At 44.3% G+C, this 72,089-nt stretch overlaps 1 protein-coding gene across 1 annotated transcript; it reads left to right on the top strand.

Annotated features, from left to right (window-relative positions):
• Positions 1-20,306: 20,306 nt before the first annotated feature.
• Positions 20,307-58,894, top strand: MAP3K8 (mitogen-activated protein kinase kinase kinase 8; the record flags this gene model as incomplete). The annotated part of the gene is made up of 8 exons (XM_082258811.1): positions 20,307-20,612; positions 34,212-34,567; positions 43,550-43,717; positions 47,956-48,217; positions 51,884-51,990; positions 53,806-53,958; positions 55,050-55,293; positions 58,764-58,894. The coding sequence occupies exons 1-8, from the start codon at positions 20,588-20,590 to the stop codon at positions 58,892-58,894; spliced, it is 1,446 nt and encodes a 481-aa protein (XP_082114937.1). The 5' UTR covers positions 20,307-20,587.
• Positions 58,895-72,089: the final 13,195 nt, after the last annotated feature.

Here is a 72,089-nt window from a genome sequence, read left to right as displayed (position 1 = left end):
TCACCTGTGCGATTTTTACTTTTTGCGCTATAAACAAAAAAAGAGCGTTTATTTTGAAAAAATAACAATATTTTTCACATTTTTTTATATGAAATTCCCCCCAAAAAAGATGTAAAAACCAATTTTTTTAAAAGTTTTTGGCCAATTTGTTTTATGCTACATATGTTTGGTAAAAAAAATCGCAATAAGCGTATTTTGATTGGTTTGCGCAAAAGTTATTGCGTTTACTAACAAAGGGAAAGATTTCTGTCATTTTTGGTGTTTTTTTTTTTTAACGCGTAATGGCGGCGATCTGCGATTTTTTTTGCGGGACTGCGACATTGCGGCGGACAGACCGGACCCCTGACTGACATTTTTGACACTTTTGGGGGTACCAGTGACATTACTGCAGTAATCAGTGCTATATATATGCACTGTTACTGTAAAAATGACACTGGCAGGGAAGGGGTTAATTTTATTGGAGAGGGAGGGGTTAATGTATGCCTGGTGCTTACTGACGTGTAGGGGGGGAGGTGACTATGTGATTCATGGACAGATCGGATGTCCAGCTATGCTGAACAGTCCGATCTGTCACTCCCTGTCACTATGGAGATCCGCCCGCTGTGTTTACACACAGCGGGCGGATCTCCAGACTCGATCCCCGACGATCGGGTAAGAGCAGCGGCGATCGCCGCTGCTCCTCCCCTGGCCCGACTCCCGCTGTGAATGAAAACAGCGGGAGCGAGCCTCCGGCGGCGCGCAAGCGCCGCCCAGAAGGGGAGGAGTCCAGTCACGTTAATACTACGTGACTGGACGGGAACGAGCCACTCTGCCGCAGTACTATTACCGTAAGCGGTAGTAGAGTGGTTAAAAATAAATACTGAAAAAACTTATAATGACTAAGCCCCTTCCCTTCATGACATTTGTTGAAAAGGGGCGGAGCATGGGTGAGCTTGAAATGATGCCCACCCCCCCCCCCCTGAAAAAAGTTCTGCGGACGCCCATGACTGTGGGTATAGGAATGTGTATATGGGATTGTATGGTTGTGTTTTCTTTTTTGCTTTTTATTGGAGCTAGATGGACTTGTGTCTTTTTTCAACCCGACTAACTATGTTACGGGTGTTACCGCCTTAGCCTTAGACTGCCTTCACACTGATGCGTTTTGCTGTGTTTTTACTGTGCTAAAAATGCAACCCCTTTAAGTCTTATGGGACTCTACACACCAGGTGCAATGCAATTTGAAAAGTCCTGCATCCTGCATCTTTATGAAAACCACACCAAAAAAGCAGGTCCCTATTGTAATGAATAGAAAACACGGCAAATATGCATCACCCGTGTTGCGTTTTTGGAGTGGTTTTTGAGTCACATGTCCAAGTTATACAGGTGCATGCTGTGTAATAGGCACCCAGAAAACCCACTGGAAATGCATTCAAAACACATATGCATTTTTTCCGTGTTTTTTTTTCATTGGAGTGGTGTCAAAGCAGCCTTAGACCCCTTTCACACTGGCTTTCCGATCAGGTCACCTGTCAGTTTTTCAGGCAGACCTGATCGGATGATGACACCCACTGCTATCCAATCCTGTCTGTGACGGATGGAAACTCTATTTTCCATTTGTCTGGAGGATCGCATCGGATTGGATTAAAATTAGCCAGGGGGTCCGTTTTCATCCGATCTCTCATAGAGGACAGCATGGATCTGACAGGTCTGTCTGCAAAGTAAACGGAGACGGACCTGTCATCCGCCTGCTCAGCGGAGATCGGCGGATCGATCCCCGCTAAGCAAAACGGAGTCCACCAGGCGGAAAGCCCATGTGAAAGGGCCCTACGTTTTGCTGTAAACCCATTGCTTTGATAGATGTATGGAGCAGTGTGTGTGTGTGTGTGGGGGGGGGGGGGGGCATAGTAGAGTGACAGTGGGCTTTCAGAAGAACCTTGTCACTTTGTCCTGATGATAAAGTGACAGATTCTCTTTAAATTCTCCTGTTCCTGTATGGTATGCCAACATGCAAGGCCTCTTTTATTTATTTATTTATTTTTATGCCAGGCCTCTTTTATTTAGCCGCTAGACTGTGGAAACACAATTTACAAGAAATAAAACGCGTAAAGGTCCTGGAAGAGGTTGGTAAATACTGGAAATGTTGCAATTCACCCATTGTAAATATCTCAGGAAGATAATCTGAATGAGGAATCATAGACTCCCTGACTCCCATAAAGAATGCACTTTTAGGCAGACACATCCCCCAATGGTTTACATTCTAAATTTAGCAGTTATTAACGAGGCTCAGTCATGTGCAACACTAAATCATATTATTACACTTGGTATTGGGAAACCGTTTTCGCACACTCTGAAATTTTACTTCCACGTTGCCTTATAATCAGCAGTGGAAAGTCAGTCCTTTTTGCACCTTCTATCTAATGCCAGACTCCAAGCTAAAGGCCCGTACACGCAATAGGAAAATTGGAAGTAAAATTCAGTCCAACGAACGACCTGCCAAGTATTGGATCGTTGGTACGGTGCTTTCGACAGCCGATTACAAATTTTCGGACAACAAAAACTGAATGTGCAGCCTATAAAACTATTATTGTACGTGAATACAACGTCTGATTTTTGTTTTTTTAATACAGTTTTCGTTTGAAAAAAAATCAAAAGAGCAGGACTAGGCATGCTCGAAAACGAAAGAATACATACAAAACAATTCAACACGACATCACTTCTGAAGTTGAATTCTGTGGTACGAGAATTTTCGTATGCTGAGTAACCTCTTCACTTTCCATATGAGAATAGCGTGCAACAAAAAACAGACGAAAATTCGTCCAATAATCTGACCCTGTGTACGAGGCTTAACAACTACACATTGAAATACATATGTGAGATGGTCTTCCTTTTAAGGGACCTGTAATTCTATTCAGCTGGTACTGTGATCCAGGCCCCTTGCTAGATTGCATATACTCCCTGCAGACTGAACAGCCTGTGATTGGACAATAGAGGTGCAGCAGCCTGTTGATACGATCATCAACCCCCTTCTGTAAGCAAACCTAATAGGATCACAAGGCTGTCCCACCCTCTCCCAATGTGAGTGCTGCCGCGCAGAGAATTATAGGAAGAGAATATCAAAATATATTCCGATATGTTAGATACTATATATATATATATATATATATATATATATATATATATATATATATATATATACACACATAAATATTTTATTATATCTTTTCATGTGACAACACTGAAGAAAGGACACTTTGCTACGATGTAAAGTAGTGAGTGTACAGCTTGTATAACAGTGTAAATTAGCTGTTCCTTCAAAATAACTCAACACACATCCATTAATGCAGGGGTCCTCAAACTGCGGCCCGCCAAGGACATTTATCCGGCCCGCCGGGTGTTTTTGCCGCCGCTGCCCATCACAGAACAGAGCAGAGGCAGCTTGGAGGAAGTTGGCATCATCCCCCCCCCCCCCCCCCGAAGATGTTGTTCAATCAAGACTAAGGTGAGACAGATCCTGACACACCAGATTACCCCTGCATCCCATGGGCACTAAATAGGCTGCGATGGTGGGCACTGATTGGGCTGCGCTGGCAGGCACTGAATGGCTGTGCTGGTGAATGGTTCAATGGGCCACTTGACTGGACTTGCCCTCCAGACCTAAGGCTGTACTACTACAGACTGCCACTGCCTTGCTAAAGAAGCTGAGGGTAAAGGGGATAGACTGGCCAAGCATGTCTCCAGACCTAAACCCTATTGAGCATCTGTTGGGCATCCTCAAACGGAAGTTGGAGGAGCGCAAGGTCTCTTAACATCCACCAGCTCCGTGATGTCATCATAGAGGAGTGGAAGAGGACTCCAGTGGCAACCTATAAAGCTCTGGTGAACTCCATGCCCAAGAGGGTTAAGGCAGTGCTGGAAAATAATGGTGGCCACACAAAATATTGACTCCTTGGGCCCAATTTGGACATTTTAACTTTTGTTGCCAGCGGTTTAGACATTAATGCAGGGGTCCTCAAACATTTTAAACAGTCCCTCAGACCATTGGAGGGCTGGACTATAGTTTAAAAGACTATTCCAAATTGCTATTAGTAAAATACCAATATATATATATATACACACAGCGCTACAAAAACAATATACCAGCAATAACTTTGCCCACACAGAGACATACAGACTGCACTGCCCATCAATGCAGTCTGATCAGTGTCCATCAATGTAGCCTTACCAGTCCACATTATTTCAGCCTCACCAGTGCCCCATGTTGGTGGAACTCCGCTTTTACTCCAGGCTCACGCATATTTCCAGTTCACACTGCCCTGTGTGAACTGGCACAGGTAGCTGATAGCATGGGTGAGAAGTCCCATGCGATCCGATTCCACTGCAGAAAAAAAGAAGGCATGTGTGCCTTTTTTCTTCTGAATCTAATGCAAGTTCAGCCATACAAGCATATGAATCGGAGCTTACACAGCACACAACATCATACAACTGAATAGCAATCAGAATATAAATGCACTTACTGTCAATTAAATTGGGTTTTCTACTCCTCGGCTGTCTGTCACTGACCAGCACAGGAGAACAGCAGGCAGCCCCTCTAGAAATCAGAGATCACTCTGTTACCACCCCTCTATCATTTACTCAGCGGTGGGTGTGCTGGGGATCTACATTCCCAGCACACAAGAATATCACTGGGAGTGGAGCCGAGGGGCAGGTGAGGGAACGGAGGGAGAGAGAGCCAGTCAAGCACCGCCAGGTGAGGGCTGGCAGATGTAGGTCTGGGGGGCAAGTCCAGTCAAGTGGCCCATTGAACCATTCGCCAGCGCAGCCCAATCCGTTCCCACCATCGCAGCCCATTTAGTGCCCATGGGCTGTAGGGGTCATCTGGTGTGTCAGGATCTGTCTCATCTCAGTCTTAATTGAACAAACCTCTTGGGGGGGGGGGGGGATGATGCCAACTTCCTCCAAGCTGCCTCTGCTCTGTGCTGTGATGCTCTGTCACGTCTCCTGCTCTCTCTCCCACGAGCCAGCGCCCGACGTTCACTGCCCATAAGTCACCACGCAAGTCACGTCCAGCCGGCTCCTCCCACATGCCCTGGCTGCCTCTGAGTCCTGGGAGGTGGGAGTTGTAGTCCGGCTGCACTGTTCGGTTCCTTTCACCGCCAGGAGCTTGATTGAGTACTACAATTCCCATGATCCAGCGCTTCAGCCGGCCAGCTAATCGGCGGCTGCTGCCCCCTCTCCCTCTTCCACCAATGATAGGCTGGCTGCCGGACCGTCCGTCTCTTATGTTGAAAAAACACCGGATAAATGTCCTTGGCGGGCCGCATGTGGCCCGTGTGCCGTAGTTTGAGGACCCCTGGTTTAAAGGGTCAAAGTGGTGCAGAAGAACATACACTTACCAGCTACCCCCAAGGGGGCAGTGCTACACCATGATCAGTAATTATACTGTACTAATGACACTGGCTGGGCAGGGGTTAACATCAAGGGACCATCAAGGGTTAACAGTGTGCCTAACAATGTGTAAATTGTGCTGCCTTTACTTACAGATCTGGCTCTTTTTCCTTTCTGCTTTTCAGGGATAAGAAACAACCCGATCACTGTTCTATGTACACAGAGCTATGCGTGTTTGTGATCACAGCAGGGGTCATTATGGGGTGCACGCATGGTCGCTCCAAACCTGGAAGGAAGCAAGCTGGCCACGTACATGTACCTTGCCTGTACCTGGAACCCGCTCACAGTATATTTTATGTGAATGGCTGGCAGGAGGTTAAAGAACATCTCCTCCCAAAACTAGCATTTTCATTTTGGATTGGGACAGGCAATGCCAAATTTAGATGTTGGGAGGACCCAGGGCACTTTAGTTTCGATGGGCTTTAAAATACAGGAATAAAAATGTATGGCATTTAATTTACTCATCAAAGTCTATTTATTATTGCATGTCATTGGAAGTGTACACATAGTGAGTCATACATCTGAAGTCAATACCGGTATACATGTAAATACATGTCAGCACAACTCCAATTAGATTTGTAGGTAAAACAGATTACAAAGAATAGTTCTCTAATGATATGAACACTTTGATATCCATAGATTACAATGGTATCTGTAGATTACAATGGCTGACATAACGATTTACATAACAAAATATCTAGAAAAACAACATTTGATAGATGACATAACAAACATGACGAGAGTAACACAACCTATGGATCTCCATCCACTGTCCACATAATTATAAAAAACAGAATACAGTAAAACCTTGGATTGCGAGCATAATTCCTTCCAGAAACATGCTTGTTATCCAAAGCACTCTTATATCAAAGCAAATTTCCCCATAAGAAATAATGGAAACTCAGAAGATTCGTTCCACAACCATTTATTCATAAATCCTTCAGTTTATATTCCATATGTATAGCAATGTGGTTGTGTAACCATAAAATGTCCATCCACAAATGGCCGCCTCCACAAGGGGATTAGAAGCAAAATCCAGCAGGAGCTACAGAGTATAAAAGAGAAGAGAGGAGCCTCTAAGTGTAGCAATATGGTTACATTTCACCACTTGCCGACCAGTCACTGGGACTGTACTGCGGCAAAGTGGCTCGATTCCGTCCAGCGACGTAGACCTACGTCGCTGGACTCCTCCCCTTGTGGGCGGAGGTTCGCTCCCGCTGTTTTCAGTCACAGCGGGAGTCGGGCCAGGGGAGGAGCGGCGGCGATCGCCGCTGCTCTTCCCCGATCGTCGGGGGAATCGAGTTTGGAGATCCGCCCGCTTGTGTAAACAAAGCGGGCGGATCTCCAAAGTGACAAACAGTGACAGATTGCAGGGTTCTTGCCCAGACATGCGATCTGTCCTTGTGTCACTCAGTCACCTCCCCCCACACACGTCAGTAAGCACCAGGCATACATTAACCCCTCCCTCTCCAATAAAATTAACCCCTTCCCTGCCAGTGTCATTTTTACAGTAACAGTGCATATTTATAGCACTGATTACCATAGAAATGTCACTGGTACCCCCAAAAGTGTCAAAAATGTCAGTCAAGGGTCCGATCTGTCTGCCGCAATGTCGCAGTCCCGCAAACAAAATCGCAGATCGCCGCCATTACTCGTTAAAAAAAAAAACACCAAAAATGACAAATCTTTCCCTTAGTTAGTAAACGCAATAACTTTTGCGCAAACCAATCAAAATACGCTTATTGTGATTTTTTTTACCAAACATAGGAAGCAGAAAACAAATTGGCCAAAAATTTAAAAAAATTTTGATTTTTACATTTTTTTGGGGGGGAATTTCATATAAAGAAATGTGAAAAATATTGTTATTTCTTCAAAATTTACACTCTTTTTTTGTTTATAGCGCAAAAAGTAAAAATCACACAGGTGATCAAATACCACCAAAAGAAAGCTCTGTTTGTGGGGAAAAAAGGACGTAAATTTCGTTTGGGTACAGCGTCGCATGACCGCGCATTTGTTAGTTAAATTCGCACAGTGCCGAATTGCAAAAAGTGGCCCAGACGTAAGACAGCAAAATCCTCCGGTGGTAAAGTGGTTAATGAAGGTTCAACATTTAGCAACTCACATGGTTGTTGATTAAAAGAGGGACATCGAAGTATGCAGGCATCCGGGGTAAAGCTGTCCACATGGACCGTCCTCCGCACTGCCACCTCTCATCGCCGTCAGTATGCAGTCGTGACGGGGAAGACTACCCTGCAGTAGAGCGATCTGAAAGCGAGGATTAAAGCGCTTGTGGAGCGCAGTGTGGAAGGGATGACGATGTGAAAAGCTTTACCCCGGATGCCTGCATACTTAGATGTGCCTGTATTTATCATCAACCATGTGAGTTGCTAAATGTTGAACCTTCATTAAATGCAACCATTTTGCTACAGTAAGAGGCACCTCTCTTCTCTTTTATACTCAGCTGTGACATCACCCTACCTGTATATCAAAACATATCAAAACATCGCTTGTTTATCAAGTCAAAATTTCTAAAAAAAATGTTGCTTGTCTTGCAAAATGCTTTTAAACCAAGTTACTCTCAATCCAAGGTTTTACTGTATAGAGGTTGGTCCAGTCTGATGGTGCTGCATGAAATTTACTCTGTAGTCAACAATCCCATTAAAGCTGGTCATACACAGAACAAATTTTGGACACTTTCTGATGAACTGGCTGAAATTTGCTCAGTAGATGTCCCTATCCCCACCTTCTTACCTAACATCATTCCCTCCAATGAGTTGGACAGAAATGTTTTGCATCCAATCAGATGCGGCCGCTATTTGGTGATTCTGAGGTTGGGTTCACACTAGTGGGAATTGAAAGCCAGTTTCCCCACATCCAATTCGCATGACAGGAGATTGTGACTGGCTTTCAATGGAGCCGGTGTACTGCCGAAATTTCCAACCTGCCGAGATCTCCAAACCGTGTCACTTCCGGTCGGAGATCCCGCTACCGTTTATGTGCCGCCTTGAAAGCACGTTCACTCCAACTCCGTGCATGAGTTGGACTTCTCGGCAGCTCAATAGAATACTACTGCGCATGAGCCTGTGGACAGTGCCTCACAGTTGGAACATTTGGCAAATAATAACCCCTGCACAGTGCTATCCCCCATAGTAACTTGTACAATTAAGCCTGAAAGGGAATGCTGGGATTTATAGTTCCTCCAAAAAAATTTTGAATCTGACCTTGAAAGTACAGTACATGCTGGGATTTATAGTTCCTTTTCCATCACGCAGCCAGTGTCCCCGCCGTCATCCAGCCCGTCCACCATCACGCAGCCTGTGTCCCCCATAACGCAGCCTGTGTTCCCCGCCGTCATCCAGCCCATGTCCCCCATTACGCGCTGTTCACAATTGTGTTTTATTTTTGAGAGGAACTATAAATCCCAGCATGTACTTTCAAGCTCAGATTCACAATTTCTTTTGAGGAACTATAAATCCCAGCATTCCCTTTCAGGCTTAAACAATTTTTTTTGAGGAACTATAAATCCCAGCATTCCCTTTCAGGCTTAATTGTACAAGTTACTGTGGGGGATAGCACTGTGCAGGGGTTATTATTTGCCAAAAGCTGCAACTGTAAGGCACTGTCCGCGGGCTCATGCGCACTAGTATTCTATTGAGCTGCCGAGAAGTCCAACTCTCGTGTACGGAGTTGGAGTTCTCCGTGAATGGGCATTGCTGTTTGCGCATGCGCATTAGTATTATATTGAGCTGCCAAGAAGTCCAACTCATGCACGGAGCTGGAGTCCTCTGTGAACGTGCTTTCAAGGCGGCGCATGCGCGGTAGCGGGATCTCCGACCGGAAGTGACGCGGATTGGAGATCTCGGCAGGTTGGAAATTTCAGCAGTACATCGGTTCACACATCTCTGGAGCCGATTGCACAAGGGTCGTGTGCGTCTTTGGCTCAGTTTCAGGTCTGAATCCAGCCAAAAATTTGGGCCTGATTCATCCCTAAACGGAGAACAGGGACGCACCGGACCCCTGCTGTCAGCCGCATCTGTCTGCAGTGTAAACCCAACCTGAAACCTGCTGATGTAGGTTGTTGGAATACAATAGCTGGCTCTGCAGATTCATACATCCGTGCTACAAAGCGTGGATGGAGACATTAGTTCAATTTTTTTGTTTTTTTTTGTTAGGCCTGAATGAAAAAAATCGCCAATTTTTGCACTCACACCATATGCGTGTTTTACTGCGCATTTTGAAAAAAGCTGCAAACACAGATCATGCTTGTAGTGCCATTAATTGCTAATGGCACCCCAAGTGCAGGTAGAAGACACACCTTTTGGCATTTGTCACACAACAAAAGGCGCCACAAATGAACTAAAACGCGCACTGAAAAAACACCTGATGCTCCCCGACCGAAAAGGTTCTGGAGCTTCTTTGGGGCGATTGTTGCACATAGGACAGACCTTTTAAGTGAATGAGTTGCCCTAGGCATGATAACACGTAAAAAAAACACACACTAAACGCAAATGGAAACACGCAATCCCATTATGTTCAGTTGTGAATGGGGAGTAAGTGGCGTGCTCTATATGTTTGCTTGAGCCACAAAAGCTCATTTATAACTGAAAACATATAAATCTTTTCCAGATGATTGCAGATACAATGTTGCTTCCAAAGATACATTTTAACTGCTTGCCAAATGTAAAACTTACATATACCCTGCGCTGGATCATGTACCTAGCACTTGATCCACACGCTTAGGCAGGGGGTGCGTACCCGCTGGCCTGGCTATGCTGTGATTCATCCTAGCAAATGCTGATCACCGGCCAATGATTGACTGACAGCAATCAGTAAACAAGCTTCACAGAACACAGCTATTTGTAAACAACATGGAGCTGTGTTCAGACAGAAGATCTTCTTGTTTGTTCATTCCCTGCTAAGCAGGGAATATAAACAACTAGATACCCAGTAAAAGAAGCACACAGTACTCACATAAACACGTGTTTGGCACACTTTTAACCCCTATCGCCCTTAGTACAGTGACAGTTCATATTATTAGCACTGATCACTGTAATAATGTCACTGGTGATGTCAGTGGCAGTTAGTCAGCTCCCCCAGCGTCAGTTAGTGTCAGATTGCCTCTCGTACTATCGCAGTCCCTTTATAAGTCGCTGGTCTCTGCCATTGCCAGTATAAAAAAATAATTTAAAATCCCTGTATTTGTGGTCGGTAAATAAATGATGGATACCCTTGGTATGGAAAGTCGGTGTGGTGTGCCAGAACCGACGTAAGGGGGTAGGCCTGTAAATAAAGAGGGCCCCCCGAAGATTAGAGGTCAGGAAAAAAGGGGCGAAGGTGGGTGGGGCGACTCGAGCGCCCAGCAGCAGGCCGGTGTAGGGGAGGGGCGGCGCTATAAAGCCCGCTAGCTCCTCCCACAAACACCAGCCTGCGGACGAACACTTGTGGTCGGTAAATAAATGATGGATACCCTTGGTATGGAAAGTCGGTGTGGTGTGCCAGAACCGACGTAAGGGGGTAGGCCTGTAAATAAAGAGGGCAAAAAAGGAAGCAAATGACACACTTTATTGACAACCCAAATTCATGTTACAAGCCTACTAAAAGCTAACCTCAACTCCTTCTCGGGGTGAGGAATATATATCTGAAAGGCATCAGATTCCCATCGACCAAGTCTTTTGATGATATGACCTGGCGTGTTGTTGCCGGAGGCAGCTGACGCAGCTCCTATCCTAAAGGAGTGGCCAGAATGCGCCGCAGGGTCCCAACCCAGCCTGATACATAAGGTGCGGATGTAAAATATGAACTTAGACGTGGTGAGGGGAATGCCCAGCAACGCGAAAAGTGGTGAGTAGCTGGGCGAGCTCTGAGTCTGAGCTGCGTAATTGTCCAGGACCTTGACAGGGCACCAATTATTCCCCGATGGATACAAAGGGATGGACAAAGGGTGTCCCACCTGCCTGGTCTTAGAACACCGAAGTGTCAAGACGTAGTGATCTCCCCGTTTGACCAAGTCCCGTATGAGGAGGCATGTGCGACCCTCTGACTGGGAAGCCACCGTAAACTCCCCGGGCCTGAGAAAGCCGTAAAAGGCCAGGTACATGGCGGTCTTTACAACTAAGTTCGTGAAGGGCTCAAAAGGGGCCGTGTCCAACAAATCAGAAAGAGCCCGGAATTTCTCCCCATCTATCGGCAACCGCCGGGGTATGGCGATCCACCTTGCCGATGCCCTTCAAAAGGTTTTTCACTGGATATGCCCTGAGAAAGGGAGACGAGTTCGGCTGGTACGTCAGGACGTGATGTTGAACCCCCGACAAGTACAGTTTGATGGTGCTGGCAGAAAGTTTCAGCTGGAGGTGGCAAAAAGCTTCAAAGGCGACCATCGTCTGGACTGAGTGGTCGTGCAACCCAAATTCCGCTGAAAACCTCTGGAAGATGGACATGGCTCGGTCATAAGCCTTCCTGGTATAAGACGACAGAGCCATCCGGGCCAATTCCCGACCATGCGCCACAATCCGGGCTAGTCCAGGATTAAATCCTCAAACTTCGGGGTCCGAGTGGGGCATCTGTCGGCCGTTGGGTGGAGGTTGAAGAACACCTGTAATTTAGACCGAGAAAGAGCGTCAGCAGCTGCGTTGGAGTGGCCCGGGATATGTTCACAATAAAGGAAAAACTGGTGGGTGGCTGCTAACAAAGTCAGCCTGCAAACCAGCCTCATGATGGTCAGGGATGCAGACCGGCCCTTGTTAATGATGTCACAGGCTGCCTTATTGTCGCTAAAACACTTAACTGCCATCCCTGACCAGCACCTACCCCAAGTGAAAGCTGCTGCCATTATAGGGTATATCTCGAACAACGCCGAGGTCTCCCGGAAAGAGGCTAAGGCAAGTGACTCTGCCGGCCAATGATCCCTGAACCATGAATCCCCAAAGATGGCAGCAAACCCCGTGTGAGCAGCCGCATCCGTCCAAAACACAGGGAACTGGGGTGAGATAGGCGGGATAAACATGGAAATGCCGTTCCACCTTTCCAGGAACTCCACCCACATGGCCAGGTCCGCCCTGGCTGGGGGATCCAGGTGGGTGACAACACCCTCCGGAAGACCTGGCAATAGACACAGTAATCGGGAGATGAATGACCTGCCCTGGGGAATGATGCGCATGGCAAAATTCAATGACCCAATCAACGACTGCAGATCTTTCCTCGTATAAGACCCTACTTCCAGGAACCTGCCTACCACCTCTCAGATGCGCCTAAGCTTGTCCTCAGGGAGGCTGGACTGCATGGAGATGGAATCCAGGGTGATCCCCAAGAAATCTAACCTGGTGACAGGTCCAATCGTCTTGCCTGGTGATAGAGGGACCCCTAAGGTTGAAAACAAGGCCACAGTGCTCCTCAAACTGACAGGAGTGCAGTTGCCCTGTTCGATCAACAAGAAGTCGTCCAGGTAGTGCAAAACCGTAGGGCACCTGGTGATATTCAGAAGAAGCCAGCAAAGCGTCTCGGCAAAAGTATCAAAAATCCTGGGACTGCTTTTGGATCCGAATGTGAGCCTGATGGCGAAATAATATTCCTCCCTCCACTTAACACCGTGAACATGCCATAAAGAGGGGTGAATGGGCAACAGCTTGAAGGCGTTGGCTATATCTGTCTTGCTGAGCCATGCAGCCCTGCCTGCCCCCAAAATGGCTTGGATGGCGTTGTCCACGGTGGTATAGTGGAGAGAGAACTCAGCTGAAGGGATAAGAGAATTCAGGCTAGGGTTATTGGAGGAATGAGGAGCCGACATGTCAATGATTAACCGTCTTTTATTAGAGTATTTGCTTGTGGAGATGCCAATGGGGTTAGTACGCCAGGAGGTGAAGGGGGGGTCGGGAAAGGGGCCTAGCATGAACCCTTCCTGAACTTCCTTCCTGATCAGAAGGTCCACTGACAGCGGGTCCTCCCTAGCAGACAGTAGATTGGGGCATTCAAGTGACCCTGGGGGAAGAGACACCAACCCCATGTGGAACCCCCCTGAAAACCCCTGCACCAAATACTCGACCAGGTGCGGAGATGGGTGAGACTGAAGGTAAAAAGCCAGTACCTCGATCTTGACCTCGGTCAGTCATTGTTTTGGATTGAGCCTTGATGGACACATGGACTTGGTGTAAGCCCTGAAGCAGATAGAACAAACATGAAGCAGCCTGCAGGCACTGAAACTACACGCCCCACCGTTGAAATTGTTACAGACCTGGGCTTTGCCTAAGTAAATGATCGGGCGACCCAGTTTGTCTCTTAGGCCACGCTGCTCTGATCTGCCAGCCCCCCCCCCCCAGGACCCCGGGCGTGGAGGACTCAGTTTCCATGGGGCAAAGGTTGGCAGAGTTCGAGGTGGATGAGCATGTGGCGCAAGAGGGAGGCACCAATCCTGCAAAGTGCCTGCAGAAAAATTCGGTGTCCAAAAGGCTCCAATCAAACCGCACATTGAATTGTGCCAAGGTAGCCGCTGCTTTGGCTGAAACTGACTTGTAAAAGTCGTAAAAGGTAAAACCCCCGTACTTATGGCCCAAATCCACAACCTTGTGGAGATAAAGATCCAGTTCCTCCGGACGATGTGGGTAGACAGAGCATAACACATCCCTGTAAATCCCGAAAGCCAGGACGAATTCAGGGATGGTCAGCTTCTTATTTAGCCTGGGGTCTCTGGCCTTCATCACTACGGACAAATCCCCATAGTTGTAGACCTTATTCTCTACCACATCTTGGGAGGCGATAAGGAGAGCCACCAGGTTAACATCCTTCCCCTCCAGGATATCCTTGCGGAGGGCTGGGGGGACCATGTGTGCCGGGGTGATGATGGGAGATACCGCAGCAGAGGGGAAGAGGGGGACTGGGGGCCTACCCTGTTCGCTAACGGGGGCGGGAGCCTGCACCGGTAAGGGCGGAGGAGGAACCCCGTGAGCTGGGCTGGCGTCCTCCAGTTTCGTCAGTCTGTCGCCGATTGACTGCAGAGAAGACAGGATGGAGTCCAGAGTTCCTTGCATGGCCGATCCACAGCCCTGAGAGCTGGTGCCCAGTCCAGGATCTTGCGGGTGCTCAGTCAAGATCCTAAACAGTTCAGCCTTCCTAGCCGTGGCCGGGAACGGAATGCCGGGAACGGAATTCGCCAGAGGTGTCATCCGCTGACATCCGCAATCCCATAGACCTACATTATGTCCGTATATCATCCACAAACGGATGGGATGATATGAGGACATACAGACCGGATGTCATCCGTGTCCGTAAAAATAAAAAAAAAAGTGACTGAACGGACGACAAAAATGGAGCGCCCGTGTGAAAGAGGCCTAAGAAAGTTTACCCAGGGAACACAGTTAAACCTTTGATTGCCCCTGATATTAACCCATTCCCTGCCAGTGTCATTTATACAGTGCCAGTGCATTTTTTTTTTTAGCACTGATCACTGTATTGGTGTCATTGGTCCCCAAAAAGTGTCACTTAGGCCCCTTTCACACTAGCGGACCGTTCGGATCCGCCTGTCAGTGTTTTAGGCGGATCTAAACGGATGCCCCATGCATCTCTAAGGGGAAGAGATATCTCCGCTGACATCCGATCCGATCCTGTCCGTCAAATCCGGACTGATGGAAACCCTATATTTTCCATCCGTCTGGCGGATCGGATGAGAACAGACAGGCAGTCTGTTCTCATCCGATGCCATCCGCCAGCTCAGCGATCCCCGCTGAGAAAAAAGGAGTCTGCCGATGGAGCGCATAGTGTGAAAAGGGCCATAGTGTCAGATTTGTCCGCCGCAATGTCGCAGTCCCGCTACAAAAATCGCTGATCGCCGCCATTACTAGTAAAAACAATAAAAAATAAATATAAAGTCCATAAATCTATCCCATAGTTTGTAGATGGTATAACTTTTGCACAAACCAATCAATATACGCTTTTTGGGATTTTTTATACCAAAAATATGTAGCAGAATACAAATTGGCCTAAATTGATGAATAAATTACATAGTTACCTAGTTAGTCAGGTTGAAAAAACACACAAGTCCATCTGGCTCAACCAAAAAAAAAAATTAGATTTTTTTCTTATTTTTTTATTGGATGTGTTTTATAGCAGAAAGTAAAAAAATATATATTTTCTTTTTTCAAAATTTTCGGTCTTTTTTTGCTTATAGCGAAACAAAAAAAAAAAAAAAAAAAAACTGCACAGGTGATCAAACACCACCAAAAGAAAGCTATATTTGTGTGAAAAAAGGACATAAATTTTATTTGGGTACATCGTCGCACAATCGCGCAATAATCAGTAAATTATCAACAAAGCAACACAGTGCCATATCTAGGGCCGAGACAACTAATCAATTTATCAACAACTAATAGATTATGTAAATAGTTGTCAACTATTTTCATAATCGATTAGTTGGTCAGCCGATTAGTTGGCCTGCATACAGAATGCATTATTTGTTTAAATATCATTAAATACAGTGAAGCACACATAAAGCTCAGTACACCATCCATACATGTCAGAAGACACAGTGCAGCACACATACAGCTCAGTACACCATCCATACATGTCAATAAGTGCCTGAGAACTTGTGAATGTGTGAGGAGGAATGCCTCATGGGACAGGTAGTCCTGGGCAGGAAGTGAGTGGTTCTAAAGGCAGAAGTTTTTTTTTTTTTACCTTGCTATATAGGGGCACTCTATACTATACTTTGTCTGTTGACAGGAGAGGCGGCGGAGAAGTGAAAACTACTGACCGGAGGGGGAAAGTGACAGGGAAGTGGCGGGAGCAGTGAGAGACAAGCTGACCGAAAGAAGCTGCTGACAAGCGTCAGTTTACAGGGGCGGCTGAGCAGGTGCAGAGTGACATATATACAAAAGACTGACTGACTGTGTATAGTGGAGACGCTGGCTGAGGAGGGGTTAGTGTGAGCAACTAAGTACTCTTGAGTACTGCGAGTACCTGAGTGTTGTTGAGTACCTGTGCATTGTTGAGAACCTGAGTATTGAGTACCTGTGTATTGTTGAGTACCTGAGTATTGTTGAGTACCTGTGTATTGTTGAGTAGTATTGAGTACCTGTATATTGTTGAGTAACTGATTATTGTTGAGTAACTGAGTATTGTTGAGTAGTATTGAGTACCTGTGTATTGTTGAGTAGTATTGAGTACCTGTGTATTATTGAGTAGTATTGAGTACCTGTGTATTGTTGAGTAACTGATTATTGTTGAGTACCTGTGTATTGTTGAGTAGTATTGAGTGCCTGTGTATTGTTGAGTAACTGATTATTGTTGAGTACCTGTGTATTGTTGAGTAGTATTGAGTACCTGTGTATTGTTGAATACCTGTATATTGTTGAGTAACTGATTATTGTTGAGTACCTGTGTATTGTTGAGTAGTATTGAGTACCTGTGTATTATTGAGTAGTATTGAGTACCTGTGTATTGTTGAGTAACTGATTATTGTTGAGTACCTGTGTATTGTTGAGTAGTATTGAGTGCCTGTGTATTGTTGAGTAACTGATTATTGTTGAGTACCTGTGTATTGTTGAGTAGTATTGAGTACCTGTGTATTGTTGAATACCTGTATATTGTTGAGTAACTGATTATTGTTGAGTAACTGAGTATTGTTGAGTAGTATTGAGTACCTGTGTATTATTGAGTAGTATTGAGTACCTGTGTATTGTTGAGTAACTGATTATTGTTGAGTAACTGAGTATTGTTGAGTAGTATTGAGTACCTGTGTATTGTTGAGTAGTATTGAGTACCTGTGTATTATTGAGTAGTATTGAGTACCTGTGTATTGTTGAGTAACTGATTATTGTTGAGTACCTGTGTATTGTTGAGTAGTATTGAGTGCCTGTGTATTGTTGAGTAACTGATTATTGTTGAGTACCTGTGTATTGTTGAGTAGTATTGAGTACCTGTGTATTGTTGAGTACCTGTATATTGTTGAGTAACTGATTATTGTTGAGTAACTGAGTATTGTTGAGTAGTATTGAGTACCTGTGTATTATTGAGTAGTATTGAGTACCTGTGTATTGTTGAGTAACTGATTATTGTTGAGTACCTGTGTATTGTTGAGTAGTATTGAGTACCTGTCTATTGTTGAGTAGTATTGAGTGCCTGTGTATTGTTGAGTAACTGATTATTGTTGAGTACCTGTGTATTGTTGAGTAACTGATTATTGTTGAGTACCTGTGTATTGTTGAGTAGTATTGAGTACCTGTGTATAGTTGAGTAGTATTGAGAACCTGTGTATTGTTAAGTACCTATGTATTGTTGAGCAGTATTGAGTAACTGAGTAGGGTTGAGTAACTGAGTATTGCTGAGTATTGTTGAGTGCTGGGTATTGTTGAGTAACGGAGTAGTGTTGAGTATCTGAGTATTGTTGAAGTATTGCGAGTAATTAGGTATTGTTGAGTACCTGTGTATAGTGGTGTATTGTTGAGTACCTGTGTATAGTGGTGTATTGTTGAGTACTGTGGCGTAACTACTCAGTTGAGTGTTGACCTCACCCCAGTGTACTGAGCCAGAAATGGGAGCGGGTACCTGTCAAAACCAGGTAAATGCTCCCCCTCCTCCCCCAAAAGGTGCCAAATGTGGCAGCGGAGGGGGGAGAAGGCAGACAAGCGGAGCTTCCCCTTTTGGGTGAAGCTCTACTTTAACCACTTCAGCCCCGGAAGATTTTACCCCCTTCCTGACCAGGCCCCATTTTGCAATTCGGCACTGCGTTAATTTAACGGACAATTGTGCGGCCGTGCGACGATGTACCCAAACGAAATTTACGTCCTTTCTTTCCGCAAATAGAGCTTTCTTTTGGTTGTATTTGATCACCTCTGCGATTTTTATTTTTTGCTCTATAAACAAAAAAAGACAATTTTGAAAAAAAATAAATAAAAATAAAAATATTTTTCACATTCTCCTATAGGACATTCCCCCGACCAAAAAAATTTAAAAATCAAAATTTTTTAACATTTTAGGCCAATTTTGTTTTCTGCTACATATTTTTGGTAAAAAAAAATCGCAATTAGCTTATTTTGATCGGTTATCGCGTCTACTAACTACAGGAAAGATTTATGTAATTTTTATTTATTTATTTTTTTATAGTAATGGCGGCGATCTGCAATTTTTTTGTGGGACTGCCACATTGCGGCGGACAGATCGGACACCTAACTGACATTTTTGACACTTTTGGCAGGACCAGTGACATTACTACAGTAATCAGTGCTAAAAATATGCACTGTTACTGTAATAATGCCATTGGTAGGGAAGGGGTTAACCCTGTGGGTGATCGAGGGGTTAAATGTGAGCCTAGGGGAGTGATTCTAACTGTGAGGGGGGGGGGCATGTGGCTTCTGAAGTTACCATAGAGACCTGTGATCCTATATAGAAGGATCACATTGGCTCTATGATCATTCCAGGGAGAAGAACGGTCAGCTGTGTTTACAACATCCGACCGTCCTTCTCTCTGAGCGGGGAGCAATCGCCGGTGTCAGGCAGCAATCGGAGCCGCCTGCCTGCAGTATTGGCTTCCCCCCCTGACGATCGGGGGCGGGAGCGCTCACCCCCTACACTCCTGAGAGCGAGTGCCGTACATGTACGGCGATTTGCCTGGGAGCGGCTGCCTGCCCCAGTACATCTGCGGCGGGCGGTCGTGAATTGGTTAATGGGCACAAATCAATTTTGAGCCAATAAAATTGAAGAAAAAGTTTGCGAAATGTTCGCCGAACGGACGAGTCAAAAGGTTAATGTGTTTCTCGCCCGTTAAAAATTGAACTGTTGGTACTGCACATATGTGACCCAAAAGCAAAAAACAAACGAGAAACTCTTTCATTTACGTCCATTTAACAATTTATCCTTCGAAATTCAGTCATTATATGATAGTAAAATCGTTTGCTCTCACAACCGTGTGTTTGTTTTGCAAAAACATATGTGAATGCGTAATACAGGAGGTGTGAGTGCCGGTTCACACTAAGCCCCCGTTCACACTAAGGCGACCTGTGAGGCGACCTGGTCGCCTCCCATAGGGAAGCTGCGTACGCGTTCTAATAGGAGCGACACAAGTCGCTCCGACTTAGAAAAAGGGTCCGGAGCTTCTTTGGGGCGACCAGGAGGCGACCGACATAGACTTCAATGTTATGAAGTCCATGGCGGCTGCTCCGAGGTCGCGGCGCGCTGCTCGCACCGCAACCTCGGAGGTCGCGGTGCGAAGTAGCATCGCCCCTATGTGAACGGGGCCTAATACGACTTGTCAGGCGACTTGGTCAGCCTGGCAAGTCATGCACCATCGCGGTCATTGAGTAGTACAGGACTGGTTCTAATAGGAGCGACACAAGTCGCTCCGACTTAGAAAAAGGGTCCTGTACTACTTCGGGGCGACCTCGAGGCGACTTACATAGACTTCCATTATGTGAAGTCCATGCAAGTCGCGCCAAAGTCGCGCTGCACGCAACTTCACAGGTCGCCCCCTAAGTCGGAGCGACCTAATGTGAACGGGCTCTGATACTGACCAGATCACCAGGTGAAAACAGAGGGGAAAAAAAGCCTAAAAAAGAAAACGAATGCAGCCACCACATCTAATGATTGGTAAGATGCAATATCATTAGATTCTGGGTAATCCCGCTTTAACTTTTTCATTGTAACGTAGGAGGTCAAGGTGTTAATACCACTTTACCTTTTTTTATCGTAACATAAATGCCTCTAACCTTCAGTCCTGTTTACGATTCTGTGACAAAATGATGTCATCTTTTAGTCACACAAGTCACAAATATCAGAAATACCCTTTGCTGTGGCTCTAGTTTCCTTTCATCATGAGATCTGCTTGTATGAATATGTAGATTGGCCAGGCCCTCCCCCTGCCTGTGTCATGAGAAGAGGGGGGTTTACTTCTGACTGTCTAGTGCTGCTGATCAGACCTGTCTTGTGTCATGTAGGATGAACACGCTGTGCCTTTGTCTCTCAGTGCTTCTTTGGGACTGGAGGAGTTAATCGTATCTCCTGCTGCTTCATTCTCATCATTTCCTGGTAGAGTCCAGCCTGCTTCTTGAGAAAAACTTCCTGTCTGGACTTTCCAGCATTGAGCTGCTGGGAGCAGCACACAACACAAGACATGGATGCTGGCTGCGCTGCCTATCCTGCTCTCCCCATGGACAGCTAGTGACCCCCCCCCACTGCCCCAGCTATGCCTGGAATGATGGAGTGCCAAGGTAAGATGCAGCCCTGGGACTGAGAGCTTACAATCCTTATTTCCTAAATGGAACTAAAGCCATTCTGTACAACTGTTTTTTTTTTCTTTTACAAAGGAACCAAATTGTTATTTTTTTGGTGAACTATTCTAAACTTAGCAACTTCCCGGAGAATTATATCTTCCCTTGCCGCAAATTAAGGGTTGTGGCAGACTTGGCGTCCCCATATAGTACACGTGGAACGTATATCCAGAGCAACATAGTCCTCCTGGCGATGGTCGTAAAAGTTCTTCTGATATTTTATTTGGGATAATACCATCATAAGTGGGAAACTGTAGAGCGCCTGTTCTCAGCCTTTTAATTTAAGATTACTTTCCGGTCTCGGGGACCTCCTGCTAATAACTATATCTGCAGTCCATGGCACACGTTAGTGTAAAGTCTGCCGTAGCTTTTCGCTCGATTCCCACATCAACAAAGACCGTGCTGATGGGGGAATCCCTCCCGTGGAGCTATTGTGTTTTCCCGGCGGGTGGACACGGGGAGCCAGTCCTTCCAAGAGAACACCGTGATTGTTGCTAGTGGCTGGCAATAATAGCATTTAAAAATCCAACATGCTGATTGTACCCAAGTCGATCGAATCTCAGCTGGTTCAGCTTGAGATTTGAACTGTCTTTGGCTGGCTTTATGGTCCCGGAGAAAGATGGCCCTTCCGTTTGTGGTCATGGGGAAGAATCCCCCCCTTACAGATAGCTAAAAAGATCAATGCTGTCAGTTGCTGGTTACTTATCTAAGCTGCAAAAATTGTTCATTGCTCAAGGAACCTCTAGCAAGTTCTGGAGGAACCCTAGGATACCAGGGGACACTAGTTGAGAAAGGCAGCAATAGAGCATGCCCCCAACCAAGGTTTAGGACAGCACTGTGGCAACCATGTTAAAAGTTAATCAATAGGAAGAAGAGAAGTGGATGCTGGGAACAGACTTCTAGCAGTGGCGGAGAATCAAAAAACAGTAAGTGAGCCTAAACATACTTGGGGTAAGCATAGATCTATCAAAAATGTTTAAAAAATAAAAAGCAGCCACGGTGGACAACTTGGCCTTTTTACGTTGTCAGTCTTCTATGTTGGGTTGGATCTGGGCAAAAAGACCCTTGCCCGCCAAGGAGAGTTGGGGGAGACCCTTGCCCGCCAAGGAGTGTTGGGGGAGACCCTTGCCCGCCAAGGAGTGTTGGGGGAGACCCTTGCCCGCCAAGGAGTGTTGGGGGAGACCCTTGCCCGCCAAGGAGTGTTGCCCGCCAAGGAGTGTTGGGGAGACCCTTGCCCGCCAAGGAGTGTTGGGGGAGACCCTTGCCCGCCAAGGAGTGTTGGGGGAGACCTTTGCCCGCCAAGGAGTGTTGCCCGCCAAGGAGTGTTGGGGGAGACCCTTGCCCACCAAGAAGTGTTGGGGGAGACCCTTGCCCGCCAAGGAGTGTTGCCCGCCAAGGAGTGTTGGGGGAGACCCTTGCCCGCCAAGGAGTGTTGGGGGAGACCCTTGCCCACCAAGAAGTGTTGGGGGAGACCCTTGCCCGCCAAGGAGTGTTGCCCGTCAAGGAGTGTTGGGGGAGACCCTTGCCCGTCAAGGAGTGTTGGGGGAGACCCTTGCCCGTCAAGGAGTGTTGGGGGAGACCCTTGCCCATCAAGTAGTAGAAGAAGGGGATCGGAGTTTGCTATAAGAACACGATTTCCGCTTTTTGTGTATACTTTGGTATTTTTAATAGGGTTTTTGTACACCTCTGTACTGTAGGTACATTTTAGACTTCACCCAAAGGGCATGGAGATTAGACTTCACCCAAAGGGCATGGAGATTAGAAGCATTTAGGGTTCATCGTGCATACTACATGTATGTATGTATGTATGTATATATATATTTTTTTTTAATCTCCTTGGATATTTAAAGTGAACCCCTCTTTTATATTTGGTCACTTTGCAAAATAAACATTAATTTTACTAAATCTCCCAACTAGGGTTGCACCAGTACTAGATTTTTTATCGGCAAGTACCAATACATTCAGTCAAGTACTCGCTAATACCGACTACCAATACCTTTGCAAAGAATTGCATGCAAATTAAACAGGAATACGGTGGGATTCCTGTCCGAATTGCACACGGTTTCCTGCACCACCCCTGTGTGAACCCAAGCTGCAGTCACTATGACAAGCCTGGGTGCACACATGAGTGGTGCAGGAAACTACATTAAATTTCGACAGGAATTGCATCGTATTCCTGTTCAAATTGTATGCGTTTTTTTTTCTTTTTTGCAGTATGATTTGTGCCTATCCATTTTGTATGGGCTCAGATTGCACTGCAAAGGTATCAGTTTTGGGTATTTGGAGCATTGGCATGAGTGTGAGTACCAGTATCGGTATTGGTGCAACCCTATTCATAACACATTACCATCTGATTGTACAATCTTCTCTAGATCTATCAATAAGCTAGTGCAAGGGTCTGTATGATTCTATACAAATTGATTTGTGTAGTTTGAATAAGTCCTCATATTATATAGTCTTGGTAGGTCTAAATTTGATTTAATAGAGATTGAATGCTCAGATTGTAACATGTATGGTGAGACTTAAGTGAAGAGGCTCTACCCTTTCGTAAAACCCTAATGCCTTTATTAGTAGCATTTTTGCTCATACGTTTTGTATTGAGCTTTTTTTTTTTTTTTTTTTTTTTTAAGAAAATCCAGCTTGCTTCACTTCAGGTTCATGAAATAACATATTTCCTTCAGGAATAAATGGCAGAATATGTTATAATGCACGCACATGCTTTTTTTTATTTTGGCCTGGAAAACGTGTTCAATTACACTGAAAGTCTGCAAAATGCACATAGTGACTCATTATAAAATGCATTTTAAAAGGTAAATTAAAGAGTCATGGGTAGGTACAGAGCTGGAAACATGTCTTCAACATTCAGATAAGTGTTATCAGTATTCCCAACCAGGAACAAATCCTATGAAGGTCCTGCATTGTGAACCTTATCTAACCAGGAATGGAGCAAAATGAAGGGCCTGCCAGGTGGACACCAACATCTGTCAACCCTTTAATATCCAAAGAACACATGATGCATCATGGCAAGTTTATTAAAATGGGATACAAGTGCTTTATCATTGGAAATGCTGGTAGTCAATAAACTATATATCTGATCAGCCCAGATAGTCCCTGAAAATTGTGTGTAATGAGTGATTGTTGCAAAAAGCCAGAAATAATTTTGAGGATGGACCTTGGGAAAATTAGGACTCTCCCTCCAAGTCCAGGACAGCTGTTTACTAGTCCCTGCTCCTGGGTGCAGTCCAAGGACTGATCCACTTTAATATCCCAGCTTCACATTGATGATTGATGATCTAGGCCCCTTTCTGTTGCACAATGGGTGTCTAGCCGTCATTCGTCCAATCCTGGCGTTTTTTAGTGCGCTCAGGAGGTTGAAGTTGAACTTTCAGCTGCACTGCCTGAAGCCTTTTAAAGTCTGACAGGCTGAAATATGTGGCTGGACATTGTGGAACTCGTATTTAGGGCCCTATGCATTCAGGGACATACGCTTAGAGCGCAGAATACCTGCATTCCAGGCCTATGTCCCTGAACACATGGAGCTAATTGCGCGAAGCGCTCAGTATAGTGTTCAGCCTGGGGGCAGCCCATTTCAGCCTTCTGGGGCTGGATGCTGCACCTGTGCCCCCCGAGATTGGACATATGGGGGCTAAGCCCATGTTCAGATTGGTGCGATTTGGCATGTCAAATCGCATGTTAAATCTGAGCCAATTGCCGGCAATGGCACTGTCTGAATCGATGCCCAAAAGAAGTTTCTGTACTACTTTTGGCAACTTCGGGGGGCAATTGCAATAGACTTCGATGCAGCAACCCGCACAGATGTCTGTGAAATCGCTCCCGAAGTCAGACTGAAAATGGCGGTTTGAAATCGTGCGAGTTCAGCCTTTTAAACCGGCCTCAGTGTGAACCTACACTAATCTAATATTTATCTACCTTTTAATGTATAGAGTTGTCAATTGATGTTCTGTTCAAACTGTGATGTTATCCCTCAGGGCTTGTTCAGATGTGCATCCATAGGGTAGTAAAGGCAGGCAGTTGAGCCACACTTTTAACACCCCCTAACTGTCTACCTAAACAAAGGTATGCAGCCGCTCAGGGCTGTACACACGCTGTTGCAAAAAATGTGACCCCCCCCCCCCACCTGCCCACCGATCACAACCCATTCAAAGAAATAGGGTTGGCCCACAACTCCCTGCATCTGATGGTATAAAGCAGTGGTCCTCAACTCCGGTCCTCAGGGCCCACTAACAGGCCAGATTTTAAGTATTACCTTGGGGAGATGCAGACTAGAGTAATGCAATCAGTGAGCAGCAAATTATATCACCTGGGATGTATTTCAGTTATCTTGCAAACCTGGCCTGTTAGTGGGCCCTGAGGACCAGGGTTGGGGACCAGGGGTATAAAGGATGGCTTGTATATAAAAGGTATATATTACGTCAAACATTTTTCCTGCTACCTTGTAGATTAAACACCACGTCTGCTCCTCTGCTGTAAAGTGAATGTGTGCACCAGGCCATCAAAGGGCCGCTGAATGATTGTATAGTTTACCCATGTTCAGCTCTGGCAGGAAATGTATGGAGAGTTTATTTTAATATGAATGAATTCCCAGCCAGTGATGGCAGCCTGTCGGAGGTGGCTGCACTTTTGTATATGATCCCGGAGGACCAGGCCTCTGCGTCTGTCACCTAGGAAACGATATCAACCCTCCTGGTGCTGCTATTTAATGCAGAGCCGGTCAGGGTGTTGTTGCCTGATGGAGATGCTTGGATGGTAATTATGGATCATAGCCAGGCCCTGGTACTAAGTGTGAAGTTCAGGTCCTGGTTGCTGCAAGGTGGTCCATCTCACCCGGTCTACTAATGGCCATATATGGACAATCACATTTGTGAGATTCCTTCACTGGGAATGCAGAGCCATGAATTAATCCATGAGGTCATCTGTATCCTGGTGTTGTCCTGCAAACAATCTGAACTGCATAACAACTACATTCCAATCACCTAGTGTCATGAAGATAAGATGTCTGCAGAATAATAAGACTCGGGGAGATTTGTTTAAAATGAGGCTGTCAGGACATAGATATGAAGGCTGCCATTGCTGACTTGGCTTCGGAGGAAAATGCATTCTTCCTTTACTACGTAGTGGACTTTTGACCTGGATTGGGTATGTCCATATCAGGTGTCCTGACCTTTTTACTGATTTTGTAATTCTTCATGGTATTTATAGTGACCCTAAACTCTGGTATAAAGCGGTAGTAAAGTTTAGAAAAAAAAAAAAGGTAATGTCATAATGTTTTCGTATGCGTCACTTACTAGCACATTATGAAAGACTTACATTGAAATGAAGCCCTCCAGTGGGGAGCTGACAGGGTTTCCATTTTCACCCGGTCCCCTTACCGGGTTTGCGGGCTCTGGCTGCTTAAATGTCTGAGTTACATTGACATCACTGCATGCGTGTGGGAGTCACGGTCGCGGCACGACATGAGTATGCCGTTCCTTCAAAGTGCGTGCGCAAGCGAAGTCGCCGGCTGCCAGACAAGAAAATATTTCCTAAAGAGTGAACGTTTAGGAGAGATTTTTTTACCTACAGGCAAGCTTTATTATAAGCTTACCTGTAGCTAAAAATCACAAAGTGAGTTTACTACCGCTTAAAAAAAAAAATACTCATATGTATTAAAGCGGTTATTCCCCCCCCCCCCCCAAAAAAAAAAAGCCATGCAGGACAATGGCATAATGTGCTAGTATGCATTGCATACTGGCACATTATAAAATACTTAACTTGGAGCGAAGCCCCGACACGGTCACCCGGACACCGTTGAGGGAGCAGAACTGTTCCCTTGGCGTCTCTTCTGGGTTCGGCGGCTCTGGCGCAGTGAGTGGCCGGAGCCGCGATGATTTAACTCCCGTGCATGCGCACAGGAGTTCGTTTTCAGGCAAGGAGCTCTGAAGGTCTGGCAAGATACTCCGGACCTTCAGAGCGCATGCGCCGCTAGTGTCAGCGACTGCATGCAGGATGAATATCTATCTATAAACCGTATAGGTTTAGGAGATATTAATTTTACCTACAGGTAAGCCTTATTATAGACTTACCCGTAGGTAAAAGTTAAAACTTTTTTTTTTTATTATTTTTTTTTTTTTTTGCTGCTGAGATCTGACTTCTTGTGTGGGTGACTACATTTATTCTCCATGGACCCTCTGTACATGGGAACATATCCATCCTCTCTTGCTTGTTCCCAAGATGGGACTATGTGATTTTTAGTGTGCACACAGCAGCACATACAACCACAAATAACATGCACCGCTCATTCCAAACAAATAAAAAAGAGGGAGGAAAAGGAGAGGTTCAGGAGCTCACTTTACAAGGAGGCAAAAATAAACAGTCCCTTTAAAAAAAGATCACAGAGCCATTAAGTAGTGGAGGTGTATGGAATAATTTTGGAAAATAAGATATCGTTTAATGTCACTTTAAACAAAGATGGGAGTGACAGTCTCAGATCTTGTGCTATTAAGAAAAAATATAGTCCATAAAAGTGCCATTTCATATTTCATTCCCTTTATAATGCCCCCCTTCCACATCGAGCAAGGGTCATATGTTACCGCATGTTGGCAGGAGACAGGCTTTTCTACTCACTGCTGTAGAATTAATACAAACTGTAAAAATGTAATGTGATTGGTTAATATTGAATATTGCACTTTACTCAATGTTCCTGGCATTGCTATGCCAGGGTTTTTTTGCAGAGCTGTGGCTATCTCCACCCTGCAGCAAAAAAAAAAAAAAAGAGAGAAAACACATTACTATGCCAAAGGTCAAGAGGGAAAGTCCCACTGCAAAGAGAAAAAAAAAAACTTCTGGTTATTCCCTACTGCAGAATTTCAAGAGTGAGCTACAAAAAGACTTCTCACTTTTTTATTTGTAATGTTGAAACCGTGCTGTTTTGTAGAAACTAATACAAGAAATAGTGGAGGGAATGACCATGGTAGCCAATTAGATTCCACGTGCTCAGGTCACTATGCTATAAGGGCTCTTTCACACAGGCGGACCGTTCAGATCCGCCTGTCCGTTTTTTTTGGCGGATCTGAACGGTCCCCCCATGCATCCCTATGGGGCATCGGATGTCAGCAGAGACATGTCCGCTGACATCCGATCCGTCGAATCTGGATGGATGGAAACCCTATTTTCCATCCGTCCAGCGGATTGGATCGGATGAGAACGGACCCACGGTCCGTTCCCATCCGATTTCCCCCATAGGGATGCATGGGGAACTGACAGCTGTGTCTCCGCACGGAGACACAGCTGTCATCCTCCTGCTCAGCCGGATATTTGCACTTTAAACTTTAGTCATTCATACATGCACTTTATCACATTTTTGTGGTTTACTAAAGTGTAATTCGGTTGAGCGCAACCTTTATTTAGCAATAATTACCTACCTCATCTTTAGGATGGGGACAGGAGAGAGCAGGCCGGTCATGTGAGCGCCTACCAGCGCTCTGAAATGAGGTATATACTGCATTTTTTTTTTTTTTTAAAGTAAGCCTTAATTAAAGAGCTCAAGTCTTTACTACAAGAATTAGGCTAAATCGGAGGATACAACAATGTAAAATTGGCCAGCAGCATGGCAGTTTTAATCGGGAACAATAGGCCTAATGGGTGTATGCCTAACTTTTATTTTATCTATGGAAATACGGCAGTGCAGTGAATGTAAAATAATGACTGCTGTTGCAATTCGTTTTTTCTTCTTTCAAACGATGCAGCATGCTGCGGATGAAAGGCAGCTCCAAGAACAGGTCAGTAACAAGCAAATGCTCACTTCAAGCACTCTAAACCTTAAAGTGATTGTAAAGTCTTTTTAAATAACAAACCTGTTATACTTACCTGCCCTGTACGCTGGTTTTGCAAATGGCAGCCTGGATCCTCCTCTTCTTGGGTCCCTGGCTGGAGCGCCTGGCCCCTTCCTCCTGTCCAGTGCCCCTACAGCAAGCAGCTTGCTATGGGGGCACCCAAGCCGAGCTGCGGCTCTGTGTGTCCATTCAGACAAGGAGCTGTGATTAGGCCCCACCCCTCTCTCTACTTATTGGCTGACTGACTTTGACAGTCACGGGAGCCAATGGCGCCATGGCTGTGTCTCAGCCAATCAGTAGGGAGAGTCCAGGATGGCCGAGGAACTTGTGGACATCGCTGGACAGAGATGGTGCTCAGGTAAGTATTAGGGGGTGCCGGGGGGGGGGGGGCTGCTAAACTCAGAAGGGGTTTTATCCTAATGCATAGAATGCATTAAAGCGGAGTTCCACCCTGGTTACACATTTCTTTACAAAAATACCCCCGGGACAGTCAGGGCTAGCACATTCCACAATGGCTAGCCTCTGATCTGTCCCGGGTTGCACTTACCTTTCAGGAGATATACTTACCTTGAAATTGTCTTCTCCAGCGCTGCCATCTCAGGTGTGGGCAGCTTGAAGCCAGCACGATCCTCTTCCGCGTCCTCTTCGGTCCTCTTCCTCCTTCTTCGGTCCCACGATGCACTGCACCGGCCCCGACGTCACTTCCGGGTCGCGCGCGTCATCCCTCCACAGCTTCTGGGCATGCCCAGAAGCTGTTTAGAAGGGGATGACGCGCGCGCCCCGGAACTGACGTCGGGGCCGGTGCAGGCGCAATGATTCCTGGGAGCTATGACGTTCAGCTCCCAGGAATCATTGCAAAAGCCAGGAAGTGACGAATCGCCGTGGCCGCCGAGGGGAGGAAGAAGGAAGTAAGGTGAGTATATTTTCTCTAAAAGGTAAGTGAAAAAAAAAAAAAAATTGCGATTATCCATTTGTTTTTCAGGTGACCGGGAGCGAGAAGATGGAGGTAAGTATAAATTTCGGGTGGAACTCCGCTTTAAGATCTAAAAACCTTCTGCCTTTACAACTACAAAAAAACAAAAAAAAAATACCTTGCCTAAGCATGCAATGATGTCACTTCACAAGCCCATGAATAACTTTATTTAATTTTCTCTGGGTGGCTTTGTGAGCCAATTTTCTGTTTTATATACAGATGACACACCGTTAAATGTGAGTGAACAATCAGAAGTTTCTGCACAATGTTTTAGCTAATATCTGAAGTTCTTGTTTTCAGAGGTTTTTGTTCCCGGTTTCTGACTTTGCATTCTTTGCAGTAAAAGGAAAGTGAAAGTAAACCAACAAGTTTAGCTTTGGCATGCTAGTGACCTTTTAAAGGAATTTATCAATCTAGAAATATGGGAAATGCCATTGTCGACTTGTTTTTGAAGGTCCTTGACCACGGGGCTGCCAGTCATATCTTTCCTAGTCACTAGTTCTGTTGCCCTGGTGACACCTCGGGATTTGATCACTTTGGAGGGATTTCCTCTCACTTTCTGGTTTGCCTGCAGGACAGGAAGTGAAGGGAAATCTCCCCCATAGGACACGGATGGCAAACAAGAATAAAAAAAACTGACAAGGGATATAACTTTCCCTTTACTCTATCCAAAATGAAAAACAAAATTGCCTTTAGTGACACTTTATGGCAAATAGGCTGTTCACTTGAGTCTGGGCCGGCTGAGTAAAGACAGCCGACAGCGGATTATAGCTGGCTGTCAGCTGAATCTGGGTCACAGGAATGGCCTTTGGCTCTACTTCTCCTTTAAATAATCATTTGAATTAAACTGGACAAACATCATGGTAACTTCCTTCCCCCTCCAGCTTCTCAGGTTCACATCTTGTGCGTGTTGGGAATGTAAGCAAATTTCCACGCTTTCTCAACAAGCACATAAATGCACTGCCCTTTAGCACCCTCATGCATTTGCCAACGCGTGCGCCAAACTGTGTGGTGCTGCAATGTGAATTTAAAAAAGGATCAGGGACTGCTTTTGCGTGTTTCTGGCATGTAGGGAAGCCCACTGAAATCAAAGGGCTGCCCTACGCACGATGTGCAGGAACACGTGCACACTTCATTGAACCTGTATGATGAGAATCTACCCTAATATGTCTGATTTGGATTCTGGAGAAACCTGCTGGACATCCATTATTCAATGTATTTAATCATCCAACCTTCATAGTTTCCCTGGAGCAGAAAGCGATCTGTAAAGGCCCGTACACACGTACCGATCGTCGGCCGAAAAGCCTCGGCCGACGACCGATCTGCCGATTGTAGGCTTGTTAGTATGATGCCGCCGACAGCGCACAATCGGCCGAAAAGAATCTGTCATGCAAGCATTAAAATTTTTGTATGCCGACACCAGAGTGGCCGATTGTTCGCCAGTCAGTACAGAATTCGGCCGACAGACCGCTGATTTGCAAGACTGGGCATGCTCAGAAAAGGAAAAACACAGGGAAAGTTAACCATCACATGACATCACTTCTGCAGTCGGCTGTAGTCGGCGGACAAAATTCTTGTGCAGTCTTTTGCACTTTTCAACAGACACCGACAGCCCTGGACGCCGACGATCGGTATGTGTGTACGGGGCTTAAGTACAAGGATTCTCTGCCAAGCGCAATAGGTCTTCCAGCTGCCCAGCCCATTGTGCATATTTTCAGTAAGTGCTTTAGGAAAGCCGCTGCTTGCACCACTTATGTTTTGCAAATTGTGACCACTTTCTCAATGTTGCAAGCGTAGGAAAGTGACAGATTGAACAGCCTGGTTCCTGTAAAGCCCCAGCTGCAGCTAATGGTGTGACAACTTCTGCTCTGTGCTTTGTTTTAGCTAGGAAATAAATCAGGGTGACTTGGAATAAAATAATTGTCCTGTTCCAGGTCAGGGCGTAATGAAGGGGAAGCAGAATATATAAAAGAATTTAGGCAAATTTCAAAACCAGTTTAACCTTTTATGGAGGCAGATATTTTGCATTTCATTTTGTAGATATACAATACAGGAAGGTAAAAAATCCTTTGCTCTGCTGCAAAGGCCAAAACCCAGCACTTCCCACAAATGCTTGCAGGTTCTGTGGTCCACTGCCCTCGTCATAATCACCACTTGAAAGAAGGAAAGTGAGCTGCTCTCCACTATAAAAGCCATAGCAAGAAATGTTTTAATCTATTCAGTGCATTGACAAAGCTATCTCCATCTGCACCTCCAGCCTTTAAGGTCTTTCACTTAAGGGCCGTACACACTTGACGAAAATCGGACGAAATATCCTCCGATTTTTCTCTTCTCAGCGTTCATTACTGTTTTTAGTCGACAGTGCATAAATGTTCACAAAATTTCTCGTCCGATTTTTTTTTTTTTTTTTTTTCTTTTTTTTTTTTTTGGCACATTTGTTCCTAGACTTCTGGGTTGTCAGCAACTTCAGATCATGCGCGGTCTTTCGCATCCGATTTTTCACAGATGTACTGCATACACATTAAATGAAAATTGGTCGTCTGGGGACGGACGAAAAAAATTTTGGTGTTTGTCCCTCCCTTTTTTTTCGTTGAAAATGTCGACATCGGCTGCTGAAAATTGTGTACACACTAGGCGAAAATCAGACGATTTCACATCGGGCGGGAATTTTCGGCAGATTTTCAACTAGTGTGTACCCCACTTTAGTAAAGAGCTTAAGGCAGGTCATACACAGGGGGGGGGGCAAATTTCTTTACTGCAACCATGGGTTACAGGAAAGAAATTGGCACAATTCCCCCGTCAACACAGTCAGTGCTGAGAGAGTAATTCCTCGACTGAGCAATTGTCTGCTCCCGGCGGGGGCGGGCGGACGAAGCCGTCCCTACCAGGAGAAGACAGTGATTATCGCTAGTGGCTGTAGCAGCCGCTAGCAATAATCATAAGAGAATCCAGCAGGCTGGTTGTACCCAAGTTGATCGATCAACTTACATTCAGCCTACCTAGTAACGGTTCAAATCCCTGCTGGTTCCTGCTGAATCAGCCTAAACTAGAGGAAAAGCCGAAATCAAACTATTCCTTAAAATGTGCCCTCCCCCTCCTCCTGTCTATACTGCCTAACCTGTATAAAAAACATCTGTATACTTACCTATTTTTATTCTTCTCATCTGTTCCTGCAGCTCTGCCTCAGGGAATGCTCAACAGTGGTTGGGAATTCCAGGAGCCATGACTTCAACCATAGGCTCCCATAGCCCAGCCATTGCTGGCTCTCCCTCTTCTCACTGACACAGGGGAAGCCGATCTGAGGGAACATGTGACTGGCCCAGAGCAGTTTAAATATACGTAGGCAGATCCACACCTCTTTTCTTTATACAGGTTAGGTAGGAGGAAGGGAGAGGGACCATTTTAAAGAATAGTTGAACTTTTCCTCCACTATAAAGCAGAACTGAACCTAAAAAAAAAAAAAAAAAATCCCAAAAACATTGACGGGCAGGGTTTTTATAACAAAGAAAACCCTAATGAGTCTGAACATGACGAGTATGTAAGTATGATGGGCCAGAGAGTGATGAGTATGTACAGGGAGTATAGAAAAGAATCACCCCCTTTAAATAACATTTTGTTGCTTTGAAGCCTGAAACGAAGGCAGTTTTTGTTTTATCCAGCTGTATTTACTAGTGCAACTTATAACATCCAAGTGAAAGATATAACACCAACGTGTCAGAAGAAAAAAAAAAGTAAAAAACTGGATGAATTGAGCTAAGGTTGCTTTTACCTGCTACCTCGGACTGGGTGTGCAGCTTGCAGTATGCTTTTAAAGGGGTACTTGGCACGTGTTTTCAGCCCCAACCTAATAACCTCAAATGCTGGCTCTGAAAAGGTGCATTCTAACATGTGAGTTGCCTTCAACAATCAGCGCCCTTCCCCCATCTCCCCCCATCTCCTGTATAAAGCAATCACAGTATTTCCTCTAGGTAGGCTTGACAAAGAAGGGGGGTCTGTTCCGTGGAAAAACCATACCCGTGAGAAAACCATACCCTCGTCACTTCCGGGGCACCTACGGAGGGTATGGATTTCTCACGGTAGTTAAACTTGCGGCGCTTACATTAAAACAGCTCCTCTGCAACATCAGTCATCTCCGCTCCTTCCGCTGTCACTTCACTCATCTCCGGTAATAAATATAAAAGCGGATCACGGAGCCGCGATCGCCGTCATTTTATATTTATTACCGGAGATCAGGGAAGTTACAGCGATAGCAGAGGAGATGATTGATGTTGCAGCCGAAGTGTTATAATGTACCCGCCGCAAGTATAACATTAGACACAGTGCCGTGATAATTTCATGCCCACCGAGCATGCGCACTTCTCAAATTCTTTCATGTTCAATTGGGTATCCGGGGCTCTGAGCATGCGCACTGCTGCGCTGCTCAGCTGTTTCAGACCGGAAGTGACGAGGGTATGGTTTCTTCACGGGGTATGGTTTTTTAACGTTACAGGGTCCTTTGAAGCCACGCCCACTGCTTCACCAGCATGTGACATTATCCAGGAGATCCCCTGTAACACACTGTGCCTGTCTACAGAGCTCTGGTCTGTCCCAATTCCTGTCCCTTCACACCTCAGATTAGTCCCAATTATTGTCCTTTCACACCTCAGATTGGTCCAAAGTTCTAGGAAACAAGGTATCTGAGCAATACACATTAAAGCAGATGTGATTTTTGATTTTATTTATTTATTTTTTTAGGTATTGCTTTGGAGAGCAGTGCCGTCATGGATTTTATTAGCACAAACAGCGACCAGAAGGAGGAAATGGAGCTGTTGCTCCCCTATTTCAATGTGTCTGATGTGGTCACAATAATGGAAAACCTCTATCGAGATGGGGAAGTATGTGCCGTGGGCAAGAGCACAGTAAAAACATGTCAAGAGACTTACTACGAGGAGAGGACGGACTCTTTATTCCTCAGTGGGCAGGAAACCTCTCTGCTGTCTTCTGTTACATATGGGACTACTAAAGAGTTACTCAGGTTCGCCAATCAGCTGGCAGATGCCAAGCATTTACACCAGTGTTTGCAGCAGGAATGTGGAATCATACTAAACAAGGTAAGATGACGTACCTACCTCGTATTGTTGAAGTCCAAGCAGATAGTAAACCAGGGGTAAGGAACCTTTTGAGCACAGTGTGCCAAGAATATTTTTAAGAAAATGAAGAGTGGCAGTTTTATTAACCACTTAAGCCCCGGAAGATTTTACCCCCTTCCTGACCAGGGGGTATTTTGCGATTCGGCACTGCGTGACTTTAACGAACAATTGCGCGGTCGTGCGACGCTGTACCTAAACGAATTTGGCGTCCTTTTTTCCCACAAACAGAGCTTTCTTTTGGTGGTATTTGATCACCTGTGCGATTTTTTTTTTTTTTTTTTTTTTTTTTTTTTTTTTTTTTTTTTTTTTATCATGCGCTATAAACAAAAAAAGAGCGTCAATTTTGCAAAAATAACAATATTTTTCACATTTTTTTTAATATGAAATTCCCCCAAAAAAAACAAAAAAATGTAAAAATCTAAATTTTTTAACATTTTCGGCCAATTTGTTTTATGCTACATATTTTTGGTAAAAAAAAAAATCGCAAAAAGCGTATTTTGATTTGTTTGCGCAAAAGTTATCGCACTTACTAACAAAGGGAAAGATTTTTGTCATTTTTGTTGGTTTTTTTTTTTAACGCGTAATGGCGGCGATCTGCGTTTTTTTTTTTTTTTTTTTTTTTGCGGTACTGCGACATTGGGGCGGACAGATCGGACCCTGGACTGACATTTGTGACACTTTTGGGGTTACCAGTGACATTACTGCAGTAATCGGTGCTATACATATGCACTGTTACTGCAAAATGACACTGGTAGTGAAGGGGTTAACTTTATTTGAGAGGGAGGGGCTGTGTGTGTCCCTAGGGGCGTGATTCTAACTGTGATTGGCTGTGGCTTGAGGTGTAGGAACAATGATCAATGGTCCTACATAGTAGAACCGTATGATCACTGTTCCTACACAGGGGAGAATGACAGGCGGCTTGTTTACACTGCCTTTCTCCCGCTGTCACGGACGATCAGGAGTGAGCGGCGGACATCGGGTCCGCCGCTCACACGCCGGGGGGGGGTCCGTGACCGCGTGGGAGCGCGCCTCTGGCGACGCACGCTTGCTCCCCAGAGCCTCACAGGCTAGTGACGTACCGGTACGTCACTTTGCCTGTGAGGGGCTGACCGCCGCAGTATATGTACTTGCGGCGGTTGGCAAGTGGTTAAAAAAAAAAAAAAAGAGCAGGATCAGGCCTGCTCTGTGCAAAACCATTCCACAGAGCAGGTTCGGAGAACATGTTTGTTATTTTAATATAAAAAAAAATAAAAAGCCTTTACAATCACTTTAATTTTGCAATTGCAGGGGCTGTAAGAAACCACACTAGGTTTGCTTCAATTAGCAGTATAACTTTCGTTATAATTCAGCTACTGAAATTCTTGGAAATGTGGTTGTGCAAACATTAGACCCCTCCATGAAGCCCCCACTGATATATTTTCTATTATAACCTAGCTCTCCTACTTTAAGAACCAATGCCTGCGCTGATAAATAACAGAAAGCTCAGCGCTAACTTCACTATGTGTTAAAGAGTGACTACAACTCAGAGTGGTGTTTACAATCGGAAACTGCTGTTTTGCCGTGGGCTAAGTAGTATACTCACCACACCTAGTACTAGCATTCGTGCTTGATGCTTCACACGGCATATCTCGCCTCATCTGCTGGCGGTTTGATGCGTCAATGCTAATGATCGCTCACATTATAATTAGACTAAGCGTGTTTATTCCTCTATTACATCATAATTAGCCAGTTAGTTCCTTATGACTTAACCTTTCAGGCTCTTGACATAAACCTTATTGCACCATACGTATAGGAAGATTAAGACAAAGCTACCTTGAGGCAGGCAGGCAATTAGCATCTTCAGAAGGTCTGCAATGGCAAACTTTTTTCCATTACATGTTTCCTTTAGCCCCTGTTCACATTGGGCCAATTTGAAATGCGATTGACATGTCAAATCGAATGCCAATTCAGAGCCTTTTGCCGGCAACAGCACTTTCCGAATCGGAGCAACGCCACACTGATTCTCAAAAGTAGTTTCTGCACTACGTTTGGTGACTTCGGGAGGCGATTTCAATAGACCTCTGTGCATGAACCTGTACAGATGTCTGTCAAATAGCCCTCGAACTTGCGCTGAAATGCAGGTTTGAAATCGTGTGAGTTCAGTTGAACTCGCACAATTTCAAACCTGTCCTCGGTGTGAATGAGGGCGAATATACAGATTTATACAACAGAAAGCTTCTGCTCAAGCAAATATGCGAAGGGGCTCTGCATGCATTGCCTGCTATAGCTGTCAAAATTCTTAAGGCCATGCATAGGTGTGCACAGACCATTATGGTGTGCACCCCAAAGCTCAATAATCCCTTTCTCTGCAGCCTCAGCTGCACTAGACAGTGAAAGTATTGGAAGTTTTCTTTGCCGAACGGCTTCCTGTTCATTCACAAACTGAAGTGTAGTAAACTCATTTTATTATGCTTCAGTTATGAAAGAACACAGTGAGCCAGTGTGTTCATTTAGAAAAGGAAGGAACCTATAAATAACATACAGGCATAACCCCCTTTACGTACACTCGCGAGTACGGACACAGCTTGGTCAACTTGACATGGCACTGCTGATAGTTTTTAACATTGGCGTCTATGGGAAAACTTGGTCAGCTTGACATGGCACTGCTCCAGAACCATAAGTGACAGGGACACCAAACTCGGGGAGCACTGAGAGGGGACCCAGGACTACAACATATATTTTGTGGCCGGCCAGCTTGCCTAGGTAAGCTACCATGTCATAGTTGTGGGTCCCTTTTAACGTGCTCTCCAAGTTTGGTGTCTCTGTCACTTATGGTTTGGGAGCAGTGCCATGTCAAGCTGACCAAGATTTCCTATAGAGCTAGTGTATTTACATGCATACAGAAAAGAAAAAGTACATTTTCGTTTTGCATACATGCTCTGGTCCCATTGTGCACTTAAATGTGGGGTATGCCTGTATTTAACTAGCATTTATGGCTCTTCATCCTGAAACATCCCCCTAGCAGCTGGGAGGAGAGAAGGGAAGCCAGCAGCACTGCAGGGCAAGGGGTTTAAACATGGGGGGGGGGGGGGGAGCACGGAGCCCGGGCAGTAGGGGAATCTGCAGCACGTGTAGTGATTAGGGTGTGCCCAGGCACACCTGGCACACCCCCTGCGCACGCCTATGAGGCCACGTTTACACCGCGTTCAGAGACGTCAGTATTTCTGCACGGGTTCTGCAAGGGCTCAAAGAAAACAATGGTTCTCTATTTGCCCTGTTCACACCATGCACTGCAGATTTGTGATGCGAAGGAATCTGCAATGTGTATGCAGTTTTCTGCTCAGAAAAAAAACCTGACATGAAATCAACATTCGTGTGAACTGACGCACATGATGTCAATGTGCATAAAACCTTACGGAAACGCACTTAAAAACTGATGTAAATCTGTGTGGGTTTTTTCCCATAACTTTTCATGCATGTATGGTGTGACGAGCCAATAAGGAGTTGATCTGGCACAGACCAGACATCTTTTGGTTGCTATTCAAGATCTGATTATTGTCACATTTATAAAATTCAGGTGGAAGAGATGAATATAATAGCTAATGGAAAATCTGCCACATTAGATTTTTCTCAACAAGATTCCAAGTGAATGATTTAAAGGAATAGTTTACCTTTTCAAAAACCTGCCTATGCAGGTAAGGGATGTTTGTTGATTAAAACAAACTGTGCAGCTCTGACTAAAGATGAAAAAAGCCCTTGTTATAGGTGGAGGCCATTTACATACCTTTATGAAGCCTGACTGGAATACTCCCAGGATGGTTCTAAGTGAGGCCTAGTCATCACGGCTCCCCTCCACCATCCCAGAAGTGAGCTCTTTCTCTGATTCAAACCCCCTCTCATTCTCTTTCTCTCCCTGATGAAGTAGCTCTGAGCCCAGCATTTGAGGGATGACTCCTGTGATGGTGGAGGTGAGCAGGAATGACTAGGCCTCACTTAGCCAACGTCCTGGGAGTACTTAGCAATGTCCTGGGAGTATTCCAGTCAGGCTTCGTAAGGTATGTAAATGGCCTCCACCTATAGCATGGGCTTTGCTGCACAATTGGTTTTTATCTACAGATGCCCATTGCTTGCATAGGCAGTTTTGTGGTAAAAGGTGAAATATCCCTTTTCAATATTGGTTTAAGCATCTTTTTTGTCAACCTGACTTTTCAATGATGTAACGGTCTAGCCAGAAATTGGCCAATCATGTGCAGTAAATACATCGCTTATAAAAAAAAAAAAAAAATCAAATTGCCGATACTTTGGTTTTAGAATATGTATGAATTAATGTATTTGCATACTCTTTAGGCCCCGTTCACACCTGAGCGATTTTCTGCTTGTAGCTCTAAAACGCTCAACAAGTCACATTCTGTTAATTTCAATGGTCCCTGTTCCAGATATCCCAACCTGCGGAGGTGGCACTCCGCGCCGCCGCGCCCTCCAACCCCCCCTTCCCAATTTAACACAGCCAGAGGATAATGAAATGTAATTACTTCTTCTGGGAGATATTAAAGGAACACTCTGAAACCCTGCACATGCTGGGATATTTACAGTTATGTGCTGGGGGCTGTTTGCACCCCTAACACATGTGACTTAGGCAGACAGAAAATGTCATATCCTTCTTCATACATGTATGTACAAGGACATGCCATTTTATTATGACAGAACACAGCTAGGTATTAAAAAACACATTGCAACAATTTACACACACTAATGCACATACCTTTTCTACTTATTGTGCTGGGCTCTGTGGTGTGCCGGGCTCTGTGGTGTGCCGGGCTCTGTGGTGTGCCGGGCTCTGTGGTGTCGGTCTCTGTGGTATGCTGGGCTCTGTAGTGCCGGTCTCTGTGGTATGCTGAGCTCTGTGGTATATTCTGGGTGCATAAGAAGAAAAGGTGTGAAAAGTCTTACAGTTCACCTTGTTTACAAACCAGATGCAGTGTGAGTAAAAAAGCCTCTCCCCTGGCAGCAGCTACGAAGTGAGATTGTTGCTCTCTATGGGGATGGGGAAGCAGCGGTCTTACTGCAAAGGTCCAACTTACCCCTGCTGAGAGGGAGGATTCCACACTGCAGCTTCTGGCAGAACTTTTCTACTCAGGTTGTGGCTGCTTTAGAAAGAAATTAAACTGTAAGACATTGAACACCTTTTTTGTTTGGATGCACCTAGAATGCATTTTGCTGACTGAGCTCTGCCAGACGCTGTACAGGGTTGGTAATGTTGGAAGCATTTCCTGGGCTTTCCCAATCATGTAATCACTGTGATAGGCCGTGACAGTGATCACATCCTCAGGAGTCGGTCCTACCAACTCCCGATTGTAAATATTGACAATGAGCCGTCGGTCGGTGACAGCACGATCCCAGCACAAAACAACGGCGCTGCCTGTACGCATATTCAAAGCCCACTGAAATGCTGCCACATACAGTATATGCCAACTGCAACAGGTTAAACTAAAGCTTTAACAAGCAGTAAAAGAACTAGAAATAAAGACAGTCCTTACCTTAGCTGCTTGTACAGTGAAGTAATTGTCAAAGATGCTCCAGGATCTCACAAAGGTGGTTTCAGTTTGTTTATAAAAGTTTTTAGAAATAATGGTTTTGTGTTTACATCAAGAGGGTCGACAGACGTTTAGCCCCCGTTCACACTGGGGCGACCTGTGAGGCGACCTGGTTGCCTCACAGGTCGCCGTAGGTCGCTCGCCATACAGAAGCTATGGACCCGTTCTTGTAAGAGCGACACAAGTCGCTCCGACTTAGAAAATGGGTCCGGAGCTTCTTTGGGGCGACCCTGAGCGACCTGCATAGACTTCAATGTTATGAAGTCCGTGCTGGCCGCTCCGAGGTCGCAGGGCGAGCAGCGCGCCGCGACCTGTGAGGTCGCCCGGCAAAGTCGGGTCGCTGCAATGTGAACGGGGCCTCAAGATTGTGCTTTAACGATGCAGCACCCTACAGGGTAGGTGCTAGGCAAAAGTATAGTGGGCCTTGGCTGCCTAAACAGCAGGGCCATGATTTTCAGCTGGACTGTCATGTCTCCCAGGTGTTTCTATTGAGAATGGGGAGTCTCCGCACTCCCTCCATGAGAGGGATCTCATTGGGCAGTGGCGGAAACTCAATCAGTGGCACATTTAGGCTTGTATCTACCCCAGAAAGGCAGATTCTGCCGCACAGGATTCAGGGAGTGGGTAAAAGTTTGAAGGGAGTGCATGACACAGCGTCTTTGGTGGGAAGCAGAGTCCCAGGAGGGAGAGTACAGCTGTCTCTCCTCCTGTCAGAAGGATCGGGTGTCCCAGACGGCTTGCCTGAGGGGACAGAGAGCTGAGCTGAGCTGCAGAGAGGAGTCGGTGTGCCGAGGACCAGCGGAGTAGAGGGGGTCCATTTTCAGGAAAGCATTCCAAGTACGTGAGCACTGTAACTGCCCCTGGGGGTCAACCTAGCAAGAGGGGACCTCTCTGGCGAAGGTCCAAGGGATCCAGGAGCTAGCTAGTGGTAAAAATGGGGTGCCTAGTGAGAGGACTCGGAAGTGTAAAGGGGGCACCAGCGGTTGGGCCCTGAAGAGTTAATGTGTACAGTGTGCAGTGTACAGAGTTGAGAGTTGCAGTAGCAGTTACAAGGAGCTACCTCAGTCAGTGAAGGGCTGGAGGGAGTTGTTCACAGGACTTTTGAGCTAAACAGAGGGTGAAGAGTCAAGTCTCACTACAGTCTAGGATCTTTTGAGTTAACCAGAGTGTTAAAAGCAAAGTTCTAGTATAGTTCAGCAAGACAGCCGTTTTCAAGCGTCAGTAAGCGTTGGTCAGAATCCAGCTGGCGTCAAGACATCGCAAACAGGCATTTTTCTACAGAGTGTCCCAGTTTTACCTAGTTGAGCCAGAGGAGTATCCCACTCATTTCCTTCTCCCATCCCAATTATTATAATATAAACAAAACAAATCAAAGATGCCGGAAAGGTCATTGTCTCAAATCTCACACTTGGGTATTCAGCTTAAACGGGCTGAAGGTGCCACCGGTAACAATGGCAGACCCATATCAGGCCCAATGCCTGGAAATCCTGCTACACTTAGAAAAAAAGTTGTGCTTTCAGTGCCTCTGTAGTAAAGTTTGCAGATGAATTACTGTACGATGCCTACAGCTATAAAGGGTAATGAGAGCATGTTTTCAATCTGAATTCCGGATAAGGATATGCATTGGTCCAGCTCCATTTTTCGATACCTTTTTGGGGATGTCTGGAAGCTGGAATTCACTGTAATGGTCTCTGCTACTACAGTACTAAACTCTGTGTCCTATGCTGGGCAGCTGTAAAGCGGCATAGTAACCACAGAGGATTTCCAGCTTGGGACAGGCGTCATTCATAGAATGCTTAGGATCTTTTTCAGTGAGTACAAGGTGTAGTGTATTGATCTCCATCTAGTCCAATCTCAGAGTGCCATGCTTTCACTGAGAAAAATACAAAGCCTTCAGTTGATGGCGCGACTTCCCTGGCTTCACAATGCAGCTGGGCAGCTGATTGGCATGAGACCCAGAAGATAGTGATTACTGTACTAACATAGACTCCTACAGTGATTTACTGATGTAGTCTCTGTGTCTGGGTACGGTGCATCATGCATACATTCAATGGTCCAAGTTGGACAAGTATCAGGGGCGTAACTACAGGGGTTGCAGGGGTTGCAATCGCAACCGGGCCCCATGCTCCAGGGGGCCCATGCAGCTCCCCTGTACACCTGGATAGAAGGGGCGGCAGGGGCAGCATGTAGAGGAATCACTGTCCTCCTTTTTCCTCCTGTAGCTGCAGGAGGAAAATGGAGGAGATTGGTTACTCTGTATGCTGCCCCCACCACTCCTCCTATCCACTACACTTGTGTTCTGCTGTCTTTGGGCCCCTGTGTGCTTCCCTGGTCCCCCGCCCCTACTGTGCTGCCCCCCCCCCCACTGTGCTCCCTCCCCTCTCCTGCTGGCTGCTGAAGGGGATGGTTCAAAATAGATAACCAGGAAGGGGTCGGTAAATATGTAATCTACCAGCTCCTTCCTTTTCTGAATGGACAGAGTCATAGTCAGTGACATTGTAAAAAAATAAAAAAAAATGATAAAAAATAATACAATTAAAATACCAAAAAATAAAAACTACTGACACCAGTGGGTGAACTTCCAGGATCGCAAAGGTCAAATCTGCAACCGGGGCCCTGGCATTCCACCACCATTGGGAGGCCCCAAGATGGCAGGAAGGGGGCCCAGTGCAGAACTTGTGAAAGGGCCCCGAAATGAGAGTAAAGGGCCCCAGGATCAGTGGGAAGAGCCTAAGGCTTGAAGGGAAGGGCCCCGGCCAGGGGTCCGGGGGGCCCTTCATGGTTTCTTGCACAAGGGCCCTGAAGGTTCTAGTTACGCCTCTGACAAGTATAACTATGTTATAAAGTCCATACCTTGAGTTCAGCTTTAAAGTATTTTTACTGACTGTTCAGATTATGTAAATACTTTAGTATGCTTCATCTGGGCACAGTTTCACTTGAAAATGACTCAATCATTGCATTAGCACTTACTGAATTTGACCCTTGTTCTAATTTTACTTGATACACCCCAGTCAGAAATTAACTTTGCCAAATGTATTAAAAAAAAAATCCTGTGTGTGGGACATGTGAACCTTTTTTTTATACCTCCTATATATAACTCATGTAACAATATCTATGCTGTATTGGTGATTTATTTTATCTTGACAATGATAAATTACAAAACGAATGTATGAATAAAAAAAAAAAAAACTCCAGTTGTCCTTTTTTAGTTATACATTTTTAAATATAATTGTGACAGTATTTCTATCGTTGTATGTATAAAGTCTTTTTGTCAGTTTTAATAGAATAGTATGCACAGTAGGTGTTAGTACATTACCAAAGATGAATAGATAAGATGCAGAAATGAATATTTCATGTCTCTCTCCTTTAGATGCTCACCATCAAGGACGGGCGGTACCAGACAGACACCGACGTGCTGCTATTTCCATGGAAGATGACATACCGGAGTCATGGCTCAGAGTTTATCCCCAGGGGGGCTTTTGGGAAAGTCCACTTGGCACAGGATACAGCAACCAGAAAGAGGATGGCGTGTAAGCTGGTATGTTGCTGTAATCATGTTTTCATCAAACTGGAATGGCAATCTAACCTAATTTTTCTTCTTTTTTTTTTTTTTTTTAACAACATTTTCCCATAATGGTATTATTGAATCCTCTGGCAAATGATCTTTCTCTGCTCTAGCAAACGATTATTTCTCTATGAACATGTGAACGAAAATTTTAGGCCCCATGCACACAGGGTGTTTTTGCAGCTGCAGTTAGGAGTGTCAGCCGTTTTTTTTTTTTTTTTTTTGCAGCTTATAAACGCCCATCCATGTTATTCTATGGCCTCATGCGCACACACACACACACACAGGCTTTTAGGAGCTCCAAGTGGCATAGGCATTTTTAAGCTGCAAAAAAAACCCAGGGCCAGTGCAGGAGCAGCAGCGTTGAGCTGTAAAAACGCCTGATGCGGCTTAACGCTGTATATCGGCTTTTAGCAGCGTCAGGCGTTTTTTAAAATATTTTAAAAAATGAAAAATGTGATTGGTCACAAATAGAAGAGGGTTGTGTTTATTTATAAATGCTGCTAAGCGCTGACGCGCCTAAACGCACATTGACGCCAATGCGAAATGCTGCTAAAGGCGCATTTTTGACGCCGCTTTTTCCTGGCGTCAGAAATGGCTTTGCAACTCGTTTTTTCTGATGCCCTGTGTGCATGGGTCCTTACTGTGTACGGCCAGCTTTACCCTGGGTGCTTTATTGCTATACAGGGCCCCCTTCCCTAACCCCCAATTCACAATTGTGGGTTTTCTTCTTGTTTCTCTAAGCTGGACTACACTTCACATGCAGAATCTCATTCTTTCTAAATGTCCTTTGTGTGCTCAGTTGTTCTATACTCTATGCCCACATAAGTGTCCCTTTTTTTTTTTTTTTTTCCTTCTTTTTAGTATGTTTAAGCATTTTTAGGCCTTAGGCCACCTTCACACGATGACGCACGATAGCAGGTGTCTCGCATAGGTGTATCTCTGCCCTTTTGTTTGTACGTTGTAGCGCTACACGCATTGGGTACCCATTCATTTTAATGGGCTGTCCTATGTGCGATAAACGCAGTGAAATAGCTTTTGCAACTTTTTGAGCTTCAAGCAGATACCCATTTTTTGGCATAAAAAAGCACATCTTGTCGTGTTTGGAATATGTTAAAAGTAGTTCAGAATTTAAAAAACAAAAACCATTCTACTAATCTAGGTGGATGCAGCACTGATACCAGCTGCATCTAAGACCGAGAAGTGAGTGATTAAAGACTGCTGATCGCTCAGTTCTCGGTCTTCAGTGAACAGAGAGTAGTCACCGGATCTCTGCTCTGCCCCTCAAGCAGCACCAGGCTGTGAAGGGGCAGAAACGGCTGGCTCAGTCTCCCAGTGGCTCGCTGAGAGGCTGAGCCGGCTGCGGGTCCAGGCCTCTGGGTGGATCCCGACATTAAAGTCAGAATCGATCCAAAGCCTGGACCAGCTGAGCGATGTCAGTTGACAGGGGACTTTAGCCTGCTGACAGCTAAAAACGTGTCACAGAAGTTCAGAACGAACTACACTACTGTGATCCAAAGGAGAAATATAGCCAAAAGAGCTTTGACCATACTTCTCCTTTAATGATGAATGGCACTTCAAGCGTGGTTTTTGTGCATTTTATAAATGCGTGCTAAATCACGTGATATTATGCATCTGCGCAAAATTCTATAGTGTGAATTTAGGCATAAGAACTCTTCTCCTATAGAACTGCTCTCCTCCTCTTCCCAGTCAAGAAACCAGTGCCTAGAGCTTTGTTATGGTGTAGATATGTATACAATCCAACCCAAAATATCACAACTTTCCTGAGATCCTATCAATCACATGAAGGGGAAGAAGACAAGGAAATAAAAGAGTTACCATGAAAACACTAAGCAAATAATACTTTATTTTATTGTTGACCTTTCTTTACAAGGAAGTTTGTATGCTACAAATTTCCTCACCGTATGATTGCTCAAGTAAATTTCTTTCCATTTTAGCAGTATAATACATATAGCACCGGATATTGGCAAAGAGCACAGATCAAGGTGAATGAGTCCATATAAACCTATAAGCAGTTGTCTGTTTATAGTGGGGAATCATTTTAAAGCTAATTTCTGGTAAAAGAAAAAAATACAAGAGTTGGGTATTCATATTTGAATCTTGGTGTGCTTTGTGTATTCCATCCAGATTTGTGCAGTAATGCAATGTGAGACCTTACCTCTGTGCAGGAGCTTCCTGTAATAAAGACCAGTAACTGTTGCTCTCTCTTCTTGTGCAGGGTGACTGGTCTTGTCTCCGCCCCTTCCTGTAGTTTGGCAGTCTGTAGTGGGTGGAGCCTGCTGGATCAGATCTGCTCTCTGCACAGGCTATGTGCAGCACAGTGATATCATCACTATTTTTACAGGGTAAAAATGGAGTATGCAAAGGCATTTGATGCACACAAAGTAGATTTTTATCTTTTTTGTGACAGTTAAGGAATATATTGAATTGAGAGTTGTGTCTGGAGTTCATCTTTAATTGCATAGGTTACTATTATGTTTTATACTAAACCAAAAACACTTCGCCAATTCTAAAATTCCCCACTGCTATTACTCTTTACTGCTCCTGTCATAATAAATGTTCCTGAAAATGAGTGTTCAGAAAATAGGTGAGAGATTAATAGTATGTAAATGTGCATGAAATATAGAACATTGATGGAACATTTGTGTGCTATCCAACTTTAGAAGTTCAGGGACATGAGATGATTAATGCCTAATCCTGCCAATAATTATTGTCAAGTGACCATATATCTGTGTACACTGTGTATAAAACCTCTCTACATACATACTATACTCTGTATGTACACTGTATAAATACATATAATATATATATATATATATATATATATATATATATATATATGTATATATGTATGTGTGTGTATGTATGTATGTATGTATGTGTGTGTGTATATGTGTATATATATATATATATATATATATATATATATATATAATATAGGACGTCTCAATTTACAAGCTGACCTCCAATGCATTTTTTAATTGGGCAAATGAGGTTGACTATTGTGGATAAATACATACATAAAGAATACATTCTAGGATGAGAACAGCTGGGGGAGTCAATGGGGGAGAAGGATCTGGGTGTTCTGGTAGATCATAGACCTAATAATAGCATGAAAAGCTGTACATTTAAAACACTCTTTATATGCCCCGTTTATGAAACCTCTGGATGAACAGTCACTGGGCAAGCAGTAGAGATTCAGATGGCAATAAAAAATTAAGCTATCTTTATTTGTTTCCAGAATTTAAATAGTGCCGACCTATTGTGTAACACTTTACACAGTAGGAGTACATAGATCTATACACATACACAGGCATAGAGCCATGGAGGGGTAGGGTTCCAAGCTCAGAGGTGCACCAAAGATCTCAGCAATGTCATGGTAGTAGGGTGTGTGGGGGGGGGGGGGGGATACAGCCGACAGACATTACAGTGGAACTGTAGTCAGAAAATTAAGCCCTGCTAGATCACTTCAGGCTGGCCCATTTTGCAGGTATAGCTATGTAAAGCATTACAAATAAGTGCCTAAACCGTTTATAATCCAGTCTCACCCTGCTCTGCACATGCTCAGTTGCTCTCTATTTTTAGGTACTGTGCTCTGAATTTGTAGAGTCCGATCTGCTGACAGCCTAAAGATTTACTGCTGCTCAGGGGCTCTAGGCTTCAGCAAAAGGGCAGCCTACAGCAAGAAGAAACCGGAACAATGCTGGAGGCAGTTTAGAGCACACATTAATTTTGGTAGCATAATTATTAATATGGAAATGTATGTTTCCTGCTAAAGAACCTTTTTTTTATGAAGTTGTTATGGATAAAATTCCACTTTAATCAGAATCCTCTTAGATCAGTTGAGATCATTTGGAACAGTGTGATATAAAGCAAGATGCTGCTTTAGATACAGGACATTACTCGTGATAAGTAAAGGCCAATGAGTTGATAAGATAATTATTCCAGCAGAGTAACACATTTCTATGTATGTTCACCTGTTGAGGATTGTTGTTATTGTAAGGAGTTATGTAATAGAACTGTGAGTACAGTGTGATGATATGAGCCCAATAGGTGTTGCTTGTAGGAAGATAACCACACCTGAAAAGCAAGGTGGATACCTAATTAATCCAGCAATGAGCAATGCCCGACTGTCTTCATCACATGCCATTTTTACGACTCATGTTTGTCCTCCTCTCTCTCTACCACAGATCCCGGTGGAGCATTTCAAGCCGGCCGATGTGGAGTTTCAGGTGCAGTTTCAGCACGAGAACATCGCTGAGTTATATGGAGCCGTATTATGCAACAACATGGTTCACCTGTACATGGAGGCTGGGGAAGGAGGGTCCGTCCTGGAGAAACTGGAGAGCTGTGGCCCTCTGCGCGAGTTCGAAATTATTTGGGTGACCAAACATATCCTTAAAGGGCTCGACTTTCTACACTCCAAAAATGTCATCCACCATGACATCAAACGTAAGTGTACCGTCATTTGAATCCGCTGCTTGGCATTTTGTTGTGGAATGTTTTAAAACATGGGTGTCCAACCTTTTGGCTTCTCTGGGCCACATTGAGTGTAGAAAATTTTTTTTTGCATTTAAAATATATACTATAGTTAAGGTATATAAGTAATAAAACCCCGCCGCGACCCCCCCCCCCCCCCCGCACTAATTTAACACAACTAGAGGATGATCAAATGAAATGGAATCAGTTTACAGAGGTTTACTTCTTCTGAGAGATAGTAAAGGAACACTCTAACCACCATGCCCACTTCAGTGATTTGAAGTGGTGATGGCGGTAGGAGTTAGAAACCCTGCACATGCTGGGATATTTACAGTTATGTGCTGGGGGCTAGTTGCACCCCTAGCACATGTGACTTAGGCAGCCAGAAAATGTAATGTCCTTATTCATACATGTATGAACAAGGACATGACATATTATGTCAAAACACAACTAGTTATTAAAAAACATATTGCAACAATTTACACACGCTAATGCACATACCTTTTCCACTTATTTTGCAGACTGCTGGCGGTTATTGCTGGAAATTGTTTCTTGGGGCTCATTTATACTTTCTTTGCTGTTTGAAGCGTGATCTGCATTTATATCGCTCTTCAGGCAGCAATAGACGGGCGGTGTATTGCATCCTCACTGCCTGCTTTTTAACCCTCTAAATACCAGACAACCACAGCGCATCTACATGCATAGTGCAGGTTTGTGGTGTGGTTGCAGCGCTGCCAATTTGCTTGAATGGGTGGTAATTGGCATGTAGTAATGCGGCAGGGGGTATAATTCCTGCGCGACATGTACATCTCTGGCCGCTGCCTCTGCAGCAATAGGGAGAGCGGTTTAGGGGCATTAAAATCACAGCTTAACCACAGGGTTTTACCACCCCTCTAATGCAAGTGTAAACAGGCCCTTACTGTTTTTTTTTTTTTTTTTTTTTTTTTTTTTTGCCTCCTTATATACTTTTTCCCTCCAATTTAATTTGTTTGGAATGAGCATTGCACATTAGTTGTGGTCATGTACACTGCTCTATGCACACTACAAACTCAATAAATTGGATAGTCCATAGTTCATATTGGAAGCGAGCAAGAGAGAGTGGCTGCATACAGTGGGATCATGGGATCCTCTAACAGGAAGTCAGATCATAGCAGCAAAAAAAAAAAAAAAGGAATTGGAGGAGACTGAGAGCAGTAGAAGGGACTTTTTTGAATTAGGAATACATACTTGAATATATATATATTTTTTAAGCCAAATTTTAGTGCCACTTTAAGTTTTTTATATCTAAAAGAGATTGGATAAGATATCCAGTGCTGCCGGAATTACTAATTGCAGTAAATTCATGCAATGCAGCCTAGTATTTGACACCATGAAAATCTTGTGCTGGCGCCGCTTGCTTTGCAACATGCTGAAAAAAAGCTTACAAAAGACCAAACACAGGTCGCTTTACCTAGTGACCTGTAGACTGCCTTCTTCCCTTGTGGATCAACCATTCAGGTTGCATAAGGGATTGTCACGCTGCAATACTAAAGTTTACCATCAGGTGGTACTGTAATTGCAATTCTGATTTATGTTAATTTATGCTGCTGAAAATGCTTAAAGTGGTTGTAAAGGTTTTCCCTTTTTACCTGAGCCCCAGCTCGATCCAGCAAAGTGCACGAGAGCAGTGGCTCTCCCGGGTCTCTTCCTCCTCGTTTGCTGAGACAGCAGCGGGAACCTGTGACTCTCACTGTCTATCCCAGCCAGTGAGCCAATAAGCAGAGAGTGGGTGTGTCCGAGCTGTGAATGGACACACATAGCAGCAGCTCAGGAGCGAGCCTGCTTGGGTGCCCCCCATAGAAAACTGCTTGCTATGGGGGCACTTGGCAGGAGGGAGGGGCCAGGAGCACCAGTGGGGGACCGAAGAAGAAGAGGAGGATCAGGGGCGCTCTGTGCAAAACCAACTGCACAGAGCAGGTAAGTATAATGTGTTTGCTTATTTAAAAAAAAATCTGCCTTTTATCACTTTAAAAAACTGAGGGTTATTGTCACTTTAAAGCAGATATAAATATTCAGGTCTAAATTCTTCCTATGAAATCTAGGAAATGACATGGTAACACATAGTTCTGTGTGTTCTTAATTTAGCATTCTATACAGGAAAAAACCTCATACTATTTCCTTTTGATACTTTTATGATTCAATCAGCTGAACCGCAGAAATTTACTCTGCAGTCTTCTGTTGATGTCATACATGTGACTTTTACATTGTCACACTTCAGTAAACCAAAAATCCTCGGTTTACTTTCTTCAATAAGTCCCATCACACTAAGGCTGTCATCTAGTTGCATCCAAAAATGCTAGTTGCCTGGCTGTTGTAGCTTCATTACCTGTTCCATCTTGTTGATTCAGAAAGTATTGAAGAGGATCAGTAAGACAGACAGAAAGAGGAGTAGAAGGTTCTGTGTAAAGCTGTCTAAATGAATCAATGGCTGCATGTGTCTGTATGGCGGTACTTTCATAAACGTGCATACGTATGGATGTATGCTCCTAGACGCAGACAGTCTGCATCCAGTCTCATGCATTTGCATGCAGTACCAGTGTTTACCTGTGTACGGCCATTGATTTTCAAAGGACAAATGTACGCAGCACCGGTGTCTCCTGGGCCTGAATTTTACATTGTACCACCCATGTGACACTATGCATGGGGCCTATAAATGCTTGTAATCGTTTTTAAAAGGTGCGTTTTTTTTTTGTGAGTTTTCGTTAGAGATAATAGAATTATGTGCGTCCAGGGGCAGAATAGATACTCTGAACTAGGGATTGACCGATTATCGGCAAAGCTTCTATATCGTGGGCTGCTCTGCACTTTCCTCGATATATCAGAATCAGCCACGGAGGTTACCGATATTGCCGATATTTCGGGAAAGTGCCCCCCCCCCCCCCGCCACCTTCAGCGGCTCGCCTGGGTCTCCCATCCCACCAGGAGACCCAGGCATTCTACCTGCACGGTTGCCGAAGACCCAAACAAAGCCGCATTCGGCTCTGATCGGGTCTCCATGTAAAATCCTGGAAGTGACGTCATACTTCCGGGTACTCGGTGCCAAATTAAAAAAAATGACAGCATTCAAAAGAGCCAAACTTGGCGTTTTTGAATGTTTTAAGTGCAGAGGAGGGGTTTGGGGGTCTTTTACTCCACAAGAGTACCTGTAAAAAAAAAAAAAATTAAAATGTTTTTTTAAATGTCTGAAAATATCGTCCGATACCGATATGCGATGACAAAAATATCAGTATCGGCAATAAAAAAAACGATATCGGTCGATCACTACTCTGAACCCATGGAAATGCAGTACATTAGGGTAGGAGTATCCAGTGCTTTTGTATATAGGTTCAGGCTTATGCTATAGAGAGTAAATGTTAATAAAGAAATGTTAATAAACCCCAACCCCTGATCAGCGGCCATTGAAACTCAGAATTTATTTTAATACATTTTAGGATGGCCTCTGGGCTCTTCCGTATTCATTGCTCTGAGGTAAGGGGGTTGTTGTAAGTTGTGGCACTTTGTATGTTCTGCGTTCTGAATAAGCCTGTGTGCACTGACATGTTCATGTAAGGTGAACCCAGTATAATATGTAACTTCTGCTTATTGCTCTTCTTATTGCAGCGAGCAACATTGTCTTCATGTCCACAAAAGCCGTCCTGGTGGATTTCGGCCTCAGCAGTCAGATGACCGGTGACTTGTATTATCCGAAGGATTTGAGGGGAACTGAGGTAATTTGGCTGTGTCCTGTGACTTGTGGCTGGGAACACTCGGCCTATTCATAGATGGGGCCTATTGATAATCCGCAGAGGGGGAATCACATTATGGAAAGAGGGAAGGAATGTCTGCTACTTCAGGCTGCTCCTTTCTTCCTCTTTTCCAGCTCTGCAGTGTGTTTGTGCCTCTGTGACTGAGAACTGACAGGAAAAAGTCATGAAAAGTACACATTGCCTTCTCACTTCCTCATCTGAAAAACAAGCTATTTATTTCCACTTGTTCTGATAATGTGTCATGCTGAGGATGCTTCTAGCTGGATTGTCATGCTGATCCGATAGCATTTTCTGCAAGAGTTATAACTTTCTTTATTGCATGCTTTGGCTGCAAGGCTAAGGCCTTGTTCACGCGGCCATACTACAGCATACACCTGTATGAGGGCCATGTAAGGCTCCATTCACACCAGCCTGATGAAGGGGCCCTGCATTGCTCCGAAACAACATTGCTGTATACCGTTTGACCATGTCAATAAAGCTTTGGACCCTTTTGAGGAATCCTTGGTGTGCTGATGACATTTCTACACTCCACTCACATTAGGTGCTTTACTGCAGGCCCTGTGCAGGTCCATGTTTTCCCGGCACAGGGATGAACAGGTGTTGCAGCTTACTCGTGCTGGTATCCCATTCATTTCTATTAGGACCTAATGTATTCTCTGTAGCAAGGTAAAATCTTTCTGTGCTGCAGGATCCTCCATCACCCCCCTCATACCTACCTAAGCCCAATCTTGATCCACCACTGTGCACGGGAGCAGTGTCTCTCTCGGCTCTTTCCCTCCTCACAGTGCAGATTGATAGCAGTGGGAGCACTCGCTCCTGTCAATCAAATCCTTTGACCAGGGAGCGGGAGGCCAGGCAATGCCCCGCTGTCTGTGTCAATGGATGCTGGCAGTGGGGCTGAGGAGCAAGCCCACATGAGTACCCCCCTTAGCAAGTGGTTTCTGGTGGGGGGACTCACAAGGGCGAAGGAGCTTTCTGGTGGGGGGGGACTCAAAAGGGCGGAGGAGCTTTCTGGTGGGGGGACTCAGAGGGTCGGAGGAGCCTGAAGTGTCAGCGAGAGACCCCAGAAGACGAGGATCAGGCTGCTCTGTGCAAAACTATTGCACAAAGCAGGTAGTATAATGTTATTTAAAAAAAATATAAAGGTTTATTATCACTTTAAAGCATAAGTTCACCTTTGGGAACATGTTACATGTTCCACCCATTTTTACGGTGTAACATGTTTCAGCTGTTGCAGCCACTGCCCAATCCCCGCACTTACTGTGGGAGCAGTACAGGGAGGAGTTCGCCATACTAGCTGTCCCTTTTTGAAATCAACGCAGCCATGCAAAGCTCAGCCCTCACGCCCGTGTCATCCATTCACACAGCTCTGTGTGTCAATGAACTACAAGCCCCGACATCTTTGCGGCTTGTAGTTCTCAAAGAACCATGGCTCTGTGGAGCGCCTTGTTTATTGATTTTTTTTCCTCCCAGATTGTATCTGCCTGCCTGTATGGGATGTATGGGCACCCAGATACTCCTAACAGATCTGCAGGAGACCTGCATGGCACCAGCGAGCTGCTGATCGCTGATGCAATGCTTTACAGGCTCAATTAATGCACATTTATTTGTTTACCTGCAAAAAATGTGCATTTATTATTTTCTTTACTACAAAGTGAACTTATCCTTTATGTTTTAAATGTGTAGTAAGTAAAATAATACAAAATACAAGCACAACAGTGCTGATATAGTGAAAAACAAGGTAAAATAAACCATTTCTTTTGTTCTTTTTGACAGATCTACATGAGCCCAGAAGTGGTTCTGTGCCGAGGACACTCTACAAAGGCAGATATTTACAGCATGGGTGCCACCATCATTCACATGCAGACTGGAAATCCACCCTGGGTGAAACGATACCCACGATCAGCATATCCCTCTTACCTCTACATTGTAAGTTGGGTTACTTTTGTAATGCAGAAATGGCAACTTTAAACTTTGCATGTTGGTTTCAGAGTGTATGCACACCTGTGAGCCTGAAAATGTGTGTGTTTAAACACATTTGCGTGTTCTTTTTAAACGTGTCATCGATGTGCCTGTGATGTGATGTGATTTTTAGTGTATTTTTAGTAATGTTTTATTGTGGTGCATTTTTAAAGTGAATCCCTGATTTTTGCAAAGTCAGTGTTTTCTTTCCCAATGCATTCCGTGTGTTTTACATGCAATATCATTTAATTTTCTGTGATGCAGTTTTAGATAAAAACACAAGCCGTTAAAGCAATTTTAAACTCAAACCCAAAAATGTAATATATTGTAGCTTACCATCCCTTTGATGTGGTGGCTGCATTCATTTTTTTTTTTTTTTTTTAGGCTTTTTCCCCTTCGTTTTCACTTGGTGATCTGGCCAGTAACACACCTCCTGTATTCGAGTGCTCCCACTCTGGATGTAGGAGCACGGGGCACATGGATTCCTCCATCCATGCTATTTGGTATGGTTGGGGGATTTCAAATTATTTCTCTTTTTCAGCCCACAGGACTGAACTAGAGAAATCCTGTGTATGGCTAGCCTTAATCTAATAGTACTAGAAGTGCGATCAGATGTGTGTGCCAGATATAAAACAAAACACACAAACAAAAACGTAAACCGACAGCATACAAAAAAGGAAGATACAAAATGTGAGCACAATCTCATGCATTTACAAAATCCAAGGAAGCTTCCACCCATGTAAGAATTATTACTTGTACAGCATATCAGTGAAATAAATCGGCATACATTCCTTCAGAAGGTATCACAGTAGTCTAAGGCACGGGGAAAACTCCGCTAGCATCACAGAACTCCAAATGTATAATAAGAGTACTTGGAAGCTCCAGTACAGGTTGAGTATACAAGAAAATAACCCACATTAAACAGTCACACCAAGGTAACAATCCACCTTGCCGTGGCAAATATCTGTAAGCACCTCCTATTAAAATGAAGTCTTGTCTAATAAAATCGACAGGCTACAATAATTGTAATACCAAAAACAAATTTTCTTGTCCCATAGATACACAAGCAAGCACCCCCACTAGAAGACATTGGAGAAGATTGCAGTCCCATCATGAGAGATCTACTGGTCTCGGTATTGGACAAGAACCCAAACCAGCGTCCTTCTGCAGCAGAGCTTCTGAAACACGAGGCCCTCAACCCTCCTCCGGAGGACCAGCCCCGCTGCCAGAGCCTGGATACAGCCCTTCTGGAACGCAAGAGACAAATGAAAAAGGAACTTGAGCTGCCAGAAAACATTGCAGGTATGTCTGTATATTAAAAGATTCAGGTCAATGACCCACTAAGTAATGTAAGATGGATGAGGGTGACTGCAACCTTAAAGCCATGACCGCAGTGGCAGCCCTCCATGTTTCAATTTTGATAGGTTCCCTTTAAAGCAACTGTCAATATTTTTCAAAGTTTGAAAACAGAAGCTCCATGCAAGGCAAACAGTTGACTTGCACTGCTGAACAAATCTGCATTGAAAAGAAAAGCTTGCTGAAAGATCTTTTGCATTTAGCAGTCTTCCAACTGTGCCAGATGTCTGAACCCCCCCATTTTCTTTGTGACTTTCTTTTCCCACACTGGCCCCTACGTTACATCATCCTGTAGTGACATAGGGATTGCAGATGGAACCACGGAGTGAAAAGGGAAGACTGAATCTGAAACTCACTGAAGCATTAAAAGTAGCAGATCTTTCCGCAAGGTTTTCTCTTCAGTGAGTTTGGTTTGGCAGACAGGTAGCAGGACAGGTAAGGGCACTTTCACACTCTCTGCTGCGCTGAGGCTGGTGTGGGTTAGCTGCGCTTTTCCATAGACTATTATGTCCTGCGGTTTTGTTGCGCATTCTGACAGCAAACCAAAAGTTCTGCATGCAGGGAGCTGCTGGTGTCAGATTGGTGATGAAGTTCCTTTAGCCTTGGTTCACACTGCTGCAACCCCATTATTGTGCGATTTCCAGTGTGACTTGCTTGTGACTTTCAAGTGACATTTGAGTCTTTGGGACTCTTAAGTCACATCGAAGTTGCATCAAAGTAAATGCCTTTTTAAACTCACAGATGAAAAATGGATCTCGGTTTACTAAAGTCGAACCAGTTAAGACGCGATTTCTGATTGGTCACTTACTTGTTTTGCACATCACCATTACTCTTTGCAATGTCAATGATAATCAATAGATTATCCCGGCAGTCTGTTTTTTTCTGTTCTCCTCCCATTATGGAAAGAGAACTGTGAGTGGAATTTGTGTTGAGCAAAAAAGGGAAGTTGCAACATGCAGCTTCCTCTGCTCTTAAGTTTAGGTTTTCTTTTTCCGTTCATGTTCATTGAGACTAATATTATGTAGCAACCGCTTCAAGGGAAACATTACAAAGGTTAAAGAATATATTTAGAAGAGAACTTAGGGGAAAAAGCTTTGTGCTGTTTTTACAATGAAGTGTCAGACCACTTCACTACATTATGCTGACCATATCGATCTAAAGGAAACTTTGCTGAGATAAATATGCAAACTGCCATTTCAGACCTTCTTCTGAAAATGCTAGACAGCTAAAAGATGGATATCAGAGTGTGGTTAGTCATTCAGAACAGAGACCAGTCCTAGTGGTGTACCACAAGTCTCTGTTCTTTAGGTCCTGTACTATTTGATCTCTTTGTAAGTGATGCAACTAAAGGCTTTGGGGTGAGGTGGACATCTGGAGGTGTCTGTAACAATATATATATATATATATATATATATATATATATATATATATATATATATATATATATATATATATATATATATATATATATATATATATTACTAGTGGGATGACAAGCAGGAGGTCCTGATTCCCCAATATGGATTTTTAGGTCTCACTGGAGGGATCACCAGCAAGAGGAAGGAGGTCCTGATTCCTCTATATAGATCCTTCGTTATCATTAGAGGAATCACCAACAGGAGAAAGGAGGTCCTGACTCCACTATATAAATCTTTAGTTAGACCTCATATACAATACTGTGATCTGGTAACCTAGCTTACAAAAAGCTATCGAGAAGATCGAACGAGACCAGAGACAGGAAACAAAAATGGTGACAGGTCTGGGGATAAAGCATATCAGAAAAAATTTCAGGAATTGGATATGTACAGTCTTGATGAAAGAAGGGAAAGGAGAAACCGAATTGAAACTTTTTAAATACATTAAGGAACTGAATAAGTTTCAGGTGGGCTCTTTTTTCAATGTGAAGATAAGATCAAGAACACAGACATAACCTCCAACTAGCAGGAGGAAAGTTCAGTCTTAGAAAGTATTTTTACCAAAAGAGTAGTTGATGCTTGGAATAGACTTCTAGTAGCGGTACTGAGTCAACAACAGTAAGGGGATTTCAAAATGCTTGGGACAAACCTAAATCTATACGCAGACTAAAAAGATTATAAAAAATGGGGCAGACCCGATGGATCGCTTGGTCCTTTTTTCTGCTGTCACTCTTATATTTGCTGCCATGCTGGTCCAGTGGCTTCAAAACTTTTAGCCATTGCAGTGAATCAAAACAAAACACTACAGCAGCTGAAATCAACAGATCTGGCCCACATGCTTGTTTGAGATCACTGATTCAGGTAGTACTGAAGCCAATAAATCATAATGACAGGCATTTCATTAGTGACGTCAGACATGGCTGCAGATGTATCCCATCCTGGAGAAAAAGATCAGAACAGGGGAAGTTCTAGAACAGGGGTGACAAATTCCATTTTATTGCGGGTCGCATCAGCAGTATGGTTGCCCTCAAGGGGCCAGTTGTATCTGTAAGACCAGATGTAGAGGAGGAACAAAGGAGGGCTGGAGTCAGCTTCGGGAGCCTGCTGAATGTTGAGGGGCGAGGTGGAGACGAGGGGGTGCTGCTGATGCACAGAGAGGTGAAGGATTTGGCGGAGGAGTTCTGTCCTCTCTGATGCCTATGGCTGAGGGGGTGCTGCTGATGCACAGAGAGGTGAAGGATTAGGTGGTGGAGTTCTGTCCTCTCTGATGCCTATGGCTGAGGGGGTGCTGCTGATGCACAAAGAGGTCAAGGATTTCGCGGAGGAGTTCTGTCCTCTCTGATGTCTATGGCTGAGGGGTTGCTGCAGCTGCAGGAGAGGTGCGAGGGCCACATGAAATTGCCTGACCTGCCTGAATCGGCCCACGGGCCTTGTATTTGACACGTGTTCTAGAGCAGTGATCCTCAACCCTGGTCCTCAGGGCCCACTAACAGGCCAGGTTTGCAAGATAACTGAAATACATCCCAGGTGATATAATTTGCTGCTCAGTGATTGCAGTATTCTAGTCTGCATCTACCCGAGGTAAAACTTAAAATCTGGCCTGTTATTGGGCCCTGAGGACCGGAGTTGAGGACCACTGTTCTAGAGCATCACGGGAGCAGTGTCCTTTTTTTTTTTTTCTGGATCAGACCTACTCTGTTATATATGTGAATTTGCTGAGGAGGCTCTGTGACCACATGCAAATTTATTATGTTTTTAAAATCTTCCACATGTACCATCTGTTGAAAGCAGAGGACTAATGGTGTCAGTTTAGCTCCGTACTTCTGCAGTGATAATCTGGAAATTAGGGTAACCCATTTTGACCAGTCAGATTAAATATTTCTTTAGTCAGAATTATGAAAGCTGATTTCTGATTGGTTATTTCAGTGTACAGAACTTTTTGTCTTACTAAATAAGCCTGAAAACAAGACCCCCATCTGACACCCTTTGTTCCCTTTTTAGATTCTTCATTGTACGCCAGTGAGGAGTCGGAGGTGCAGAAGAGACAGCGGTCACTTTCGATTGATCTTGGTGCCCTTGCTGGCTACTTCAACCTGGTGCGAGGCCCTCCAACTGGGGAATATGAATGCTGATCATAACCATTGAAGAGCACAAGAAATTTCTCTGGACTTGTATTATCAAGCATCATTATAGACAGTTGAGAAAAGCTACTTTGAAGAAGGAAAAACAGAATACCTGAAATCACTGAAGGACATGTACAGTATATAGCAGTGATGTGAACTCTGCCCAGTATATACTTCACATTTGATGTTTCTTTTTTTACATTTTTCTTTACGGAGATACAGATCACCTTTACATTTACAAAGTTGTCTCTCGAGTCAGGTGCAAGCTTGTGGCAACTGCTTATATTACACAATTGACTAAATGATTGTTCTCCTTTCCAATTGACTCACATTTTAATAGTGGTTATTTAGACATTCAAAACTCCGTAAATAGGGAAATAAGTTATGTCTGCCTCATTGATTATGGTGGTTAAGGTTTAATGGGACCTCTTTTAAGAGGCTGCTTTGGGTATAAACAGGAGTCATTTGTGATGACGAGTCAATTTTTTTAAGGTATTACTTCAGTTAATTAAGATCTAAGTTGTAAGAAGCCAATATTTCAGTTCTGGAATAACTATTAGTTTGAATGGCTCACCAGTAGCAGGATATCCCAGCCGTGTTTGCTGTGTCTGCACCCTGATGAATCTCATAATGTTGCCCCTGGATGCGACATTTAGTCTGGCCATACATTTATACAATTTTCTTTTAGTCCCCGTTCACATTAGGTCGCTCCGACTTAGGGGGCGACCTGTGAAGTCGCGTGCAGCGCGACTTCGGCGCGACTTTCACGGACTTCACATAATGGAAGTCAATGCAAGTCACCTCCAGGTCGCCCCCAAGTAGTTCAGGACCCTTTTTCTAAATCGGAGCGACTTGTGTCGCTTCTTTTAGAACGGCTGCTGTACTACACAGTGGGAGCGACCATGCACGACTTGCCAGGCTGACCCAAGTCATGCTAGTGTGAACCGGCACTTAGATTTACCAAAAAATATCAAGGTCAAACCTAAACAACACTTTCAATTTGTATCCAATCAGGCAGGCCCTTGCACTTCATAGTTGAAGGTAAATCTAAAGAAAATTGTATAATGTATAGCCAGCCTTTATTCCACAGCAGTGTAACACAGTTCCAGCATGAGAGTCAAGATTGGGCAAAGGGAAATCTCATATCCTGGGTTCATGAGAGATATAAAGCTCCCAACAGGTGCATCCAGCCTTACAGTGGTTGTAAACCTCAGACATGAAATCTGAACAAAGCATATCCCTCTAAAGTGTGTACTTGTCACAATTAGCCCTCATTTACATTGACAGCAGCTTTGACATCGTACAACTTCACCTGAAATCACACGATTTCAAAGCTTCATGTCAGTGCAACTTGGAAGACCTCTGTACAGCTTCATGCACAGATATCTATCCAAATCGCACCTGAATCACCAAAATGAGTGCAGGAATTTTTCAAATCGATGCCGCAAAGTCGGCGTTGCACCGATTTTTGAACAGTGCCATTGCTGACAATAGGGTGCGACTTGTCATGCGATTTGACTTGTCAAATTGCATGATAATTTGCTCCCGTGAGAACGGGGGCTAAAGAGCACTAAATGTCATGTCTGTCTGTTGCTTTGTTTCTCTGTCAGCATGAATCCCTTCTGACAAGTTTTCCTGACACCAAGAGAAAAATGGTGACAGGGGAGGGAGCTCCAGCAGATTGACAGCTTCAGCTCTGTTCCTGTGAGCTGTGTGGAGGGCGTGTGTCTCTTCCCTCCAATCAGCTCTCAGAGCTCTCCTCACTGAGCTCTGCAGAGTGTAATTTTAGCTCTCCATCCCTTTTTTCTAAACTCTCATACAAACGTTTAAAAAAAAAAAAAATGGTATTTAAACAGATGTAGCAAAGAGAAGACTGCATATAGACAGATACACCTTTCAGTATGTGGGAGATTTAGCTAAATCTCTGTTTATCACCTGAGGCCAGTCACTGCACTGGGTATATGTTTAGCTTATCGGTAGATCTAGAGTAAATGGGTCATCCCAACCAAGACTATTTTTGGTCATACTTGGACACCTGAGTTGCCAATTCATCCCTTTAATTATTTACATATCTTAACGGAACACTCCAATCATTAGAACAATGAATATGAAGGGTGCAGAGCCTCCCTGCTCAGTATTTTAGTTTTTTTTCCTCTGAATTGTTGTAGTCCTCGAGTAGCAGAATTGGGTGGCCCTATTTGACCCAAGGGTCTCTTATAGCTATCGGAGACTGTACCACCAGCAGAGTTCCCTCATGAAATTTCCCTGCCCTTATTGCGTTGCATTCTCCTTCTAAAACAAGTGCGGCTTCGCAAAATAGCTGTCAGGCAGAACTATGGATTTGAAGTCTCACTGCTAAAAACCTGAACGTTGCTTACCAGTTATCCACCATACACCATACCCAAAGTTAAAATGGCAGATTTAGGTAAATATAATATTTAAATGTTACATGTTTAATATGTTTAAGTTACGGTTTTCCACAAATCAGAATAACTGTCCTGATTCACCCTATATTTATTGATGAAATAGTTGCACAAATAATCATTAGCACTGTCTTGTATTATACATTCTGCGTGCAGATGTTTTCTGTTTAAATGAACAAGAAATATTTTGTAGATAAAGAGCACATTCCTATGGAATGCAAAGTTCACGGTTATATATGATGTGAATATTTAATGTTTGACAAGACATTTAGTACATCCTGATGGATGGGCGGGAGAGACGACGAAGCAACCCTCGGACCTACGGAGCGTTGATCACACCTCTGTCACCCAAAGGGTTAATAGTGCTTGTTCTCATGCACCGTGGATTAAATAGATCATACTGTGTATGACATATCAGGACATTTCATGATGACTTAGATGGCTTGTCAATTAGCATTCGTTATAGAGTGTCGCTGTGATCTGTATCTTACAGTAGGTGTATAAGATAAAAAGTAATAAATATTATCACAAAACAGTATTGTTTCTCATTCCTATTTTTTTTTACCTCTGCAAGACATTAACACAACTAAGTGCAAGCTCTTTACCATCAAAAACTAGAAATATTGCCTATACATACCCTGCATTTTTTTAAAGCACTGAATGTGGCATTCACCAAACATTCACTGCAGGTGAATAAATAACTGCAAAAAACATCCCAAAAAGACACACCTGAAGTGAATGTTTGTTGAATGCCACATTTAATTTTATAAATGTACTGCTAAACCTGCCTTAGACAGGCCATACCATGTATGGGCAATTTTGATTTGATTTATCGATTTTGATTTAGATATCGATATGGTTATATTTATATTATATATGATTATATTATATATAATGATTATATTATATATGATGATATTTGATATCGATTTGATTTATCGATTTGATCAACTTGGATACAACCGGCATGCGAGATTTTACCTGCGATTATCTCTAGCGGCTGATATAGCCTCTAGAAGAAATCACTGTTTTCTCCTGGTGGCGGCAGCTTCCCCCCTCCTGCCGGGAAAAGACAATGGCCCAGCAGTAGGGATTCAAGCTAATTCCTTCCCTGTAATCCATGATTGCAGGAAATAAATTTGCTCCATGTATGGCTGGCCTTGCACTGGTGTGTGTTTTTTTTTTTTTTTTTTTTTGTCCAATCCTATTGTACTTTGACAGCTAGCCCCCCCCCCCCCCCCCCCCCACTGGCTGTGAAAATACCTGAAGAGTGGCTACATCTGATTGGACACAGATGTTTTTTTACAACAATTTTTCACCCAGCTGCTTTTTATTTATTTTTTTAATTTAGGGATGTGAGAGAAGGCTGACAGGGCCACCCACTGAGCGAATTTCGGCCAGTTCCTTAGGATTGTCAGTGCTACAAGTACTACCCCTAGAGAAGGGTCAGTGTAAGTGTGGCTTGCACAGAAGATGTACTGTATATAGGATCACATGTCATGACCCGAACAGTAACAGATAATAAAATAATGAATCTGTTTTAGTATAACATGGATGAAATTGCTTCGATAATCAGCAATGCATTTATGGCAACAAAAGAAATTGCATTACCCCAGTTAAAGTGAACCTGTGTTCAGGCTATGCAAATAAAGGGTAACTAATAGCAAAACTTTTTTTTTTTTTTTTTTAAATCTAGATAGAGAGTGATGGAGGGTTATAACCCCTGTCAGTTTTTTTTTTTTTTTGCCATCTGTGTGGCATTAGGGAGATTTCCCTTCACTTCCTGTTCCATAGCCAAAACAGGAAGGGAGAGGAAGTCCCCCTTAAATTGATTCTTGGAGTGTTATCAGGGTCACCAGAACTAGTGTCCCCATTGGAAGATTAATTTCTCCTCTATTACACCCCATTCACACTTGTGTGACTTGTAATGCGACTCTGATGTCCAAAGTTGTATGACAAGTCGTACGTCATGTTTTCCATTGATAACCATTCATATATAGGTGACTTAAAGTTGCAGCGACTTCAAAGTAGATCATGCACTACTTTGGTCTGACTTTCATGCAACTTGAGGGCCATTGACTTTGTTAAAGTTAACCCTCAAAAGTTGCATTGAAGTCATACCTGAATGTTTTTCCGTGCAACAGTGGGTCCGACTTTACAGAAGGACAAAATTGCACATCCAAGTTGCCTGAATTTGGAGTCGTGAAAGTGTAAATGGGGTTCTGATGACAATCCAAAATTTGTGATTTTCTTTTAGGCTGGGTTCACACTCCTGTAAACTGGATGTAGGTTTCCCCACATCCAATTCGCATGACAGGAGACTGTGACCGGCTCTCAATGAAGCCTATTCACACCTTTTTGGGGCGGCAGCGGAGCGAATTGCACAGGGGTGCTGTGCATCTTTGGATTGGTTTTAGGTCCGAATTCAGCCAAAAATTCGGGCCTGATTCATCCCTGAAACGAAGAACAGGGTCACACCAAACCGCTACTGTGAGCCGCATGCGAATCAAGTGTGAAAACAGCCTTACTTTCAATTTTGATGTATACGGTAAACAGGAGGTGATTCTCCTTAATGGGGACACAGGCAGCAATAAAAACCTGACAGGTGTTCTAATCCCTCTCCACGCTGTCCAACACAGAAAAAGTTTTGCTTTCAGTTAGGGCTTTTTCACACAGGCGGTCCGATCAGATCCGCCTGTCAGTTTTTTAGGCGGATCTGATCGGATGCCCCATTCAGCCCTATGGAGCAGCGGATGTCAGCGGTGACATGTCCGCTGACACCCGCTGCCATCCGCATTCGATCCTGTCCGTGAAATCCGGACGGATGGAAACCCTATTTTCCATCTGTCCTGGGGATCGGATGAGAGCGGACAGGCGGCCCGCTCTCATCCGATCCCCCATAGAGAGCAGCGGGGGCTGTGACACCTCCATCTCCGCACTGCAAGCAGAGACGGAGCTGTCATCCGCCGGCTCCCTTAACTCTTTAATTTTCCTTTACACGGACTTCTAATTGAATAAAATCTGTAGGTATTTCTGCAGTTGTATGTACATTTTTTTTAGTTTTTTTCTTTTTTTTTTTTTTTTTTTTTTTTGGGGGGGGAAAACATGCTAGCGCTCAATAATCCTGTTACTCCTACCTCTTAAGCTGGCCATACACTAAGCAAATTGTGGCCTGTCTTTTGAGGAGCCATCTGAAATTCACTCAGTGGGTCACACTGTTGACCCCCCTCCTGCCATCCTTTACTTCAAAAATCAAAAGCGCCAGGAGGCAATTTGACAGCTGAGCAGTGGCTACATCCAATCAGATGCAGCCACTGCTTGAGTATTCTGACAGGCACCAGTGCTCTGTCAGAATAGAATAAACAGCACTGTAGGTTCTCCCACCTGTGCTACATTAATAATGGCATTGGTTTATTTTTCTTTTTTTTTTCTTTCAGCCTGCATGCTGAGCAAGAAAAAAAAAATCCGTCATTGCATGGCCAGCTTTATCGTGAAGATGATTTCTGCAGATGATAAACATTTTTCCTCCAGCTGCAAGAGTTTGCCATTGTGTTTTCTGTGTTGACCTTTACATTAACCCTATTGCACAACGTTATGAAGAATAATAGATCAGAATGCAGATAGTGATTGCACAATACAAAAACTGCACCAACAGCTGGAGACAGAGAAGAGAGATGGGTGTGGAGTATCAGTTTCATCTCTGCTAAAAATATCAGCCAGAAGTAAGTGCAAATAAAAAAAAGAGTACTAAAAGCAAACCTGTTAGGTTAAAAAAGATTTGCTGCAAAGTGGTATCTGCAGAATAAGAGAATAAATACTTCCACTGCTGAGAAACTGACCCTTCCAGGAATGTCGATCTCTTACCACTGCACTTAGTGCTTCCTCCTGCTGACCCCTAGGCTACTACAGGAGATGGTAGCTGGTGTGGGAGGAACTACTGTTGGGAAGGGGGGGGGGGGGATCGACATCCCCGAAAGTGTTGTTTTACTAGTAGACCTTAGAGGAAGTTTATTTTGGTAACATCATCTCTGCTAAGAAACTTGGGCATTGGTGTACAACTTGTGCTTAACCACTTTACCACCGGAGGATTTTGCTATCTTACGTCCAGGCCACTTTTTGCGATTCGGCGCTGTGCGACTTTGACAATTGCGCGGTCATGCGACGCCGTACCCAAACGAAATTTACGTCCTTTTTTTCCCACAAACAGAGCTTTCTTTTGGTGGTATTTGATCACCTGTGCATTTTTACTTTTTGCGCTATAAACAAAAAAAGAGCGTTTATTTTGAAAAAATAACAATATTTTTAACATTTTTTTTATATGAAATTCCCCCCCCCCCAAAAAAATGTAAAAATCTAATTTTTTTTACATTTTTGGCCAATTTGTTTTCTGCTACCTATGTTTGGTAAAAAAAATCGCAATAAGCGTATTTTGATTGGTTTGCGCAAAAGTTATTGCGTTTACTAACTAAGGGAAAGATTTCTGTCATTTTTGGTGTTTTTTTTTTTTAACGAGTAATGGCGGCGATCTGCAATTTCTTTTTTTTTTTCCGGGACTGCGACATTGCGGCGGACAGATCAGACCCTTGACTGACATTTTTGGGGTTACCAGTGACATTACTGCAGTAATCAGTGCTATATATATGCACTGTTACTGTAAAAATGACACTGGCAGGGAAGGGGTTAATTTTATTGGAGAGGGAGGGGTTAATGTATGCCTGGTGCTTACTGACGTGTGTGGGGGGAGGTGACTGAGTGAGTCAGGGACAGATCCAGGGTTCAGCTATGCTGAACACTGCAATCTGTCACTCCCTGTCACTTAGGAGATCCGCCCGCTCTGTTTACACAGGCGGGCGGATCTCCAAACTAGATTCCCCGACGATCGGGGAAGAGCAGCGGCGATCGCCGCCGCTCCTCCCCTAGCCCGACTCCCGCTGTGAATGAATACAGCGGGAGTGCGCCTCCTACAGGGGGAGGAGTACAGCAACGTAGTACTACGTCCCTGGACGATAACGAACCACTTTGCCGCAGTAGAGCTTGAGTGAGTGGTCGGCAAGTGGTTAAAGTAGAAGTTCAGGCAAAACCTAACTGACGCTAAACCTGCTCTCTGCCACATTCTAAACCTAATCTGTCTAACCCTGTAGAGCAAAAATCGCTATAGTTACCTATTTTGAATCCGATCCGGTCTGGTCCCAGCATCAGCTGTCAGCAGTGGCTTCAGTGCGGAGGCAGGTGCAGGAGAGGCAGTCGACAACTCTATGGGTGACATCACTTCTTAGGCATTTCACAGCCATTGTCAATCCTCTCTTGCACACAGCATCCGCCACTGGAGACCAAACTGGATCGGCTGCATAATAGGTTAGTACAGCGATTTTTGCTTTACATTGTTAGAGTAGGTTTAAAATGTGGCAGAGAGCAGGTTTAGCGTTAGTTAGGTTTTAAAGCGGAGTTCCGGCCTCAAAATAAAAAAAAATTGATTTTTGGCCATCCGCTTGCTAAGGACCACCTGAAAAAGAAATGGATGCTCCCAATTTTTTTTTTTCTGGTCACTTACCTTGATATTGAAGAAAATATACTCCCCTTCCTTCCACTTCCTCCCTCGGCGGCCGCAGCCCGCGCCGTCGCTTCCGGCCTGCAATGACTCCTGGGAGCTGAACGTCCTCGCTCCCAGAAGTCAAAGCGCCTGCACCGGCCCCGCTCGTCAGTTTCCGGTGCAAGCGCGGCATTCCCTGCTAAACAACTTCTGGGCATGCCCAGAAGCTGTGCAGGGATGACGCACCCACACCGGAAGTGATGAGCGGGGCCGGTGCAGGGCATTCTGGGAGAAGAGGATGCAGAAGAGGACGCGCTGGCTTCAGCTGCCCACACCTGAAATGGCAGCACTGGAGAAGAAATTTTAAAGGTAAGTATTTCTTCTAAAAGGTAAGTGCGTCCTGGGACAGTACAGAGGCTATCCATTATGGAATGTACTAGCCCTGACTGTCCCGGGGGTATTTTTATAAAAATTTGACCCCCCAGGCCGGAACTCCGCTTTAAGCTGGCAATACATAGATCGAAATTCAGCTGTCCAGAAGGGCTGGCTGAGATTCGATCCATCTATGAGCAGGCTGAGTGTACCCAAGTTTATCCATCAATTAACTATGGTACAACCAGCCTGTTGGATTTTTTACATGAGATTACTGCCTGCAGTTTATAGCTCAGTAATCATGTTATAGCAGGAAAGGCTCCCCCCACTGGAAGAACACTATATCGCTGAGGGAGGCGTTCCCCTATCAACACTGACTGTGTTGCAGTGAATGATATTCAGACAGTATTGATGGAGGAATCCTTCCCACAGAGCCATTGTGGGTGAAGCCTTCCCTGCCGCGAGAACACAGTGATTATTGCTAACCACTATCAATATTTTCATGTAAAATCCGGCAGGCTGGTTGTACCCAAGTTGATTAATCAGTCAACTTGGGTACATTCAGCCTGCCCATACATGGTTTGAATCTCGGGCGGTTCCTGCTAAACTGGATGAATTCGAACCGTCTATGGCTGGCCAAATTTATACATGCTGTACTCCAATCATCACAGTGCTCACCAGTGATTATGCTTCAGTGCTAGACTGATTGACTTATAAAGTAATATTGACTTATTACAGGTATATAGCATCATCTTTCACCAGAGTATTTCACATCAGCCCCTATCCTCATGTATTCATACTAGTACAATTCAGACAGGGACCAATTATCCTACCAATTTTTTGAATTGTGCAAGAAAACCACACAAACTCCATGCAGCTAGTGCTCTGGTCTGGATTCAAACCAAGGACCCAAGTGTTAAACCACTAAGCTACTGTTCTGTTCAATAAGGTCTTTTGAATTGTGGGAGGAAACCACACAAGAACACACAAGCTCCATGCTGCAAGTCTTCTGGCCAGGATTTGAACCAAGTACGTAAGTGCTGCAAGGAAGAAGTGCTAACTACTAAGCCATAATAAGGTTTTACATCAGCAATTGTGTAGCAAAGACGCAAACGGCATTGCCTGTTCATGCTTACTCTGCATCATCGGTGCACTTTAATGCCGACTACCAGCAGGCTGAGGACTGCCAGCCATAGAAAGAGGAAGAAATGGTTACAGGTCAGTTATGAAATGACAGAGAAGATACAACATACATTTTATGGTTGGGAAAAATGGGAAATTCCAGAGACCTCAGACTAAACATCGCCATCGTAGTACACAGCATGTAAAGTGTGAGCTGCACTTCCACATTCTGCTGACACAACATTTTGTCTATTCCTATTTAGGGCAAGGAGGTGAGGACGTGCAGTACATGATGGCAAAGTATTGAATTGAACCTGACTATAATACTTTGGCTCTTGTAGCCCTAAGTGTTCGCCTAGCCATTTTATTTTTATTTTAGTTTTGGATATAATAGGGGTTGATTACAATTGTTTTGGCTGGAAATACACCTTAAGGGTTCCTTCACACTCCCCATGGTTAAGACATGTTTTATGTTTTTGCGCCCCTCCCCGCCAAGCACTACCCCCTTTAGCTGCAACTGCAAAGGCAGGGGCCAATGGGGTATATGTGCTGATGCCACAATGCTTTTCTTCAAGCCGGCGGCAGGAATTATACTCTCTGACGCTTTTGGCAGACAGTGAATTGGACTCTTCTGCAAGTACCCTGCAACCATGTGCAATGCACGAGGTTGAGGCACACTAGTGTGGGGTTCAAGGGGTAAAGCAGGCATTGGGAAGGTGAACCAATGCTTCTTCACTACCTTTCAAATGCTAGCAAGCGGTAACAAACCTTATTGTCTTTTTCTGTGTCCTAAAAACATTTTTTTTTGTGGAACTGAAAAAGAAAGGGAACCTAAATCAACTGTAGGGTCTCCGCTCCGGCATCTATGTCCCCCATTCAGTGTGTTCCACTAAGGGTTCAGGTCAGGCTAGCAGTCAGCCCTTATTCCTCTATTTCACAGAACAAATAGAGAAAAATCTCAGCCACCGCACACCATACAAGTCCAGCGTGTAATAAGTGATAGCAGCCTCAGCCTAACTCCATCTAGGCCACGCCCCTTATGGAGGTCCTCCATGACTAAGCCCCGTGGCTGGAGCGAAACTTGTCAGGGGGGCCTGGATGGAGTTAGGCTAAGGCTGCTATGACTTATTACACACTGGGCTTGTATGGTGTGCGGTGGCTGAGATTTTTCTCTGTTTTGTTCTGTGAAATAGAATGGGATTGATTTACTAAAGGAGCTTAGAACTCTGAAGTCCAACTTGGCACAGATGAACAAATCTCCCGCTTATGCTATTGTATTTTGAAATTGGATGCAGCTGCTTTTTTTTGCAGCCAAAAATATGTTGCCTGGCTCTTTAAAACCTTTTGTCAAAGGATGTCACATGTAAAGCAGCCGACAGGGCCACCTTAAGCAGCTTTCGACCATGGATGCATGCTTTCCCTCCATGCACAATACCACCTTATTAGCCCTGAATTGTACTAGACGAGGCCAGGAGACTTTCCACAGACTGGAGCTTCAGGAAGAAGCAGGCAGTGCTGGAGCCAGCCTGGAGTGAGCATTAGGTAAGTAAGGCAAACTCAACCTGTCCAAAACCGAGCTCATGGTATTTCCTCCCCCACGGTCCTCTTCCCCTGACTTCTCTGTCAACATCAACGGCACAACTATCAACCCGTCCACCCATGCCAAGGTATAATCCTGAACTCTGAACTATCCTTTCAGCCACACATCCAGTCACTGTCCAAAGCTTGCCGCCTCAACCTCCGCAACATCTCCAAGATACGTCCCTTCCTAACCAATGATGCCACAAAGCTTCTAATCCACTCCCTGGTCATCTCTCGTCTCGATTACTGCAACTCCATTCTCATTTGCTTACCTTTAAAAAGAGTATCCCCCCTTCAGTCCATCATGAATGCTGTTGCCAGGCTCATCCACCTTGCGAACCGCTCTGCGTCTGCTACCCCTTTTTGCCAATCTCTCCATTGGCTGCCACTCAACCAACGAATTCAATTCAAACTACTAACCATAACCTATAAAGCCATCCATAACTTGGCGCCCAGCTACATCACTAATCTGGTCTCAAAATACCAACCAACTCGTTCTCTTCGTTTCTCCCAGGACCTCCTGCTCTCTAGCTCCCTTGTAACCGCTTCCCATGCTCACCTCCAGGACTTCTCCCGAGCCTCTCCCATCCTCTGGAATGCTCTACCCCCATCTGTTCGACTATCTCCAACTTTGACTACTTTCAGATGATCCCTGAAAACACAACTCTTCAGAGAAACCTATCTGGCAACCACCTAACAACTGTGCTCTTATTTTCTCCATCAGCCCATCCCCCACAGTTATCACCTCTTGTATATCTTGACCGTCCCTCTTAGATTGTAAGCTCTAACGAGCAGGGCCCTCTGATTCCTACTGTATTAAAGTGTATTGTATTTGTACTGTCTACCCTCAAGTTGTAAAGTGCTGCGTAAACTGTTGGCGCTATATAAATCCTGTATAATAATAATAATAAGTCCAGGTCCATGATGCCACCACAGCACCCTCCTATGGCTGGGTGTCATTTCTGTAAAGTGGTTCTGTAGGCTGTATGTTTTTCTTTTCCTTAATGCATTCTATGCATAAATGTAAAAAAACTATTCTGTGCAGTGTCAGATTTCCTGGCGCACTCTCACAGTCCCCCTTCTAAGTTGCTGATTATCGCCATTACAAGTATAAAAAAAAAATAAATAAAAAATCCAGCATACATACAGGTGCATCTCATAAAATTAGAATATCATCACAAAGTTAATTTATTTCAGTAATCCAATTAAAAAATGGATGCGTTACACACAGAGTGGTGTATTTCAAGCATTTCTTTCTTTTAATTTTAATGATTATGGCTTACAGCTAGTGAAAACCCAAAATTCAGTATCTCAGAAAACTAGAATATTGCCTAAGACCAATAAAAAAAAGGATTTTTAATACACAAATATTGGCTTACTGAAAAGTATGTCCATGTACAGTATAGTATGCATCCAGTACTTGGTTGGGGCTCCTTTTGCATGAATTACTGCATTAATGCGGCATGGCACGGAGGCGATCAGCCTGTGGCTCTGCTGAAGTGTTATGGAAGCCCAGTATGCTTTGTTAGCGGCCTTCAGCTCATCTGCATTGTTGGGTCTGATGTCTCTCATCTTCCTCTTGACAATACCCCACAGATTCTCTAAGGAGTCTAGGTCAGGCGAGTTTGCTGGCCAATTAAGCACAGTGATACCAGGATCATTAAACCAGGTATTGGTACTTTTTGGCAGTGTGGGCAGGTGCCAAGTCCTGCTGGAAAATGAAATCAGCATCTCAATAAAGCTGGTCAGCAGAGGGAAGCATAAAGTGCTCTAGAATTTCCTGACTGTGGAAAATGTTGCATTTTATTTGGAAATCAAGGTCCCAGAGTCTGGAGGAAGAGTGGAAAGGCACAGAATCCAAGTTGCATGAGGTCCAGTGTGAAGTTTCCACAGTCAGTGATGATTTGGGGAGCACTACCTATAGGTAAGACTTATTATAGGCTTACCTATTGGCAGGGCTTTTTTTCTCAGAGAATAGGTTTAGGAACTCATCCCTTTCGAGTCACCCTTTGACTCTGCCCCTTACCCACCTCCAAGCACCGTTCCTTAGTTCCACCCCTCACCCACCTCCCAATACGGCCCCTTTTAGAGAGTACAGACCCAAGTATTATTTTGTGGTCCTAAGTATTTCGTATGAAATTTGTTAATGATAACAAGAAAGACAGTAAAATAGATC

The sequence above is a fragment of the Pelophylax lessonae genome (assembly GCF_965119305.1).
Source record: "Pelophylax lessonae genome assembly, chromosome: 5".
Lineage (NCBI taxonomy): Eukaryota > Metazoa > Chordata > Amphibia > Anura > Ranidae > Pelophylax > Pelophylax lessonae.
Note: the sequence above shows the minus strand (reverse complement) of the source record. Positions and strands in the feature narration are given on the sequence as shown.